A 72,089-nucleotide genomic window follows, 5' to 3' on the forward strand; every position below is an offset into this window, starting at 1 on the left:
GTGTTGATCTCACGCACTTTCATGGTTGGTTCATGGTATTAGTCTGACAGTTTTTGATCCTATGGTTTTGGTCCGTGGTATTGCATCCAAAATTGTTGATCTCACGCACTTTCATGATTGGTTCATGGTATTAGTCCAACAATTTTTTTGATCCTATGGTTTTGGACCGTGGTATTGAGAAAGGACTAAGGCTATAAAAGAGGAAGGAGATCATTTGGCAAAGCATCATCTGAATTATTGAATATCTAATAAAGTGTTAGATCTGGAATACTGTGATTGGGTTATGGTGCAGATCTGGATCTGAGCTAAAGAGGGATCTCACCGGTTGATGGAAAACAAGATCTAAGGATAGATCGAGATCAAATGGTTTGAAATGAACTATCTCTATATATTTGATTATGCTTATTCTAGATCTGTATACTGACACTTGTAATGATCTAAACTGGGTATAACTTGAGTTTGAAATCACTGCAAGTCATGTTTGAATATTTATAGATCTATACACAGGTTGGCTTTGGTGTAAGCGCGTATGTATGCAGGTTTGGTTCATTATAGTAGCGTATACAATTTGAGCTATGATATTTGAAGTCACAGGTGGTTCTGGTTGTTGATGGGTTCTGATGACAGTTTAAAGGTGTCAGTATTCTGCATATCCTGTTTGGTTGATTGTGTTTAACTTCAGTATTGATGGATGAGAACTAATATTGGATCAGGATCATAATGACTCATATTTATGTGATCTGATGGACTAGATCTGGGTGCTAACACATATATTATCCTTGTATATGTATTGATCTAGTGTTTGGGTGATTCAGAAGATTAATTGATTATGTGCTTCAATGATATTAATGGGTCCAGTATGAAAATTGGATGAAACGTGGCCTTTCAGATTATGTGTTGTGCTTCAGGAGTATCCAGTATGAAAATGTATGAAACATGGTACCTGGAGGAGAGAAGATTGTAGGCCGACACCTACGTACTAGTATCTTAGCTAGTACAAGAGCCAAGGGGGTGGCAGCTCCCTTCCAGTAGCAGTTGAAAACTTTGGAGCATTGTAGCAGGTAGCAGCCTGCGTACTAGTAAATGGATCGGCTAGTACAAGAACTATGGGGGTTGTAGCTCCCTTCTAGGAAAGACTGGAAACGAGAGAGGGTTATAGCTCTCTGCAGGTAGAAGCCTGCGTACTGGTATAAGACTGCACCAGTACAGAAATATTGTAAAAGGATTTTCTTATTAAGAAGAAGATTGAGATGACTTGCAGCAGGTGGTTTTCTCCCACATTGGGTTTCCACCTTATATCCTGGTGTTCATGTGTGTGGCTTATGTGTGATGATCTGTTCTATTTTACTGCACCTGTTTACTGTTAATATGGTTGATAATGTTCTAATGCACTCATTAAGGATCAACTAACCGAATCATAAGAAGTTGTGGAAGTAGCATATATGAATCTGAATATGGAAATGAAAAAGTTTTATTGATGTGATAATACTGATTCACCCCCCCCACCCTCAGTATTATTTCCAACAAAGTGATCAAGAAAATCATGAATTCTTTGGAGTGGATAACAATTCTTTACCATTATCTTATTTAGTGCAGGAAAATCCACATACATGTGCGAAGTCTCATTCTTCTTTGGCACCAAGACAATTGGTGAACCACATGGCGAAGTAGAGTGATGTATTATACCTTTGTTAAGCAAGTATTGAATTTTCTTTTTGATTTCCATACTCTCCATGATTGGCATGTGATACATGCCAATGTTTGTAAGTGGAACATTGTGTGGCAGTTGTATCTCATTCTGAATTCCCCACTTGGGTGGTAACCCCTTTGGCTCCTAAAACATCTTGCCATGCTTGCTTACCACATCAAACAAATTAGATTTAACTTATCAACACAACCTTCAAAAGATTCGTAATCTATATCATTATTTTTCTTGATCATGAGAAGCACAAAAAATTTACTTGCATTTACTAGTCTCTTCATCTACCCTGCATTAAGCAAAGAAATGTTTAACTTTTTTCAATGGGCTCTCACAATATACTCCACTCCATCATTGAGAAATGGATATTTTTTCTCATGGTGATAAAAACCTCTTTCCTATCATACAAATATGGGCTTCCCAAAATAATTCTTGAGATGTCAAGTGGAACTACATCTAACTCAACTTCATCAATGAATTTTTCAGTAATGGAAAACCTAAATAAGAATTTCCTTGTAACCTATAAATTTTCATTATTTAAAATCCAACCCAAAAGGTATCGATTGTGATGAGGCATACTTTAAAGCCTAAGAGTTTTGACCAAGTCTTCTAAAATTAAGTTCGATTGTGACCACTATCAAATAATGCATTAAACTTTTATGATTTGAGATTACCCTTACATGGAACAACTCTATCCTTGATTCTTCATTTGGAGTGTTGTCGTGACTATGTGAGGAACTAATGCTTGCTATAGCTCTTTTACCTTTGTGACCATGGCTCAAATCTTGGTCTCATCACCAGAATTGGATCCAAGATCATGTTGTGTGGTAGCGGTTGTCTTTTGTTTCCCCTTATTTTTTTGGTTTCTTAGGCCCTAGTTTGGGATGTAGCTTCGAACAATGGGTTTCATCATGCCTCGCTTTCTAACAATGCTTGCATATAGTTTTATCCCCTTATTTATTTACAATTGAATTATTCTTTGCTTTCCATTTTCCACCCTTCTCTTTCTCCTTACCCTTGAATGGATTCTTTTTGCTACCCTCTTCCTGAATGTTCTTTCCTCTCACTTCAAGGTGCGTGGCTTGCACACATACCTAATATAAATTGCTTGGATTGAACATAAGGATAGTGTGTTTAAAGTACGAATGTGAACCCCCAATATATTTCAAGAGAGTATCTTGGGAATTCAAGTTTACTCCTAACAACAAATCCCTTTTCCTAAACTCCTGGTTATAGTCTTGAACTGTTTGGCCCTTGAGTTGCCTAAATTTTTGCAAACTCATAATGGAAATTTGCATGTAGGTTAAAGGATAAAGCTGTATTTTAATTGAAGAACAAATTCAACCAAAGAAAAGGATATCTTACTATGAATTCACATTTCCTCTTGAGTCTTTGCTTCCCACCAAACTAGTGCTGCTCCTTCTAGCCTTAATGAAGCCAACTGGATCTTTATGTCACTTATGGAAGGTTATAAATCATGCAATAAAATTCCAATTGTCAAATCCAATTGTCTAACTTCTCTGCATTTTCCTCACCATTGTACATGAGAAGTTCAAACTTAATGTCCAATTTTAGTAAGGGAGTTTTTTATTTTGGGGTTTTTGAATGCGTATGAACAGTTTTTGTGGTGGAAGTGAAAGATGATGTTGTTTGTGATGATGAGGATGATGAAGATGATGAGGAAGATGATGAATATGGTGGATATGGAGGAGGATTTCCTCCATTACCCTTTGAATCATTCTTTTCATATTTTTTTATCTTCTGAGCTTCCCTTTGCATGTAGGGACTTAGAAAACTCTCCAACCATTCTAGTATTCCTCTCTTCATAGAGGACTCTAACCATGTCAATTAAATCATAGAAAGATTATTTTATGATTCCTCTTCTAAAATAACTTTAGTCTCTCTTGCTCCAAACATGATGGCTTTGGATTCAAGATCAGCTTTTGGTACTACTTGTACCTCCTAAATCTTAACTAAAGGTAAAACTTGAGGTGCTTCAAGTGCATCCGGCATTGAAATTTTGGGTGGAGATTGTGGCCTTGTGGATCTCCTTCTTCTCAAAATTATCTCAGGATTTGCAGCCAATAGTTTCCCTTATCCTCTCTGTAACTTTAACCTTGTAAGCATCACAAATTTGCTACCATTAAAGCCCTACTTGCACAAAACTCAAGAAATCAAGAAAAAAACCTTTGATCTAATACCAACATGAACTATTGTTGAATGTTAGTTTTGATGTGATAATTTCAACTTCATAATTAAAAACAATTTCTCATCATTTTCTTTATGTGCATAGGTTTCCTTTATGGTGTTTGTGAATGTAACAGGTAAATTTGTCAAGTTTTATGTCAAATTCATGAGAAAAATAGCATGTAAATAAAGTGTTGAACAACAATAATCAAATATACATCAAACCATAAAAATTAACACTTAACACAGTGTTTTGAAGAAGGATCTCTTCGGCTACATCTCCTTGGTCCAACTTCCATGGCTTGGGCCTCTATATTAACTCAAAATGGCAAAAAGTGTTGTTTACAATGCTCTAATGATCCAGAAACCTACTTCAATGTGTTCAGATCATCAAAATCATTTAGGATTGACTTTTTTTGAGCCCAAATTGGTCAAAAATTGCAAAAGTTATGGCCTCTTTAGTTTCCCTACGAAAACTCCACCAAAACTGGATAACTTTAGTTAATCATGCCAAATTTGGAGAGGGGGTTGGGCCATAGGGCTAACCCTCTCCTCCGCCAACCTTCGGTGCTTTAAACTTCAAATAACAATTGTTCCTGTTACATGTTAAGTGACATGGTGGTGGTATAATGATAAGACTCCGGATTTGTGTGGGAGAGGTCGTGGGTTCGGCTCTGCCAAACTACCCATAAAATTTTGCAATGTGCCAATGTTGATAGGCCATTGGGGAGGGACACGTGGCAGCCTCCGGGCTTACCACATGTCTCCTTCTCGTTGGTCCACCTTTGTCCAATGAAATCAAGGAAACTCATCAAAATGTATACCAACCAAAATGTGCCACTTGGCATGACCTCACTAGTCATTAACCAAACCTTTGACTTACTCAGTCACCTACTATGTCAGCAGTATGAACTGCTGACTCTGTAGTGACTATGCCTTTTTTTGCAAAATTCCTTTGTTGGCCAAGGAAGACAAAACACAATATATTTCTCATACGAGCTCTATTTTGAGTGAAATTATTTGTGTTTGGATAGCATTGTCGAGATGGACATGATCATTCAGGTTTTGAGTGATTATGAGAACTTTGATTTTTGAGCTAAATATTGATCACTTAATCAATAAGGTAAATTAACTATGCTAATCTTGTGCAAAGGAAGCCATATGAATTAATTTCCATGAAATGATAAGAGTGATGGTCATTTTATTTAAAAATTTCATACAAATTCTTTCAGCTTGAAGTGGTACGAATCAAGGTTATTTTCTTAAAAGTTGCATATGGATCTTGTAAATATAAGGAAAATAACCTATGCTAGTTTTCTTAAAAAGGTTATATGTTGGTACAGACAGAAGTAAAGGTTATTATGTTATATTACTTGAGAAATAATATGTGGTTACATGTGCCACGATAATAGTTGTTAGGTTAATTTCCTTTGGAAAAAGTATATGAATTTACATGCACAAAGATCATAAATAATGTGTTAGTTCCTAAAAAACACAGTAGTTGCGGTGGTTTCTCTTTTGAAAAGGAATATGTCTTATGCAAAGAAATAATAGTTAGTGTGGTTTTTATCTTTAAAAACATTCCCCTCTTCATGTTCAAAGATATGGTGATAACCATGGAGATTCTTTTAAATATTACCATGTTCTTGGGGACAAAAGTAGAATGTAACTATTTTCCTTTTCTCATGATATAAGTGAAGTAGGGATAAATGAGCATACTGATACTTGGATAGATATATATGTGTCATATTCATACACATGTAGATATAAATAGACATGTTCTGGTAGTTATGGGTTTTTAATTAATGCATGTGCAGTGTCAATAAAAGAGGCATGTCTCGATACCTTTTATATGTTTTACTTACACACATGAAAAAAAATGAATACCCTCATTGTATTTTCTTGTGGTTATGTCCTTATCATCATGTGGATCCTTAACATTTTTATGTCTTCCATCATGGCCAAAATCCAAGACAAGTATTACAATGGAAAATTGCAAGGGAAAAATCAAAATTATCCCGATGAGCGTTGAGATCGTGGGATTAAGTGGCCAATGTGAATTAAAATGGTAGAGAGGGATAAGTAACTATGAATTTTTTTTAGAATAGGTAGTTATTTTGGTTTCTTTGAAAAGTAACATGTCACTTTTATGTGTAGTTAGGGTGAAAAAATAAGTAACTATGCAAATTCTTGGAAAAGGATATGTGTTTATTTGCTAGTTCTTGAAAATGAATATGTTTTTCTTGCATATAGAATATAGTTATTTTTCTTGAGAAAGGAAATGGATTCATATGCATAGAAACAATATATATTGCATTAATTTTCTTAGTAAATAGAACGTGTTTACATATACAAAAGAAATAGCTATTTGGTTATATTTTTTCTTAAAATAGAAATATGTATTTTATGCACAAAAATAATAGCTATTTTGGTAGATTTCTTGAAAAAGAAATATGTATTTATATGCAAAAAATAAGGCGTATGAGTATGATTTTCATAAAATGGTTAGCCACGTTATTTTCTTGGAAAATACTACATGGTATAAGGTAGATTAACTATGCTAATCTTGTAGAAAGGAAAGCATACGAATTCTTATGCATGAAATGATAAGAGTGAAGGTTATTTTCTTGAAAGTTGCATATGAATCTTGTGCATACAAGGATAAGAACCCATGCTAGTTTAATTAAAAAAGTTATGTGTTGGTAAACACAAAAGTAATGTCTATTATTTTAGATTTCTTAACAAATAATATGTGGTTACATGTGCCAAGATAACAATTGTTAGGATAATTTCATTTGGAAAAATAATATGAATTTACATGCACAAATATAATAAATAATGTGCTAGTTCCTTTAAAATATGGGGAATTTCAGTGGTTGTTCTATTGAAAAAGAATGTGTCTTCTGCAAAGAAACACTAGTTATTGTGGTGCTTATCTTTGTAAAGATTCCCCACTTCATGTGCAAAGACATGGTGATAACCATGGAGATTATTTTAGATATTACCCTATTCTTGGGGGTAGAAGTAGAATGTAAATATTTTCCTTTTGTCATGATATATGTGAAGTAGGGATAAATGAGCATGTCTTCATTAAATTTATGTATTTTACTGTATGCATGTGACATTTGGATGGATAGGCATGTGTCATAATCATACACATGTCAAGATAAATATAAATGTTTTGGTAGTTATGGGTTTTTAATTAATGCATGTGAAGTCTCAATAAAAGAGGCATGTCTCGATACTTTGTATATGTTTTACTTACGCAACATGAAAAGATGTTTAGAGCATAACTAGTAAAGATTTATTATTTGGGTTTGATAAAGATTTTGTATAATCATGATGTCAAATTTTGTTGATGGTATAAATTGCAAGAAAGGATTGTGAGTTACGCCAATGATGGATAATATTTGACATTATGATAGATAATGAACTAATGCTTCATGCAAATTGAGGGATTGCTAGCTATAAGATAATCCACTTCAGGGAAAAACCAAAGCCATAATTCTCGAGGAATAGTGGGGTAAAGTGTAAATGATATCAATATTAATGTAATGGCATCTAGCTTTTTATGCTTGAATTTAAGATTTTATTTATTTGTACAAGTTTTAACAATGGTCAACAGATGGACTCCCTTACGACCATTGAGTGAGGGGTGAACACCCTCACGAAACATTTAATAAAATAAATGTTTGTTGGTATGATTAAGCAGGGGTAGCTTAATGGAAACATAGTGGTGTCACTAAGGTTCTAGTAACATGGAATATAAGAACTAGTGAAAGGTAAAACATTACAATGTGATTTTCAATTGAAAACATGAAGGCATAATATTTATCATTATGATATGTAAGATTATGCATAGAAAATATAGTAGTGTTTTTTCTAAATTACATGTTCATTATTATGTGGAAATTTTGAAATGAATACCACCTGTATGACATGAGATGTAAGTCATGATTTCCTTTCAAATTTACTTTTACATATTATGGTACCAATGCTAAGGATCAAATATGAACACATGATAAATGTTCTTTCTACTTCAATGTTAATGTTCATATGGTTAGTTATGTAAATTACAGTGGGGAAAGGTGCTAAAACATAATTTCACATCCCATATAGTTATAGGACAGTTAGGAAAATCCCAAGGAGGGGCATGGGTAGAGGTAGTTTCTTGTTTGGATTTCCTCTCCCTAGTGATAGATGATCTGTCCCAAATCAACTTTTGATCACTAATTTATTTTTTTCGAAAGAAATTGTACCATGTTATAGAATTTTATTTCTAGTTCTCTCTAATATATATATAATAATTTGTATATTTCGCAACTTGTAATTCTTTATCTACAAATTTCACCATGTAACATTTCCCCATGGTTTTGAACATGTTCTTAATCTCTTAAAAGATCCTTGCACTAAGAAAATTGGCGCTAATTTACAGTCGTAATAATGTCATTCCACATACATTGATTGCTTTGATATAAATACTATTCAATGGTAAGGAGCCTAGAAAACTAAGCCTTATATCCCTTTTTTAATAGTGCACACCATATATATATATATATATATATATATATATGTATATACATATATATATATGTATATACATATATATATATGTATATACATACATACATACATATATATATATATATGTATATATATATAAATATAAATATAAATATATATATATATATATCTATATATATATATATATATATATATATATATATATATATATATATATATATATATATATATATATATATATATATATATATACATATATACATATATATATTTATTTATTTATTTTACCAGAATGAGTAGATTTTTTATATAAATATAGCACGCCCATTCGCAAACACAATCGAGATTTACAAAGTCTTTTCAAGCCTACTAAGGAATGATGATACATCATTTGGTTTTCATTTATATCGTATAAGTTTTAGTTGTAATGCTCACAAAAATGCCCCATTCCAGAGCTGCAATAACTATCAATTTGACAAAATTGTAGCATTAAATATTTACATTTGCATTAGGTCCATTTAATAACAACAGAAAGTATTATAAAGATTAAATATCAATTTGTTTTGGAGAATTTGGAATCTACGGATAAATAATAGTTCCCTAGATAAGTAGCCATATCTAGAACAACAGTTTAAAGCACTTGAGCCTTTTCCTATAAGCAATAGATAAGGCAAAGAAGATGAGAAGACCTACTTGTAGTTCCGCTTTCCTCTTGTCTCCTTTGTATCGATCTTGTCGCTCCTTCCCATACTTAACACACTTGATAAGTACCTGTAAACACAAAGAGAAGACAAAGAACCAATCAAAGCAAAAGATCTACTGAATACAAGTAAATGGAATCATATGCATTCACACATATAAGCATCATATAACAATAAAAACATATGGGAAAAAGGTTCAAATACTTTATTGAATAGAAGAAGGAATTACAACCATCATGTGTGATTCGAAGTCACTCCTCCAGCTTGGATCCCATCCACATCACATCAAAAGCATGACAAACTTGTAGCATAATAATACTTGTCTCAAAGCCAATTCTCATAGCAACATTATCTCCTTACAATTCTTCATAGTCCAGCCCCTATAACATAGATGAGTGTTCAATTTATAGGAGGATGAAGGAGGTTATGTCATAAATGGGGGTATTGAATGGCTTTCCATACTTAGAATTAGTTCCATGGAGGAAGGGATGAGAAGATAGGATGCATCTTAACTAATTCCTCATCCATTTTCAAGCTCATACGAGTTGATAAGTGAGGGAAACTTCTAGATGACTCCAAGAGATAAGAACATTCCCCAAACCCTATGTGAATTATTCTCAATCTTGCCTGGCGCAGGTGAAATAGGGCCTAAGTGCTCTGTAGATCACCCTGGCATGGACTCAATGGCTCTACAACACACCCTTACATGGGCCTACCTGCGCTAGTCCCTCTAGAAGTAATTTCAGGATGTCTTCAAGTCATGGAACTATTTGGGAAGGAGGCATTCAAAAGGGTGACTTGTTTAGGGAATTTAGCAACTGAAGTTAGGGTTTTATGGCCCTAAAACATTGATCTAGATGATGGGAGTGATGTGCCCGAATGGATCTGTAGCAGCAACCTCCTAAAGCATGAAGTCGAAAAATTCAAATGTCGAATGAAATGCTTTACGATGTGATGAGGAGGTTTCGAAGTGGAAGGTGACCTACATCAATTACAATACACATATCATGATATTTTGATTTTAAACGAATTGTTGAGGGAAGGCATACCCATTCTCAGCATATAAGCTTTCATTACATGTACATAGACAGTCGTCTACAAATATAAACCCATAAATGGATGACCATTAGTGTAAGCCCATTTACATATGATTTAGTACTCCTGAAATCATAGCTCGGATAGATGAAACTAGATTTGGGGTCTTCTATCTTGTTCAATGATTCGCTTAAGTATGAGTCTAACCATGTGAATATGTGATTTGAAGTCGAACATGGGAAGAAACCATTTGATTACTAGCCAATGATGTAAGCTCTTAGCAGATGTGAGAGAAATCACCGATAATCATAATGATCCACAAGGTGTTGTAATACATTATGCATGGTGTTAATGAAAGCTTTGATGTCGAACACCATACAAAGTTTTTCGTTTGAAGGCCATTGATGTCAACCTATCGCCAGAAGCAATAAAACTGCCATTGATGTATGCAAGCCTCAAGGTACTAGAAGGGTGTTTCTAAGTCAACTTCTTGGATAATGTGTTGATGTTGACAAGAAGCAACTCATCACAGGAGGGCCTTGATGTATCCCACATCAATGACACGAAACGAGTGTAGTGATTTTGGAGATGGAATTTGACTGATGACACAAGGTTCAGGAATGGAAGTCATGAAAATGAAGGTTTATGGTATTTCAAAGGATGAATTTTAACTACATGAATTCTCTTGAACATGTCGACAACATTGAAATTAATTGGTAGCATTGACCCAAAACAAAGTGATGGATGGTATGATAGACCAACGGTATGATACCATCAAGCTGATAACCCAACCTAAGTAGTCACAATGATAGAATGAAAGTATCATGTTGAAGAGCAACCTACTACCATAAAGTGGTTTTCTCCTTTTTCCCATTTTATCATTGCTGACAAATACCTCTCTATTTTTTATCATGCTTGAGGAGGATAACATATGGTTGTTGTATAATTGCACCCTTCGGGTGAATCCATCACTATGTGATTTTTTAATGAGTCTAGTGAAGGTGAAACTTGGTCTTGTCTAGATGGACAAGTTTGTTGCTATTTGATGTTTTAACGAGTTTAATGACAAAGATAACTCGTTCCTTTTCATGTTTAGAGAGTTTGAAAAGGGACAAAAAGAAAACTCCACAAGTTATTTTTCGTAGACTTGTCTCTCAATCCCAAAAAATCCTAAAACAATATGAGAGAGAACCTATTGACCATGTTTGGTCAACGTATTCCTTTTTCATAGTTAATCTATCTTAGCCCGAAAAAGGGTTAAACTTATACTGAGTATATTTCGTTTCCAATTTGTTAATTAGCTGAAAAGGACAAGCGCTTGACAATCTTTCCATGTTTAGAGAGTCTGAAAAAGAGCTTAAGGAGGACTCCAAGGGGGTTCCTTTTTTGTTATTTAATAGAGCTTGAAAAAGAGATAAAAGTGTGCTTTGTGGTCAAAGGTACAATTTACAATCGATCACGTCAAATTCTGTAAGTTAGATGTAAAACCTATTCAAAACATCACCAAATGGATTAAAAATACTTGTTTCATAGGTAAAAATAGGCAAATACTAATGTTTACTTGATTAATGAACATGAAATAAACATAAAACAAGTTTTTACCATGAAATTTTTACCATTTGAGACTTACCATTCAGTTTTGTGCTTTGGGCTAGTTTTTTTACCTCAAACTTCATTAGCTGATTGTGAGAGATTCTATGGACCATTTCTCATGCCATCTAGACCAGATATGACATATACCTCTCTTCTTTCTTTTCAGGTCATTCTTTTACTATTTCATGCAAGTTTTAGGGTTTTTTGGGGCCTTTGGGGTTTGATTTTCTCACCTTGGGATCAATGCAGGCTTTCACATCAAATATTGCATCGAAGAGCACCCTGGTAGAAGGTTTACTGCTCTATAGTGCACTGTCTCTATGCCTGGGCTGTAGAGGGTGAGTTTCCCAACTTTGATTTAGTTGTTTGCTCCAAAATTTGACCTGTTTTTTGCATGGAAAGGATCCTAACAAAACTTATGATTGGTTTTCAGGATTTTCATCATATCAATATGTCAATTACATGGCGAGAAAGTGATCATGAAGAAAAAGACATGGTTGCCCTAAACAATCCAGGGTACAGGTGGGGCCCTCAAAAACTGTGGGTGACTCAAATACTTCAAGCTGTCCAGAATGAGGCAAAAAATAGAGCTATTGTAGTTCCTTATTCATGCATGGGATTCGATAGATCAAACTTTTCACATAAGGGACAAGATGGTCCCCATTACCATTGATGATATTTACTTTCTTACTAGACTATCAAGGCGAGGTGCCCCCATCTCACTTTCTAGATTTGCCCATGGAGGTGAATCGATGAGAGATTACATTCGACAATTTTGTCGGCCAAGTACACAGCCTAGCAAGGATGGGAAAATAAACATCAGGGATGTAGGTGATTTTCCTTTGAGAACGATCCTCTTCACAATCACAAAGTTGGCTAGTAGTGTGACACTTTATTTGGCGAACAGATCATATATGCAGTATGCACTTGAGTGTCTAGAGCCAAAAGTATCCAACTGGTGTGAGATCATGCTTTCTTCACTAAAAGAACAAATTACCAAGGTAAAAATTCATAATATGAATAATTTCTTCTATGGTTCAATTTTAATCACTTTTATCTTAGAGCGAATTCCATTGATGCAACCACAACATGTATCACTAGGTGTAGTTGGTCCTAGAGATCCATGTACGCAGAGGTGGGTCGAATTGATGGCTTGAAATGTAGGTCAGTCAACAATCATTTTTTCCACTGCTTTTTTTTGTTGGCTCGATCAACAACATCTCATAATCGAGGAGCATCCATACTCAGGGATGGATTTCCATGGAAATACAAACTTGATTCTACCAGTTGGAGCACAATGGGGAGCTATAGGTAAGTTTTTTGACCAAAGTGTTTTTTGATTTTTCAAGTTTCTACATGTTTTTGTGTTTTTAATGTTTCCAAGACTAAAGTAAAATCATTCACATGCATGTAGATGTGGGTATTATTTGACCTATGCGACAACAACAAGGTGCAAGTGGGCCAGCGCGGAGAAACATTGGGAAAGAAATTCTCGAGGAATTGGATTTGGCTAAGACTTTGGCAAAGTTACAGGATCACATAGAGGGATTTACCCTTGGTATTCTAGATGTCTAGATCCAGGAGTTACCTATGAGGCTACAGAACCACACTATTGGTGTTCCTAGTTATTGGATGAGGCTTTTGTGCATGATAGTACAAGCTGTGACCTGTTATCATGAGCATCACTAGGTCTCCTTAGGATGTTTTTTGCATGTATTTTGTGTTTTTTGGTTAGATGACGAAATGTTTCTTGGACACAAATTTTGTAAAAACTTTTAAAACACCTATCTATTTTACTTTCAAAGATTTCTATGGTTATGTGCAATCCTATTCAACTAATGATGTGGAAATTTTACTTTTACATGTGTCACAAAGGTCTATTTAACATATAATTCACTAGAGAATTAGTTAATGTGTTAACATATCTAGAAATATGTTGATATTGAATGTATTCAAAATGCCTTTCGAAAATACGAACTCTAAGGAACATACGAAGCGTTGTTGGATTTCAAACGATATACACACTTGTAAGTTTTAGTACAATGAGTTGTGAGTCTAGCCTAATGATGATTCGGTGAATGCCAAGTGAAATGGCATCAGAGAGAAGTTCGATCAACATGTTATACTCAACAACGTTGTTCATCGATCAACCAATACAAATCCCTTGAAAAATCACTAACTCACCACTTGGAGCGAAAGTAGCCCATGACGCAGAAGATAGGTTTTGTGTACTACGACTAACACCATCGATGTAACCAAAAGATGGTTCCAAAGACTCTGACATCTACAAAAAATGCAAAGTGGATTACTAACCAAATATAAAACTCTAAAAGACACACACACATGTAATGAAAGCATATATATAGTGAGTTTTTACTACACTCAATTAAGCATAGTAACGTTTGAGGTACAGCTCATTTCGGGGCTATGACAATGGAATCCCATCATAATCTACTAAGTCATAGGCACTTTTTGCCAAAACATGCTTGACAATATAAGGACCCATCCACATTGGTTCGAATTTCCCTGCTCCAATTTTATCAGCTTCCTTATCGTAAAGCAAGACCAGGTCTCCTTCTAAGAAGATATGAGGCTTGACATTTCTATCATATTGCGCCTTGATTCATTTCTTATGCACTTCGTTAGCTAATGCGGCATCACATCAAGTTTTATCCAAATGGATAAGTTCCAAGAAATGTGCTTCTTCCTCAGAAGTATCAAGTAACAGGTCAATCCCGAGTTTGAGAGATGAAATTTCACATTGTATCGGTAAGATTGCTTCCAAACCATACACCAACTGAAAGGGTGTGAATCTAATTTCATTTCTCACCGAGGTTCGATATTCCCACAAGGCAGAGTACAAAATTAAATTCCAATTTCATTTATGAACCCCTATCATTTTTTGCAACATCTGCTTCAGCACTTTGTTGGTGGCCTCAACATGTCCATTTGCTAGCGGGTAATAAGGGGTAGAACTATCATGTGACAGTCCTAGCTTATCATTCAACTCAGCCATCATGTTATTATGAAAATGTGACCCATGATCTGTAACTATGGCTTGTGGTACACCAAACCCAACAACCACATGGTTAAAAAATAAAAGAGCAGTCGTTTTGCCACTATTGTTTAATGTTGGCATCACCTCGGCCCATTTGGTAAAATAGTCAATGACGACTATAATATACCCATGCCCCCCGACTGAGGTGGGGTTACATGTCATGAAGTCAATGCCCCATTTGGCGAATGGTCCAATAGCAACGATTAGATGCAATGGTGTAGGTGGTAATCTAGTTTTGTGGTCATAGATCTAGCATGTGTGACAACTTCTGATGGTAATAATACAATCTTTGAATATAGTTGACCAAAATTAACCGAAATGGAGAATCCTCTCTGCAGTAGCATATCCAGACAAGTTTCCACCACAAGCACCTAAATGGAAATCATTCAATGCTTTCTTGGCTTCCTCATGTGTGAGGCACCTCTGTAAAATCGTATCGATACCACAACGGCAAAGAGTGTCACCAATGATCAAATAATGTTTGGCTTGGTATCGAATATGTCATTGTTGCAAGCAAGAGGTATCAGGCCGAAAAGTTGGGTCTAGAGATAGATCATTATATCTCCATACCACGGGTTATATGATGATATCAAGAACATAGACTCATCCAAAATCGATGGTTTAGATGTTGAATCAATGGTGGTCAAGGGAAGGTCGCAAAGTAGCTCGACAAAAACGAGAGATCTCTTTGATTTGGACTTGATGAATTCCATATCAAACTCCTACAAAATTATATTCCATTTTAAGTATTTTCCCCCCATCAATTGACATGAAATTATATATTTCATAGGGTTGCAATACAAAATGACCATGGTCTTTCGAAGCAGGATGTAGTGGCAAAAACTTTGAACAGATTGCACAGCTGTCAAAGATAGTTTCTCAACATAAGAGTACTTACTTTCTGTATCATTGAGATTGCAACTCAAATAATATATTGGATGTTCAATCCCATTCTCCTCTTAGCCTAAAACCATGCTAATGTTTGTATATGTAGTGGCGAGATATAGGTAATAGTCGTTTTGATAATTCAGAGAATACATTAATGACCCTAATCAGGGTATCTTTAAGAGCATCAAAGGAAGCTTACGCAACCTAATCCCAATGGAAGGGTATCCCCTTTTTCAAAAGAGGTGTAAAACTTTTAGCCATTTCAGCGTAATTGGGAATGAACCTCCTTAGAAATTTAGCCTTCCCTTGGATTCTTTGAACTATAAAAGATTTGAAGGTGGAGGAAAATCAAGAATTTCCTGAACCTTTAATGGATTGAGTCGAATTCCATCTCTAGAGACTAAAAATCCAAGCAATCGACTAGAATCAACACAAAACACATATTTGTGTGGATTGAGTCGTATCTTGTAGTGTCAAAACCATAAAAAGATAGCTCTCAAATGTTGCGGGTGATCAGTCTTCTTTCGTGAATAAGCAGGTAAATCGTCAAGGTAAGGTTGGAAAATGTGCTTGATTTCATGGAAGGCATAGTTCATTGCCCTTTGAAATGTGGCCTCTGCACTCTTCAAACCAAAAGGGAGTTTCCTATACACGAATGTGCCCCATGGACAAATAAAAGTTGTTTTAGATTGGTCATGTGGGCAAATATTGATTTGATTGTAGCTGGAAAATCCATCCATAAATGAGAATATTTCGCATCTGGCACATTCATCGATAATCTGGTCAATGAAAGGAGTAGGATAATTGTCCTTTGGACAGGCCTGTTTTACATCCCTATAATCAACGCACAATCGAATTGTCCTTTGTTTTTTTATGACAATAAAAATGTTGGAAACCCAATCAGTAAGAGATACATGGTAAATGAAACTAGCATGCAAAATATTTTCAAATTCTTCTTTAATGGAAATGAATTTATTTAGATGAAGAGGTTGAAGCTTCTATCGTATTGATTTTACATTAGGATACATTTTGATTTCATGTTCAACACTACTAGAGTCAATTCCTAGCATCTCCTCGTATGACCATGCAAATATATCTCGAAATTCATGGAGAGTATGGTAATTATCAAGTTCAAATGGAGAACAATATTTGCCAACATGAATATTTTCTACATCATTAGGTTTGGTTGAAATATTAATAGAAATCGTTTCTTCAATATTTGATAAGTTTTGCTTGGAATCTATTATGTCTAGGAAAACAGAATTTGAAAGGAAATCAATAACTAAAGGGTGGTTAAGTTCATTTCAATAGTCTTCGATGTCATCTAGAAGATGGGAATGATGATGATAATATTCCCAAGGTTCTTCTCCTATCATCACTGATTGGACAATTCCTTCATTCATAGAAAATATACATGAAAAAGGATTCGAAGAAGTACCATATTCTAATGAACAATCTACCCATACAATTGGCGAAAGTGGATTTGGGTTTGCCGCACAAGCCAGAAAATTTGATTGCTATGCAAGCTCAATGGGGCTTAGCGACATAACTTCAATATTACTATCAACTTCAGAATCGTTGATAATCCTCCTTAAATCAGATGAGGTGGAGGAAATCATGTTGCAAGTCTCTACTCTTGCCACTTTTGCCAAATAAGATGGTGACGGTAGTGTAAAAGTACCCATTAGGGAAGGATCTTTAAAGAGACCTACACCAATAGTTTGAAGTGATAGCAGGAGTCCGTGTACCGACAAAATGCTTCTTGTAGCCTGAGAAATAGATGCAAAGAAGGAAAGATGATTGATAACTATGATTCCACATATATGAGGGAATGCAACCATATGAAAGTAAATGAAAACCACAACAACCATAGCAAATACCCATGGCCTTCCCAGTAAAATGTTGTAGTCAACCTCAACAGTAACTATTTTCCCCCCTAGTTCAATTTGTAGGTTACTCAAAATCCCACAAGGTGTATATGTGCATCCGTCGAAAGATTTTAATGTTGTTGGTGATCATGACAATGGTGGTGAACCAAGTGTTTTCCAGTAGTTCATTAACATAATTCAAGTAGATTCCACTCGTCAGAATAGTTCAGTGAACATTCTTATTGAGAGCCTTTACTTGAATTAGAAAAGATAATTGTGTCAGTAACTGTGGTGTATATCTCGCATGGTTAAAAACAACAATATTGGAATCCATAGGGTCTATTCCACCAATTGCTAATAGTAAAGACTGCTATTTGGAGGGACAGTTTGTAACACCTCAAGCATCGACATAGCACAAGGTGATTGAGAAAGGTCTTCTACTATGTTGTAGTTCTGAGCTGCTCAAGCTCGAGGGTTAAATGTCGATTTATGCACAACTCCCTTTGGTGGTTTTATTATCAATTCTGGCACAATGGGTGGTGGAATATTTTCAATTGAAATCAAAGTTGAAGAATTAGGTTGATCAATGGCCTGATTATTCGACGATGACGGCAGATTTCCATAAGCTTTGTTTTGTTTTGACACCAAAACTTCATTTTGAGGCTTTGTAATGGATAACATAAGTACTAGGGATGTGGAAGCATGGTCTATCGCAACCAAATGTGTCTCTGGGTTTGGAAATGGATTAGTCAACACTGCAGATGTGTTAGAAGTGTTTAGAAGTTTAGAGACTTCTGAGCAGTGTGGAAAATCTCTTGTAAAATGCTTTTCATTACAGATTAGACATGGATAATGAGGTTTCCTTGCCGAAGTAGAGGAATCAAATGATTTCTCTTGTGGGGGATTATCTTGTTTCTTCTTCTTTTTCCCCTTCTTGCCTCCTGGTTGCTTTTGATTTTTGCCTTTGTCAGATGATGCGGCATTGACATCAGAAGCAAGAGTGTTTTCTTATGCTTTGGAAGTTTGATTGGAAATGGCAAGTGTTTGACCATATGGTCTACCTACTATTTGTGTCCCTAAAGAACCAATCACATCATCGTCGGCATGAGAGTCCTTACTCGATTGTCAAGGAGGAGGAACAGTGAAAGTTGGTTGGGGTGCATTCAGAATCTTGTCATAGAGCATGTCAAATTGTGTATAAATCAAATCCAAATATTGGGCACAAGAAATTACTTTCTCTTTTGTGACAACTCCACCTTTTTCCACATCCTCGGTGATTGATGGAAACAAGGATTTTATGAACCACTCAACCAAAAGATGACTGGGAACATAATTCTTAACCATTTGACGACGATGCTACCACTCATGAATATGATCTGGTAACTAGAAGTGGGTCAAAAATGCAGTGGCTAAAGTCATAAAGTTATTGAAACAAGCTCATGGTAACTCAATGTACCACTTAGCAGCTGGACCAATAAGCATTCTTTCGAAAAGATGGAGTCTAACTAAGTCAGCATTTAAAGAGTTTGATGAACACCACAAATCAAAAGTCATGACATGATTTGATGGGTCTTCTCCAAGATTTCCATTGAATTTCAGAATGTCAAAAGGTAAATTATGTGGAATTACCGGCCACCAAAGTGCATATAAGATTGGATCATTAGTGAGCTGGTTTAAATCTAGTAATTCAAGAGTTTATATAAATGGCAACTGTCGATTCAAGTCGGGTTAGGCATATCCAGGATGTGATGAAATTTCCTGAGCAATAGGTCTTTGCATACCAACATAGGGCATCTACATTTGGTAACCTTGATATGGTGGTTGTTGAAAAAATCTGGAATAAGGTGGTTGTTGATAACCAGGTTGAATTTGCGGTTGTCCATAACTAGCAAAGCCTTGTTGACTAAGATGTTGGTAAGCTTGATATTGTCCAAATCCAGGTTGAGCTTGTTGGGCAAGTCTAAATTGTGGTTGGAATTTCTAGAATTGAGGTTGTTGATATTGGAGTTGTCATGGTTGTTGAATCAACTGTTGTTGATTTAATGGTTGTTATTTCCCAGCAATGTAAGGTTGACCAGGTTGTGAATAAAATATACTAGTGTAAGCTCGAGTCATTCCAAATAAAGGTACATTAACTTGAGGTTGTTGGACCCCAGACACAAGTAGTTGTTGTATTATAGCATGAGAAACTTGGGCCTCTTGACCCGAAACTTGTGGTTGCGAGGTAGAAGGACCAGTTTGTACAGGTTGAGACACAACTATTTTAACTTGTGACTGTGGTATAGTGGTAACAATAGGTGTAGTAGAAATAGCTGACACAGTTTGCATTGGTTGTGTTGGATACACAAGCCTTGGTTGAACTGGCATTGTTGGCTTCCATCAACAGACTTACATTCCAGGCTAACCTGAATACTGCGGGATACTACCATATGATGGTCCTCCAGGATATGGAGGATAAGGTGAATAAGCATATTGCTCTCCATATGGTGGCAATCTAGTATGTAATGGATACATAGGTCATTGTTGACTAGATTTCCCAGTTTGATATTGATATGTTGGATCAAAATATTGAGTTCTCATTAATGAAGAACCAGATAGAATTCTAGATGAGGACATGGGTGATGTTGGGTCCCTATAATACTAGTGATTACCCCATTACTATTGTAGTTATACCCCTTATTTATATTGTTGTGCCCCTATTACCCCCATATTGTTATTTCTGTGCCCCATAGAATCCCTCTATTGTTATTTTTGTGGCTTTATATTATTATTGTTAGGTTGGCTGGATTATATTGTGACTCCTTAGACTCCTATATATAAAAAGGAGTTTTTGTCATTTGAATCATCAGAGAATTGTTCATTCATGTAATGTAAAGGAGGCTTCCCCCTTGAAGACGCTGAATTATAAGGCGTTGATCTATCTTATCTATCTTTTCTTGAGCTGGTTTCATAACATTTGGTATCAGAGCTTTGGATTCTAGGGTTTCGCTGCTCCAAACAGGTCATCATGGAATTTTTTCTATAACTTTTTTCTGTGACGTTTCAGAATTCGAAAAAAAAGCCCATTTGAGAAGAAATAGTTTTGAACCTTGGGTCTAAATTTCATATCATTTCGCACTATATTTTCGGACATATGATCTGAGGAAGTTGGTCTTTTTGCAGACTCCTGAATTACATTCTAAACGGGTGACCTGGGGAAAATTGTCATAACTTCTCTCTGAAGATAGGATTGAAATTTCGTAAGAAGGTACAGAAAGAGAACGGACTGTTGTTTCTTGTATGCATTTTTCAGATCCATAGGTCGAAACAGTGACTTGTGGCATGTTGTACAAGTTTGCTCTACTGAATTAGTCTAAAATCAAGTCACTCTTGGAGATTTCGCATAACTCTTCCTTGGAGAATCCAATTTGGGTCAGACTTGTGGCATTGGAAAGAGGACGCAGAGGGATACTACAGGTTGCAATTTCAGAACTAGATGATCTGAAATTACAGAGATACATCAGATTCAATATCAGGGTTCTGCAAAGGGAAAAGAGGTGTGTAGGTTTTTTTTAAATTTTTGCGTAAGCTTGGTTTGAAGGAATTCAAAGGGCATAGTAAAGCATTATTATCGGTTACTGATGCCCCGAGGAAAGAAAATGCAAACACCGAGTAAAGAACCTGAAAGCTCTAGCATGACTCATGAAGAAAAGGAAGAAATGCTACATGATATATCAAAATTACAAGAACAAGTGCAACAAATGTCACACTCACAAAAGCTAACAGAAGCTAAGATAAATGGCGTGGAATATAAGATAAAGGGCATGGAAGCTAAGATGGATGATTCGAACATAGATTTGAAGAGAGACATGGCAGATTTGAAGACAGATTTGAAGACAAACATGGACGAATTGAAGATAAATATGAATAAGTTGCTACAAGAAATGGGCACTGAGGATGAAAGGGTACTAAAGGAAACTCATGATGAGAATAAAAGAAATGTTAATCATGATTCCATAGATGCTAATGTTGGATCGAAGACTCACCATATTCCAAAGATCAATATGAGGAAGTTTGATGGCAAGGATCCTGCCACATGGATATTACAGATGGAGCAATTTTTCGATCTCAATAATGTGCAAAACACACAAAAGGTACGTATGGCAACTGTATATTTGGAACCAAATCAGTTTGTATGATATCAATGGCTTTGCTCTCATAAACAATTTATCACTTGGGAAATTTTTACGGAAGAATTGATAGCACATTATGAGGATACAAAAAGCAACACTTTTTTTAGCCAATTGATAAGTCTCAAACGGAAGGGTTCAATAATGGAGCACATTGAGGAGTTCTAAAAATTGAACATAAGGGTAAAAAATATTCCAGAGGAGCATAGGGTTGATGTGCTCATAGGGTCTTTAAAGGATAATATCCAACATGATGTTCGCCTTTGGGAACCTGATTCATTAGAGAAGGCATTCAGGTTAGCAAGAAAAATGGAAAGCAAAATTATGGCAACCAAGAAGCATACCACTCACAACTATAAAGATGGAAGTGTTGTTGCCCCTAGTCTTCCACAACCTATAAGGTTGACACCACAAAAATTGGAAGAAAAAAGAGCAAAAGGTCTTTGTTATAGTTTTGATAACAAATACACTAAAGGTCATAAGTGTGCTGAGAAGAAATTATTCTACATAGATTGTGAAGAGGAAGAAGAAAAGGAGCAAGAAAGGTCAAAAGAAGAGGATATACTCCAGGAACAAAGCCTAGATGAAGAACAATTAAATCCGACCATATCTTGTAATGCATTGGTGGGAATTACCACTCCTCAAACCATAAAGATAGAAGGACAAATCAAGAAGAAAAAGGTAATAGTGTTGATTGATTCAGGAAGCACCCACAATTTTATTCATTGTAGGGTAGCAAAATAATTGAATTGCTTCCTATATCCAGCACCAGAGTGTCAAGTGATGATTGCAAATGGAGGAACAATAAATTGCTCTGGAAGGTGCCATAATATCAAGCTATCCATGGGAGAATATGTATTGACTAGCCCAATGCTTTCCATTCCAATGGGAGGTGTTGATGTTGTACTAGGAGTCCAATGGCTACAATCCTTGGGTACAATAGCTTTTAATTTTCAAAAACTTTTCATCAAATTTTCTACAGAAGGAAAGGAAGTTGAAATAAGGGGTATTGTAGGGAAACCAAGGAAGATAATAAGCTCTAATGGTATGACAAAGCTTCTAAAAAAGGAACAAAGAGGTGTAATTGCACAATTATGTCCGCTAGATGTTTCCACATCGGAATCATCTATTTCTCCAGATCTCCAAAAAGTCCTGGACAATCATTCCAAGGTATTTGAGACTCCCAAAGGTCTCCCACCTATGCATGATCATGGTCATGATATTCATCTGATTCCTTGAAGTGTTCCTCCAAACATCAGGCCGTACAGATATCCCTATGTCCAAAAAAGTGAAATTGAACATATGGTTGCAAAAATGCTAGAGGCTGGTATAATTCAACCGAGTCAAAGTTCTTTCTCTACTCCAGTGGTATTGGTGCACAAGAAGGATGGATCATGGTGCATGTGTCCAGATTATAGGGAGCTCAACAAGCTCACAATTAAAGATAAGTTCCCCATTCCTGTCATTGATGAATTACTGGATGAATTGCATGGATCAATTTACTTCACCAAGTTGGATCTTCGTTTGGGATATCATCAAGTCAGAATGAATATTGAAGACATTCCAAAAACAGCGTTTAGAACTCATGAGGGTCATTATGAATTTTTGGTCATGCCTTTTGGCCTTACCAATGCACCTTCGACATTTCAAGGTTTGATGAATTCAATTTTCAGACCATTCCTTGGAAAATTTGTGTTGGTATTATTTGATGATATACTAATCTACAGCAAGTCTTGGAAGGATCATGTTGAACATGTTGACACGATGCTACAACTATTGGAGGAGAAACAATTATATGCAAAAAGATCCAAATGTATCTTTGGAGTCCAGGAGGTGGAATATTTGGGTCATATCGTATCTCATGAAGGAGTTAAGGTAGACCCTAGCAAAATTAAAGCCATTAAGTAATGGAAAATCCCCACATCCATAAAGCATCTGCGAGGATTTCTTGGGTTGACAGGGTATTATCGTAAGTTTGTTAAGAGTTATGGGAGAATAGCAGCACCTCTAACAACATTATTGAAGAAAGATGCATTTTCATGGACTCTGGAAGCAACAAAGGCCTTTGAACATCTTAAAGAGGCAATGTGCCAAGCACCGGTCTTAGCTACACCGGACTTCACAAAAACCTTTATTGTGGAATGTGATGCTTCAGGAAATGGAATTGGTGCTGTTCTAATGCAAGATGAAAGACCCATTGCTTTTGAAAGTCGTCCAATCAAGGGAAAGTTTTTAAGCAAAGCTATTTATGAGAAGGAAATGTTGGCAATACTCCATGCACTTAAGAAATGGCGACCCTACCTAATGGGAAGACACTTCAAGGTAAAAACGGATCATGATAGCCTTAAATACTTTTTAGAACAAAGATTATCCTCTGAAGAGCAACAAAAGTGGCTCACAAAGATGTTGGGTTATGACTTTGAAATCATCTACAAAAAAAGGAAGAAAAATGTGGTGGCAGATGCACTCTCAAGAAAGGATGAGGATGTGGAAGCATTGTTGTGCACCATTTCTATTATCCAACCATATTGGATAAATGAATGGAATGGAAGAATGATGAAGAAGTTTGGGCACTTATTCAAAAGCTACAACAAGATTCCAGTACGTCTGATACATTTTAGCTGGAAAAATGATTCATTATGGTACAAAGATTGCTTATACCTCTGTAAGAATTCCCAGCTAAAACAAAAGATTCTTATGGAATTGCACACTTCTCCCTTAGGAGGGCACTCAGGATTTTTAAAAACTTACCACAGGGTTAAGAAGGAATTTTTTTGGGATGGCCTTAAATCAAATATTCAAAAGTTTGTTTCGGAATGTTTGGTTTGCCAACAAAATAAAGTTGAAACAATTAAGACACCGGGTCTACTACAACCTTTATCCATTCCAAGCCAACGTTGGGAGGAGGTTTCAATGGATTTTATCACAGGTTTACCCAAGTCTGAGGGAAAAAGTGTCATCATGGTGGTAGTTGATAGACTTACCAAGTATGCACACTTTTGTGCATTATCACATCCATTTAAATCCAGTACAGTTTCTACTGCATTTATGGAAACAATTCAAAAGCTACATGGAAACCCAAAGATTATTGTAAGTGACAGAGATCCCATTTTCACTGGAAATTTTGGACAGAATTATTTTCTTGTCTTGATACTCAGTTAGCTCATAGCTCATCTTATCATCCTCAATCTGATGGGAAAACTGAGATAGTAAACAAATGTTTGGAAGGATATCTTCGTTGCTTTGTATCTGATAAACAAACACAATGGGTCAAATGGTTACCTCTGGCTGAGTGGTGGTATAACACTTCCTTCCATACAGCAACAAAAATGACCCCATTTATGGCACTTTATGGGTATCAACCACCATCCATCACATCATATTTAAGAGAAAATTCTAAGGTTTAGGCAGTGGAACATCACATCGAACATCAACAACAAGTCCTCCAACTCTTAAAGGATAACCTCGTGTTGGCACAAAATAGAATGAAACAACAGGTAGATCAACATCGCAGTGAAAGAAGTTTTGATGTAGGTGATTGGGTATTCCTACGGCTACAACCATATAAGCAAATGTACCTAAAGTAAGCTAAGAAGGATAATAAATTATCACCAAAGTATTATGGTCCGTACAAGGTGTTGCAAAATATTGGTACTATGGCATACAAATTGGAGCTTCTTGCAGCTTCTCAATTGCACCCAGTTTTTCATGTTTCATGTTTAAATAAGGTTATAGGCGACAAGATCCCAGTTCAAACAATATTGCTAGAACTTGACGAGGAAGGAAAAATTATATTGGAACCGGAAGCAGTCACAGAAACAAGAACTCGACAGCTACGAAATCGATCAATTTCAGAGTATCTTATCAAGTGGAAGAACTTATCCGCTAAAGATTCCACATGGGAGGATGAGAATTTTATGCAGAAGTATCCAGAACTACTCAAGCGTTGAGGACAACACTTTTTTGAAGGAGAGGGGCATGTTGGGTCCCTATAATACTAGTGATTACCCCATTACTATTGTAGTTATACCCCTTATTTATATTGTTGTGCCCCTATTACCCCCATATTGTTATTTTTGTGCCCCATAGAATCCCTCTATTGTTATTTTTGTGGCTTTATATTATTACTGTTAGGTCGGCTGGATTATATTGTGACTTCTTAGACTCCTATATATAAAAAGGAGGTTTTTTCATTTGAATCATCAGAGAATTGTTCATTCATGTAATGTAAAGGAGGTTGCCCCCTTGAAGAGGCTGAATTCTAAGGCGTTGATCTATCTTTTCTATCTTTTCTTGAGCTGGTTTCATAACAGGTGATGACCATGGTGTAGAAGAAACCCCTGAGTGGGTTCTAGATAAAGATTGGTAACCAACCAGGAAACACGATTCACCATATAGGTGTGACTCAGGAGTAGTAGAAAACATTGAAGAGGTTGCAACAAAATATTCTATCGCAACTGCATCAGATGATACAATCTGCGATGTTGATGGTTGTTCAGTCATAGTTAACCGACCCAATAGATGTCTTAAAGAATCAATGGGTACTTCAAAAGGAGCAGTAAAATGAGGAGTATGAGGGTGAAGATAAAGTCGGGTTCCAAAATGGAATGGGGTTACTTGTGTGGTATCTTCTTCAAATTCTTCCTCAACAAAAATTAAACCAGGTGGAAGAACTTCACCGTCTGGTCTGTAATAGACTTCTGGTGTTGATAAAGTGGAAGTTTCAGTAGTTACTAATGTTTGAGGGTTAATCGGTTGATCATCTTCTGGTAAAGTAACAACTTTTGAATTTTCAAATTCAAAGTCTAGATGTTCTGGTAAAAGAACAATAGTTTCAGGGAGAGGTTCCTGAAAGACTTCAGGTTTAGAAGTAATTTCCGATTTAACTATGATAGGTTCTAGACTAACTTGTGGTTGAACTGATTCAAGTTTAGAAGTAATTTCTTATTGAGCAACTTCAATTTTAGGATCAACTTGTTGTTGGAAAATTTCTTTACTATTTCACTAATACCAGTGATAATGTCCCCAAGTAGTTTTGAAACTTCTTCTTCGAAAACGGATGTTCCAGGAATAGTTGGAGTAACTAGAGTCTTAGTACTTACCAAAATGGATGATTATGGTAATTCAGATGAAGAACCAGGAGTTCTTGATGTACTTGACTCAGTTAAGCGAGACTACTTTGATCGAATAGGTGTAGCTTTGAGCAGCAAAGGCAGTTTACTCGCTGTTCTCTGTGAAAGGCGGGTAAGGGTTGATGCTCCTCCACAATTGCTAATTAATTTTATTACAAAAAATAAATAAACAAAGGGGTAATCTAGGCAAAAGGTTTACCAAGCAACTGTGAACTACAAAATACCTCATGGCAAACCAAGAAGTACGAGCAAGAAATCTCCCTGAATGCTATGTTCGGTGTATCATAATGTACAAGGCAACTGACTCGGTTCCCTGAGGATGGATAATAGCCTAGTGTTGTCCTCCCATATATACCCGAAAGTACGTGGAGGCTCAGTGCATATAAGCATTGTCTAATGCAAAACTGCATAGTGAGAGCATTCCCATATACTTTACGTACTGTAACATCGCCCTATATACCCAAAGGTACATGGACGAGATACGATATACTCACGTACATGGAATGAGGTATCACACTCGGGATGTATTGCAGACAACTTAGAACCAACTTCTTTATTTTGTGATGCCAAGACACATCTCTAGCCTAGAACCAATAAATCTTTTTTGTTAATGAGATTGCTCCATTAGGTAAATTGGAGTTAATTTTAAGTTGATCTTTATTATGAATTTTCCTTTCAAGTTCACCATGTGATGTATTCTGAAATTCCTAGGAATGCAACTATTATGATAAGTATTCTTTCCGTTCAATTAAATAATGAAAATCCTAGCTACTAGGGATAGAGCAATCAGATTTCTTTCGATCAAAGAGAAAAGAACACAATCTAATGCAATTTCCCTAAACTATTCCTATGAGCGCACACAAACTTTTTCAATGCAACATGCATGTATTTATTTTCTATTTCCTTAATGTGAATATGAAAAAAAATGGAAAACTAATGCACATACAATTAATTAATCTTTAACAAGAATGAAGACTTTACAACAGTTCTATTTCGAAGGAAAATAAGACTTTTACGTCACATTATTTTGAACAAATATTAATAAACTATATTCTAAATTTGACTATAGATCGATAATGACAAAGAAAACATTTAAGAAACATTAATCAACCAAGTCAAAATAGGGCTAGAAAAGGAGATATAAACTTTTTTTCTAAGACATCACATTCATTGATCAATGAACAATCAATCAAAAAGAGGAAATTTGTCAAAAAAACTCAATCTAGAGGTGGGAAACTGACCCTAGGAGGATTAGCGTAACCCTAAATAGGAGACAGTGCACTTCAGAGAACTGTCCCTAAGCTAAGGGTGATTTACAACATACTGTGTCCCTCACAAGCTTGCACTCGTGATAGTAAACCATTTCAAGGGGCAATTTGACACAGTTTTTGACCAAAATTCAATGAAAAAGAGCTGAAATACAGTCAATGAACACAAGTAGGGTCTGCACGAGTGTCCTAGGAGGTGGATAAGCTACTAGGAAGTATGATCTTCCCCAGTGGAGTTGTCAATTTATTTTGGAGGATTTGGTATCTATAGATAAATACTAATTACCTAGATAAGTAGACATATCTAGAACAATAGTCTAAAGCACTTTACCCTTTTCCTATAAGCAATAGATAAGACAAAGAAGATGAGAAGACCTACTTGTAGTTACACTTTCTTCTTGTCTCCTTTGTATCGATCCCATCGCTCCTTCTCGTACATAACACATTTGAGAAGTACATGTAAACACAAACAGAATACAAAGAACTGATCAAAGCAAAAGATCTATTGAATACAAGTAAATGGAATCAAATACATTCACACATATAAGCATCATATAACAATACAAGCATATAGGAAAGAGGTTCAAATACTTTATTGAATAGAAGAAGGAACTACAACCATCATGTCTGATTCAAAGTCACTCCTCTAGCTTGGATCCCATCCAGATCACATCAAATGCATGAAAAACTTGTAGCATAACAATACTTGTCTCAAAACCAATTCTCATAGCAACATTATCTCCTTACAATTCAGCATAGTCCAACCCCTGATCACTTAGAAGAGTGTTCAATTTATAGGAGGATGAAGGAGGTTATGTCATAAATGGAGGTATTGAATGGCCTTTCATACATAGAATTAGTTCCATGGAGGAAGGGATGAGAGGATAGGATGCATCTTAACTCATTCCTCATCAATTTTTGACCTCATAGGAGTTGATAAGGGAGGGAAACTTCTAGATGACTCCAAGAGATAAGAATATTCCCCAAACCCTATGTGAATTTCTCTCAATCTCACCCAATGCAGGTGAAAGAGGGCCTAAGTGCTTTGTAGAGCACTCTGGCATGGACTGAACTGCTTTTCAGTGCACCCTTACATGGGCCTACCTACACTGGTCCCTCTAGAGGTCATTTCAGGATGTCTTCAAGTCATGAAATTGTCTGGGAAGGAGGCATTCAAAAGGGTGACTTGTTTAGGGCATGTGGAAATTAAACTTAGGGTTTGATGAGCCCTATAACACTAATATGGATGATGGGAGTTATGTGCCCAAATGGATCTGTAACACCATTGGCACTCTATTGGTCAAGTCCACACTAGTGGACACTTCTTTGATACCCTTGTTTAGGTCCATCTCAGTGGAGTCCTCCTCATTTCTCTTACTACTCTCTGCCACCTTGAGCTTCAACTGCTCAATTTGTTGCCACAGTGCATCCACTTCATCCTCTAGTTGGCAAATATGCTCCCTCTTTTCTAGTTGTTTCTCTTGCATAATCATATTCTCTTTCTTCTGTCGGTGTATGCTATGCTGCAAAACAACCAGACCTTCCCTTAATTCCAAGTGTTCTTGCACACAATTGATGTAGGTTAACTAATTTTTCATATCTTCCAGAGAATTTACCACCCATGGCCCCCTTGACCTTGGCCTGCGACTGCCCCAAGAGCCCAACCGGGAACTATCAGCTGCACTCTGCACACTTAAGTCCATCCTCAGACCTTTGAGAATGTCACAGACCCTTTTTCACTCCCGCTCAAGTCTAGGATGCTTTTGACACACCACCAGAGGAGCCAACCATCCACCACCCTATCCACCTCACTAGCGCTAATGAAGCCTCAAGATTCTGACCCCAAGCACCCTCATAGTCCAAAAGTTTAAAAACCTTCTTACCAATAACTATCTTCAATTCGATCATATTCAAACAAACATCCCTCAATAGGTCTATTCTCAAATTTTCACTTTTGGTACGAAAACCCCTCCCAATTCACCAAAATAACAACACCCAACCTAGTAAAAACACTCATACCATCAACAATACTTAAACCCATGCCCCCTAAAGCTTCTCACTCGTAAACACAGGCACACCCGATGCCTTGAGATTCTTCCCTTCAACCCAAACCCAACAAATGACTCAGAACAACCTCAGATTTAGCCACCAGGCCTTCATAGAGGTGAACTAAGCCAAAAAAAACATTAAACCATAAAAATTGAACACACCATTATTCCTTAAGTAGCAACTATAGGACTGTTTGATGATGTAGTATCGTGTGAAGAAATTGATGGAGCTAATATCCCAATGTACTTCCATAAATTCCCAAAATTTTGCCATTATTTCCCTACTCTGTTGTTGGTCCGTCATTCGCATCCTCATCTTCCTCCCACAAGTGATCAAGTCGATTATGTGCTCAGGAATTAAATGCTACTCTGAATTCCCCATTATCCTGCAGTCACTCGAGGTGGTGTGCCTACCTTTGCATCATGATCCAGGGTGTGGGAACTTAATACACACACAAAGATCCCTACCATGCATAAGTGTAGAGCTAGGGTGATGATCACAGACACATTGTGGCTTCAAGCGGAGGACACTCCTGTCACGAGGCTCTAGAATAGGTTAGGGCTCACATGGTGTGATGCGACAGGGACCAAGGGGCAAGGGAGTGAGGAGCACATAGGGGGTGTAAATGATGGTAAGGAGGGGAGTTGGGACAGAATGGAAGAGGGGAACAATGGGGAAAGTCATATGAGAATTGAAAAGGAAAGGGATGGGGTGATAAATAGGGAAGAGGGGAAATGAAGGGGTTGGGGGGGGGGAGGAAAGTGGGAGGGCGAAGGGGAGGGAGGAAAGGCCAATTAGCCAACCTAAGAAATCTAAAAGAAAAATCCCAAATTCTAATGTTTGTTAACTTCCTTGCAAGGCTAAGAGAAACCTTTACAATCCAGAATTTGAACCTCATCAAATCACTTAGGGAATGCTAGTCATGCCCATGACTTGATTCACGATGCTCATCTCTTCTCTCAACTGGCATGCATGGTTAGCCTATTTGTTTGATTCTTGGTTACATACTCTGAGAATATGGAAGAAAGAAACCAATTCGAAGGAGGGGATCATCCCTTGGGATCTCTTGATAATTTGGTTTAAGATATTCTTTTTAGTTGATGAAGGATAAACCATATGCCTAATGATTATCATGGATTCCCCTAATACTTGTAATGTTTTTATGCCCTTCTTTTGAGACAAAGTGAGGGTTGGGAACAATTTATATGGTTATCCTTGGTTGTTAGCGTTCCATCCAAGCTCCCAATCATATGTATATTCAATGATTCCTTCGAGATTAATGAGAATCGCTTCCCCTCCTGCCACTCCATTGTGCACACGATATATTAAAGCCTACATTGGAAATACTTAAATTCTTGGTGATAATATGATTATGGTGGAGCATCATGGTGGTAAATGTTGGTTTAAATCATATGTTGACATAATGAAGATGATGATGGTCCCCTAACCCGTGAGGAGGTGCCTTTTATGATCTTATATGTGGTGAGTGAACTACCAGTTGAAGCATGGACCCTTTCCATGTGAACATCACATGGGTTTTCAATCTTCCTCGCTTTAACTATGCAAATTAACTTGGCTAATCAAACAGTAATGAAATTTTTTTCAACCCTAACCTTATCAATTCATAAGGTTTCAATTCACAAGGTTTCTCTTTCCTTAATTATTTTCACTTAGTGTGTTACCTATTCCACTAAATTCCATGATGAGGGTTACCAAAATCTTAGTCATTGGAAATTACCTGAAATCATGGTAGCACCTCCCCTTCGACTGCAAGGTGCTTTTCCTATAAAATGTTGTTGATGGTTCTCACTTTCCCTTTGGTGTGTCCAATGGGCCCCAAAAATGGGTAATTATATGGGCTCATTTTGCCTCTTACTTCAACTAAATCCACCATTCTCATTAGTTTATTGCATGTTTTTGAATATAGAGTGAATTGGGTTAATCACTTTGCCATGTAGTCTCATGTGTGTTTTATGTAGATTTTTTGGCCAATTTTGGACAATGTCAAGGGATTTATGAGCAAATGGTAGCCAAAACTCAAGGAAAATAGGGAAGAGGATTTGTAGGGGGGTTTCTCCTTCATTTATGACCCCTTTCCTTGAATCCTCCATCAGCAACTCGAAGCACAAAGGTCCACATTGATGATTCCAAGGGGCAGCTAAGCAAGTAAAAGAAGGACTGTTGTTTATCTCCAGTCCTAGGAAGCTGAGTTCCTTGATTTTAAGAGGGATGTTTAAGGAATCCATTTGTATAAATAAGGAGGCTTAGATCCTTAGTAAATTAGCCAGTTATTAGTAGATTTTCGCACTTTTGTGCAGCATTGTGTTCAGCTCATTTTCGAGTTCCTTTTTTAGAACAATTTATGTAATGTGATTGCTATTTTTGATAATGAAGATGAAACAGTTTTTGATCCAGCAATGATCTCTTTCATAGGGCTGAAGCTCTTGGGTTAGGGCCCAACCTAAGCTGCCTAGCACCTCCTATTGTGCACTTATATGTTTTTGCTTCAGTTCATGAGTTAATTTCTATTGCACAGATTCATTTTACTTTGTTAGATTAGGTTGCTTTTGAAGGTTAGCATAGTTTTTTTTTGTTTCAATCAAGTAGGTTATTGCAGTGATAGAATAAGATTCAAAAAGGCCAACAACAGGCCCTGATTTCCTTTCTCCCTTCTTGGGACTATGATTTGAGGTCAAGGCACTTCTGCTACAACCAAAAACACAGTTTTTGCTCTTCCATGCATTTGTTGGTGTGATAACTTGATTTGAAAAGATTGATATATTGGTTCAGATTCAGTTTCTTATATTATTTCTTGTTCTTCTACCATAGATCTCTCTACATTATTTTCTATTCATAGGTTACTATTCAACATTTTCTGTGTTCAGGTCAGGAATTACGTTAACAAGTGATATTTCTATTTTCATAGTACAGTTAGTTCTTTCTTTGATCAGTTTTGATAAGTAAATGTGAAAATATCTTGTAGGCCATCTCAGCTCACCAGCCATCCATAAAACAGTGAGCACCAGCTCACTTCTCATAGATTTCCCAAGTCATTCGCAACATTTTTCCAATATGCCCTAATTTTTGCTTTTTTCTCCGTAAACTTCTTGCTTGCCATTTGAACAAATTCAACCATCACGTTTTTTCTTGACCTTCCTTGACAAGTCCTAGACACCTCAACACCTTCATCTAGCCTTCATTTCCCCTTTCCAATCATTTTTCCACCTTCAAAACTCCAAAAATAGCTCTCAGCCTCCTCCTGTAGAATTTCCTGTGAGTGATTTTTTGAAGTCTGATCGCTATGAAAGTCTTCAGAAGGGTACTAGAGGCTTCTTAGGACCTCTCCACACCTTACTCCACCTTTAAAAAAGCCAACTCCATCTCCCTTCGCCACCAAACCTCTTCACAATCACAACTAGATAGATCACAGGCACAATAATTTCACATAAAAACACTCAAAAGAACAAAAAGATGTTTTCTTCTCATTTTTTTCAGAAGTAATTTACCTTTTCAGTAGTCAATGGCACTCCTTTCATCAGTTTTCATCTCTTTTCCTGCAAAAGTAGGGTTAGTGGGTAAACTATGGTTTGCTAGGGTTTGCTAAGGTTTGCGTTACATTTCAGTTTTCCTTCTCTTTCTGGAAGTAGAATAGTCCTTGTAGAGTTAGCTTTCTTTCATCACAATTAAAAGCTTCTTCTGAGAATCCATAGAAGTTGGCTTAAACTCCTAGTGACCTTGCGCCAGCTGACAAAGTGGTAGCCTGTAGTAAGAGCTAGTACTTGTGCATACAGCACCGTCGCTTCCAAGTTTGTTATGAACTACCTGGTTGATAAAAGTAAAGTAGGGAACCCTAGGACTTGCAGCATTATTACTGCAATACTGGTGCTCACCATCTTTTTGGTGCCATTGCCAGGGAAGCGTCAGAGTATTTTGTGATTACTACTTTTCTTCTATTTTCTACTGCAACATTCTGCTAAGTAGTTTATTTCAGCAAAAGTAGAGTAATTGTTTCATTTCAATTCTGCAATTTCAATTCTGCAAGAGTAGAATAGGCATTTCTCACTTTCATTTCAATTCTGCAATTTCCATTTCTGCAAAAGTAGATTAGGAATTTTCCTACTTTCATTTCAATTATGCAATTTCCATTTCAACAAGAGTAGATTAGTCATTTCCTGCTTTCATTTCAATTCTGCAATTTCCATTTCAGCAAGAGTAGATTAGTCATTTCCTGTTTTCATTTCAATTCTGCAATTTCCATTTCAGCAAGAGTAGATTAGTCATTTCTTGCTTTCATTTCAATTCTACAATTTCCATTCTAGCAAAGTAGATTAGTCATTTCCTTGCTTTCATTTCAATTATGCAATTTCATTTCAGCAAGTTCATTTCAGTTAGTTGCAATTTGTTGTTCAATCCATTTCAGTTTTGTAGGTACAAGTAGAAAAAAAAACAAAAGTCACCCAAAAAAGAGATTTCCTTTTATACCTCATAGGAACAGAGACAATTTAGGAAAATTCCTACCCAACACCCCCACCACATCAGTAAGTCACCCTTCTCTCTTCTTCGGTAGCAGTGATCCAAAAGAACCTATAGGTGAACCACTAGAAATATATGAAGATCCTATATTAGAAGAAGAGCAAGAAACCATTTCTCCTGAGATCATGGCTAAAAACAAAAACGTTAGAGGAAACGAGGAGAGAGTAGAGGGTCCCTTTCCTATTTGAGAGACCAATGGGGACAGTAAATTGCAAAACATAAGTCCTTCAGACTTACCCCACTTCCATGGATTGACTACTGAAGATCCTGATACCTTCTTGTTTGAATTTGTTTTTCTCTGTCGAACCTATGACTACGCAGAAGATGAGAAGAAGTTGAAACTGTTTCCTTCTACCCTCAAGGATGCAACATTGTGCTGGTTCATGGGGTTACCTGGCAACAACATCACAACTTGGGCTCAGATGCAACAAGCCTTTAACAACAAATACTGGGACTACTATAGGTCAAAGGATACCAAGGAAGAGATTTTTCGAATGACCATGGGAAGTGATGAATCCTTAGAAGACTATAAAGAGAGGTTTAAGCTTAGTTATAAAAAGGCCAAGTCCACACTTGACCTCGAATCTCTAAATTTGTCCTCCTTAGACGGGTCCCAGAAGACCTTCTAGACACCCTCCATTTGATGGCTGGGGGAGACATCTACCAACTACCTTATGATGACATAAAGACTGTGTTTAGAAACCATTCTAGGGAAGCCAAAGAGAGGGGTAGGGGAAGTCAACCTTTATCCAGTACATCCTCATCTATTTCATCTATTAGAAGTGAATTTTAGAATCGGCTGGAAGATTTCAAGAGTGAGATGAGGCAAACTCTTGCCATGCAAATGGATACCTTGCATATCAAAAGAAAACAAGAGGAAGCAGAGAGGGCTTTGGCCATTTTTTGTCCTAGGTGCACTATAAGGCATCCTAGGAATGAATGTTTATTGAATGCTATAGAAGTGTGTTCAGTCTGTGAAGAAGACCATTCTACAAATCAGTGCCTTTCTTTGCTCGGACTTAAAGCTGCATAACAAGGGATTGAAGGAACCACTGAGCCACTCTATTTCATCAACCAAAGGAGGCCACATGGGCCTAGACCTTACCATCAAGGAATGCAAGGGACATCCTAGACATATTACAACCCCAATCAAGCCACTTACATGCCTTCTTGGGGCCCCCTGCTCATCCTTCTTGGTCCAGACCCCCTCCTTGGTCATATCCATCTAAATACCATGCTTAATGAGTTGCTTATTCATTTCACTCTTATGCTCAGCCACAACCTTAGTGGAATGCACCTCATTAGGGGTGGAGGCCCCAATACAACTATCCTCTTGCTCCTTTGCTTCCACCACCTAATCAACCATAACCATTGCCTCCTACTCCACCAAGGCATCCTCAAATCCCTGCTCAACCAAACCCAAACCCCAATAAAAGATAGGCCTAGCAGGTATATAGTGGGGAAACATCATGCCTGACCTATGCTGTGGAGATTTAGGAGATCAAACTACGATCTGGGAAGGTTCTCCCAGTTAACCAACCTCCCCCTAAGGAGGATGAGGAAGAAAAAAAAGAGAGTGAACCGAAGGCCATTCCCCCCTTTCTTGAGAGATTAACTGGAACCACACAACCGACCCAGAAGAAACTGCACTTCTGGGATAACTAAAATAGTTATGTGTAAAGATAACACTTATCCAAGCCATAAATTATTTGCCTATATATAACAAAATGATCAAGGAGTAGTGCTTTAGGCAGCGAGGCAGGTGCAAGAGAGATGCCCCAACTATCAATGTCATAGGACAGCTATCCGATCTTATGTTGGGGTAGGTAATCTGTCCGAAATATCTAGACCCTGGAAGTCTTGTAGTCAATGTCCACATCAATGGCACTGTAATCCCCCATACCCTTATTGATCTAGGGGCTACCATTAATGTGATGACCAAGGACACTATGCTCAAGCTTAACCTTCAGGGCTCCCTGAGAACTACCACAACAGTACTACAATTAGTAGATCGCTCCATTGTGACCCCTAAAGAGATTGTGGAAGATGTAATGGTCTCTATCGATTCTTGGGAGTACCCTGCTAATGTCCTAGTTCTCCAACCAAAAGAAAAGCTTATTGGTTATCCTCTCATCTTGGGAAGACCCTCGTTGGCTACTTTAGATGACTACATCAGTTGTCGAGTAGGGAACTGACAATCAAGAATGGGCATATGTCTAAGTAGATAGTCCTATATCCTCATGCCCAACCTTTGTTAGAATATGATTTACCTCTCTGATTGGAGGAGGAAGATGAGGATGAAGTCTATTCTGCACCACTGTGTGTAGTAGAAGCTACCATGGGGAGGCCCACAAATTGAGGTTGATCTCATTGAAAACTTGATTCAGAATCCACCCCCCAGTGTGTTTCCATTAGAAGAGCTGGTGGAAGAAACCCAAGCCAATCCTTTAGTTGATCTCTGTGTGGCAGATCAGACCTCTCTCCGATTTAAGAATGTGGAATTTAGCCTAGAAAGACTCTTGAAGATCAAATCATCACTATCTACCTCTCAGGAGGAAGAACTGTGTAGCTTATTGAGAAACCACTTGGATGCTTTTGCTTGGAGCTATAAGGAGATGAAGGGAGTCCACTTCAATCTATACTCATCACATTTAAATTAAGGAAGATTGAAAACCAATCAAGTAGCCTCAAAGGAGGATGAATCTAGCCCTTAAGGACATTTTCAAAGAAGAACAACAAAAATTTGCTGAATGCAGGTTTCATCTACCCTATCTCTGACAGCAAATGGGTCTCTCCTTTGGTGCTAGTGCCAACTAAAAATGGGAAGTGGAGAATCTGTGCAGATTATCGAGAACTAAACAAGGCCACCAAGAAGGACCATTTTCCTTTGCCTTTCATAGATCAAGTGTTAGATGGCCTGGCAGGGAAGAAGTTCTTCTCCTTCCTAGATGGGTTTAGTGGGTACAACCAGATCCAAATCAGCTCGGAAGGCCAAGATAAGACCACTTTCACTTGTCCTTGGGGTACCTTTGCATACCGGGTCCTTCCTTTTGGGTTGTGCAATGCTCTCGCCACCTTCCAGAGAGCAGTATTGAGTATATTTTCTGAACTGGTTCATGATTCAGTGGAAATCTATATGGATGACGTTACCCCTTATGGTTCTAACCTCCAGGAAGCTTTATCTAACCTAGGAAAGGTTTTGAACAAGTGTATTGAAATGAACTTGTCCCTCAGTCCTAAAAAATGTGAATTCTTGATGACTGAAGGGACCATGCTAGGTCATGCAATTTCTCAGCAAGGATTACAAGTGGACCCCAACAAAATTTCCATCATCCAAAGGGTCACACCTCCTCAAAAGGTAAGAGATGTTCAAAGTTTCCTAGGTTTAGCAGGGTATTATAGAAGATTCATTAAGGATTTCAGTAAGCTAGCCTCTCCATTGTTTTGTCTTTTGGGAAAAGATGTTGAGTTCATATGGATTGAAAACTATCAAGAGGCTCTAGATACCTTGAAAAGTAACATGGTGACTGCCCCAATTTTGAGAGGTCCAAACTGGGCCCTACCTTTCCACATTCATACAGATGCCTCTAACAAAATGATAGGAGCAGCCTTAGGGCAAGTTGATGAGAAGCTACGTTATGCCATATATTTTGTAAGTAAAAACTTGTCCAAGGCAGAATTGAACTACACTGTAACTGAAAAGGAGCTCCTAGCTGTAGTCCATTCCCTAAATAAGTTCAGACACTACATCACTGGCTATCAAACATTCGTACACACTGATCATTCTGCAATTAGGTATTTAATGAACAAATAAGATGTAAATGCTCGTATTATTAGATCATGATTACTTTTATTGCAGCAATTTTATTTGACAATTGTTGATAAGCCAGGTAAGGAAAATGTTGTTGCTGATTTTTTGTCTAGAATAGATTTACCTGCAGGTAAAGAAGGAATGGTGGATGATCAAATGCTCAATGAACACGTATTTGCTATCTCAGTACTCTCTCTGTGGTTTGTTGATATAGCAAATTACTTGGTTTCAGCATAGTTCCCGCCACACCTATCCTCAAAAGAGAAGAGCAAGATCGTGAGGAAAAGTGCCCCATTCACTTGGATTGGGGGCAATCTCTTCAAACCTGGACCAGATCAGATTTTGAGGAGATGTGTCAGGGAGGAGGAAGTTTTTGACATTCTCCTAACCTATCTTAATGGGCCCTGTGGGGGGCATTTTGTAGCAAAGAGGACTGCCTTAAAATCCTGCAAGTAGGTTACTATTGGCCCACTCTTCATCAAGATGTAACGATATATATCAACCAATGTGACCGATGTCAAAGGATGGTGAAACCTACTCCAAGGGATGAGATGCCGCTGTAACCTCAAGTGACTTTCGAGCCATTTGAGAAGTGCGGCATGGACTTTGTGGGTCCTATCAACCCTCCTTCAAAACATAAATCTTACATCATTGTGTGCACTAATTATCTGAAAAAATGGGCAGAAACAAAGGTGATCAAGGCAACAATAGAAGAAAAAGTAGTTGAGCTTTTGAGAGAGAATATCTTCTACAAGTTTGGTTATCCAAGAGAATTAGTCACAGATCAAGGGAGTCAGTTTACCTCCAATCTGATTGAATACTTGCTCACACATCACTAAATTAAGCACAGAACTTCCACCCTTTATCATCTGCAAGCAAATTGATAGGTGGAAGTCACTAACAGAGCTTTGGAAGGAATTTTGACTAAGGTAGTGAGTAGCAGCATAAAAGATTGGGCAAATCGATTCGTTGAGGCCACTTTGGCCTATAACACCACCTGGAAAACCACCACATGGTTCACACCCTATGAGCTGGTCTATGGGAAGAAGGCTTTGCTGTCAATAGAATTTGAATATAACACACTAAGGATGGTAACTCAGCTAGACCTAGATATCAGCCATGCAGAAAAGGAAAGGTTACTCCAGCTAAATGGATTGGATAAACAGATATTGCAAGCCCTCCTCCACTCAAAGGCAGTCTAGCTTCAAAGGAAAATATGGCATGATAGACACCTCAAATAAAAAAAAATTCTAGGAAGGAGATTCGGCGCTGCTATATGATTCAAGGTATAAAGATTTCAAGGGAAAATTGAGGACAAGATGGCTGGGACTGTACATAGTAGAAAAGTGCAATGACAATGGTTCAGTTCTGATCCGGACCATTGATGAAGAAGCCATTCCCATGCTTGTCAATGGGAATATGTTGAAGATCTACAGGAAGTCCCTATCCAAGCAAGAATTCATTGAGGATCTGAGTAAAACAATGTTGGTAGTAGAGCAAGTCTCTTCCTCCACTCCACCCACACCCTAAAAAATAAAAAATAAAAGTAAAGAAAGAAAAAAAAAACAAGAAAAAACCAGAAAAGAAAAAATAAAAGGTCCCTGGGTGAAAAACTCCCCTTGGAGGAATCCAGGGTAGGCAGTCAGGGTGAAAATCTCCTGGAGGCACCCCAACTATCTCAAAAAAAAAGAGAGAGAGAGAGAGAGAGAGAGAAAGAAAAAAACAGAGAAAAAACAGAAACAGAAAATTAAATTTTTTTTTTGAAAGCTTTGCAAATGGAAGGAGGGCCACAGAGAGAAAATGGACATGGCTGGGCTAAATACACCCTTGATAGATCATTTCTCCATCGCCATTGTCTTTCCCCAGTCCCTGATCTCACTTATTCTAGAAATTATGCATCCTACAGGAAGCTCTGTGCATTCTATAGGAGGATCCTATAGAAATCACAGAGAGCTCGAAATCAAGTTCATAAAAGGATTAGAGGGCTACAAATTTGTTTAGAAGGCCTGTGGACCTCCCTTCCACCATTCATCCTCCTAACTCTCCATTCCATACTTGCACCACTGCATTTCCACTCACTTCTTTCCTCCCTGCATAGAAAATACAGAATCATGTTTCTTTTGTTTTAAAAAAAATGAAGAATAAATGAGTAGCACCCTGAACTTAACGCTTACCTAGTGCATGCCAATCACTTTTCCTTCTCCCTCAGAAACTTCCTCAGCTATCTCTCTAGTCCTTGCTCAAGCCTCAGCCAAAGTTTTAGAGGGAGAAGCAATTACAGGAAATCCTGCAAGATTCCTGTAACAGCTGATCCCCTTAAAAATCAAGCTCCAGAGGCAGGGTCAATGTAGCCACAGATGATAAAACATGCAAGGAACCAGTCCTGATAAAAGATCACCGGCATGAGGTAGCCAAGCCACCAGTTCAAAAGCCACAAGGGCCAACAACAGTAGCAATCCATGAACATAGTGCCACATTCTGACATGCAACAACACAGTAGCGACTAACAGCTAAGTGACGAAACCCGTTCCTCTGTTGCATGAGTATAATTTAGAAATTTCCTGAACCATTGAGATGGTCACGATTAAATGAAATCGGTGGCCAGCTAATTGGCCACCCTCATCTAGTTCAAACAGAACCCCTCATCCAGTTCAAACCAAATAATGTTCAGTGGGTGAAATCCGCATGTGTGTTCAGTCAACTCAGGAAGAAAAACTCAAAACAAGTAGTGGTGGTGGCATATAATGGGAATGATGGAAAGGATTGTGGGCAGGTGGCCTTAGGTATAATAATGGCACTGGAGTAGGGACCAACGGTCCAGATGAAGGCAACGTACCCTTCCTTCCACCTCACCTCATCACCGCAAAACACGCTCGTAAGCTCCCGTAAGTTTAAGTACGTTGTAGTCGACGCCTTCATCACCTTTGCTTTCATTTGCATCGTCGTGCTCTTGACTGCAACAACCTACCTACCACCTTCAGAACCTCGAAGCAATCTCTCTGTCAGTTTCAAAACCCTTCTGCTTATCGGGCTTCTACAGGAGCATTATCGCACTCTACAGGAGCAGAAAACATAGTCCTACAAAAGCCCTTCTACAGGAGAGCCAGTGAGTAGCATCGCAGAGGAAAATTCGGGATTTTTTATGCCAAATTTGAGCTCGAAAAGGTAGGCTCAGTAAAACCCACTCTGCATTTCATATATCTACAAAAGGTGGTGGATTTGAAGCAAGGTACTGAGTTAAAAAGAAAGGAAAAGTGAGAACAAAAGTCTGCCTGTGTTTTTTAGAAATATATACAGTTTCTCCATTTACTCTCTGAGCCGAAATTCTATCTCTTTCTCCTCCGTGGTATTCTGCTGTGTAAAGAAAGGATGCAACCATAGGAAATTAAGCCTGTAAAACAATGAATTTGCATTGGGTGGTCTGCTTACTTTGTGAAAAGAAAAAACACTGTCTTGTATACTCTCTACTTTTTAAAAGATATTGTTTCCCTCAAACAGACCATGAAGTAAATTAAGTTTGAAGGGAAGGAAAATTGCAAATTACTTTTGTTAAAAAGGAAGAACACAAAAAATTCTCTCTTTGGTTCCAAAAATAAAACCTCAGCTTTTCCTTTGTTTTTGGATTTGAAAATTTGTTGCCTTCTTCCTCACCTGAAACATTCCAGTAGTGTCTGAACAACATGATAGGGGGTTTTATGAGGAAGGAGCCTTTGAATTCCACCAAACTACATGAACACCTAGAAGTGGTAGCCCTCTTTACCAAGGCAAATTGGATGCGTTTCCTTGAGAAATTTCATGGGTATGATGAGGAAGTCATAGAGGAATTTTTATTGTCTTTAAAACCCCACTCAAAAACCCATGCTACAGTCAGTTTCAGGGGTCTAACCATAGAACTTACACCAGAGTTCATTAGCAGAATTACAAGTCTCCCACTTGGGCTCCCCTGGAGCAAAGAAGAAAAACCACTAGGACAGGTTGCTAAAAAGACCTTTTTCCAGCCTGATGAACATCCTGTGGAGGATAAGAATGGGATCAGAAGGACAAGTATACCTTATCCATGGGGTGAGGTTAGCTATCAAATCATGAAGTATACCTCCTATGAAGGATACAACATTGTTTTTGGTTATCATTTCAGAATATTACATGAACTAAGATATGACATGGACCTGCCTGCATCTAGAAAACTCAATATTCCATATTTTATCCTCCAATCCTTGATAGAGTGTAGCACCAAATTGAATGCCAGGGTTCCAGACAAACTGGCTCAACATGGGCTCATTAAATTTCTGGTGGAAGATGCCCTCCACACTTACACAATCCCTATAGCCTAGGATATTTTCAGGAACGTGACTAAAGAAGATGACATAAAAACCCTCACTGATGACCTTAGTCCGTCTAGAAGTGAAGAGGAGGAACAAACAGAGGAAGCTGAGAAGGACATCCATGAAGAAGAATAGAAAATTTAATTGGAAGAAGGAAAAGAACAAAAAAGGAGAGGAGAGGAGAAACATGATACCACCATAAATGAACCTAAAGCATAGAAGAAAGCAACATCAAAAGCAAAAAAAGGGAAAACAATAGCAGAGAAAAAGAATAGGACAAGAACTGAAAAGAAGAAACCCAAGACAGCTTAGAAAAATGTTGCCACAGGAAAGGCAGAAACTCAGCAAGTGATGAGCCCCAATTTTTGGTAACAATTTGGGCTCATTTGGCCTACTCACCTTGCTCAACCCTTCATCTTTTATCACTTATGCATTCATTTCTTAGTATATTCGTGTTATTTGTAGGAAGAAGGGCAGGCATTATATCTATGTGGCTAATACATGATGATTTCATGTTTTTGGGCATTAAAGGGAGCAAAGAACACACAAATGGAGACAAGGAGACAGCCAAGGTGGCATTGCGGGTTTATAGGGAGGTTTTCCACAATCTTGATGACCTTCCTCGTGATTTCCACCTTAACTCCGAGCTCCAACAGCTCTCCCCACCGAGCTTAAAGGCAGCCAACGGATTCTATAGGAACAGCAGTTTAACTTTCAGTTGGACAGCCAAGCTCCACGAATTGAGGAAGCCATCTTGATCTTCATCATGTATAAATATGAAGGTCGTAGCCTTTGATAGAAGCTTTTTTGAACTTTTGAATTACTGTTGCAATTTCTAAGCACGAGCTACAGCTCGGTTTTTGCTTTTTGTAAGCCAGTTTTGGCATGATGTTAGACTCATGATTATTCAATAAAGGCAGGCAGCTTTGGATTCAATTCTGAGTTTTTAAGGGAGCTATAGCTCTCAGGTTAGGGCCCAACCTGAGAGCAATAGACCTCCTTCTCCTTGTATTGTTACTTGTTTTTCCTTTCAGCGCTTTATTTCTTTGCTTTGACATGCATTTGAAAAAACACAGTCTGCTGATTTAATTTCTTTAATGTGATTGAATAGGATTAGTTTATGGTTAAAGTGCGTTTAGTTACTTAGATTAGAGTAGGAGGATTGTAATTCATTAGAGCTCCAAAAAAGGTTGATAGTGCACTCGCTGCCATCTCTGTTTAGAGATCGGGGTGTGGGCTGTACCAACCACCAAAAAAAACGCAGTCTTATACTTTCATGCAAGCTGCAACACAATCATTTCAATTGTAGATCCATCCATGCATTCTGATCTTGAGCAATACTTCTTTGTTCCAACACCATGCATGATTTTTCTCCACAGTTTACATTGCTATTCATTGGTTTAATAACACAGTTAGAATAGGTTGATGGAATTCTTGGTTTCGTGCAAGACATAGAGGATTTGTTTCTTTTACACTGCAAAGCATCACTTGATTGTGTTCTTCTTCTTCTCGACCGCGCCTTAAGCCACCTACTCATCCTCTGTCCAGCTCGTTAGCCTTCCAACCCTTCTACTTCTCACGTAGCTCCACCTTTTCAACTTTTCCTTGCTTCCACTCTTCTATCCACCAACCAACTGTACCCACTCTTTCCTCATCTCATATCCCTGTCCCTGAGCCATCACAAGCTCCCTGTCCATCCTACCTATCCACCCATACAACTCCTTCACTCCTCCATCACCCAAAACTCCAACTGTCGAACATCCTGTAGAAGTTAGCAGACTTCCTGTAGAAATCCCGAGCTTCCTATAGGATCCCCTGCAGACATCCTGTAGAAGCCTGCAAACTCGGTTGCTGAAGCATCTGAACGTTGTGGACTCCTATGGAATGATGTTACAGATCCCCTGGAACCTCTCCTAGCCCTCCTGACCTTTCCCAAGCTTTCTTTCCCTTCACACTACCCCTGCACAGTCAAAACCTAGTAAGAAGCACAATCACAATAACTCCAACCACTTAAGCAAAAATACAAAAATGAGTTCTTTTCAATGAAAGTAGTTTAAATTCATGCATCTCATCTCATTAGAAGTAATGGCATCATTTCTAGACATTTGCACTCCCACCATTGCATCATAGAGATTAAGCTAGTCAGATTAGGGTTTACTAGGGTTTCCATGTTTTGGTTGGCTTCCAGTTCATTCTTGAAAAGTAGGTTAATTTCCTTTGAGATCGCCTTCGTCCATCATTTAGAAAGCTTCTTCTGAGAGCATATAGAAGTTGGCTTGAGCCCTAGCGGACTTGTGCCAGCTGACCAAGTGACAGCTGCGACAAGAGCTAGTACTTGTGCATACAGCACCGTCGCTTCCAAGTTTGTTACGAACTACCGGGTTGATAAAATTAGAGATAGGAAGCTCCAGGAGTTGTAGCATTATTGCTACAATACTGGAGCCCACCATCTTTTTGGCACCGTTGCCGGGGAAGCGTCAAAGTATTAGTAATTGTTGCTTTTCTTCTATTTTCTTACTCTTGCCTTCTGCCAAGTAGTTTATTTCATTTCCATTCTGCAAAAGTAGCATAGACATTTCCTGCTTTCCTAGATTAGCCTTTCAATTCCGCAATTTCAATTCTGCAAGCGTAGATTAGCATTTCAATTTTGCAAGCATAGATTAGTATTTCAATTCTGCAAGCGTAGACTAGCATTTCCATTCCTGCAATTTCATTTGAGCAAAGTAGATTAGTTCTTTCCTGCTTTCAATTCAATTCTGCATCTTTATTTCAGTAAGATAGTTAGTTGTAGATCAATCTGTTTCAGTTTTGCAGGTACCAAAGAAAAAAGAACAAAAGCAATCAAAAAAGTCTTTCCATTTCATGCCTCGTAGGAACCGAGATAAAACAGGCAAATTCCTACCCAATACCCCCACCACATCACTGAGTCACCCTTCTCTCTTCTTAGGTGGCAGTGATCCAGAAGAACCTATAGGTGAACCTCCTGAGATATACGAAGATCCTATAGCAGAAGAAGAATTAGAGACCATCCCATCTGAAGCTATGGCTGACAATAGAAGAGAATATGAGAGAATAGAAGGTGCCTTCCCCATCCGAGAGACCAATGGAGAGATGAAAATGAAGAACATTAGCCCCTCCGCTTTACCTCACTTCCATGGGTTGACTACTGAAGATCCTGATACCTTCCTGTTTGAGTTTGCTAACATTTGTAGAACCTATGACTGTACTGAAGATGAGCAGAAGCTGAAACTCTTCCCTTCCACTCTTAAGGATGCAGCATTACGCTGGTTCATGGGCTTACCTGGGAATAGTATCACCACTTGGGCTCAGATGCAGCAAGCTTTCAATACCAAGTACCGGGATTACTGTAGGTCCAAGGAAACCAAGGGAGAAATCTTTCGGATGACCATGGGAAATGATGAGTCCTTAGAGGATTATGAGGAGAGGTTCCAACTTAGCTATAAGCGGGCCAGGTGCACACTTGACCCTGAATCCCTCAAGTTGGTCCTGCTCTGAGGAGTCCCTGAAGACCTCTTAGATACCCTTCACATGTTAGCTGGGGGAGATATCTACCAGCTGCCTTATGAGGACATCAAGACTGTGTCCAGAAACCACTCTAGGGCAGCCTGGAAACGAGGTAGAGGCAACCCTCTCTCAGCTGGTATTCCTTTCTCCAAGCATGAGTTTGCAAATCAGTTAGAAGATCTTAAGAGTAAGGTGAGATAGACCATTGCCATGCAACTGGACACATTCAGGATCCAGCAGAAGAAGGAAGAAGCTGAGAGAGGCTTGGCTATCTTCTGCCCTAGATGTACAAGGAGACACCCTAAGAACGAATGTCCATTGCATTCGGTTGAAGTGTGTTTCGTTTGTGAGGAGGACCATCCCACAAACCAATGTCCAACCTTACCTGGATTCAAAGCCATGTTCCAAGGGACAGAAGCTTCCACTGAACCTCTTTATTTCATCAACCAAAGGAGGCCACAAGGACCTAGACCTTACCAGCAGGGGATGCAAGGGGCACCTCAAGCTTATTACAGCCCCAACCAATCGACTCCTATGCCTTCCTGGGGTCCCCCTGCTCATCCTTCCTGGTCTATGCCTCCTCCATGGTCTTATCCACCTCATTACCCTACTCAACCTACTTCTCATTCATATCATTCACATGCCCAGCCTCAGCCTCAGTGGAATGCACCTCAGTCGGGGTGGAGGCCCCAGTACAACACTCCTCCTGCCATTTTGCCTCCACCACCAGTTCAACCTCAGCCATTACCTCCTGCTCCTCCAAGGCAACCTCAAATGCCTGCTCAACCGAACCCGAACCCCAACAATAGACAGGCCCAGCAGGTATACACTAGGGAAACATCATGTCCTACCTATGTTGTGGAGATCCAGGAGATTAATCTTCGATCTGGAAAGACTCTTCCTGATCGCCAACCTCCTCCCCCAGAGGATGAGGAAGATAAACAGGAAAGTGAACCAAAGGCTATTCCACCTTTTCCTAAGAGACTAACAGCCACCACACAACGTAACCCAGAGGAGGATGAGCTTCTGGGTGAGCTCAAGCAGTTGTGTGTGAAAATACCACTTCTCCAAGCCATCAAGGATGTGCCAATATACAACAAATTGGTTAAGGAAAAGTGTTTCAAACACCCAGGTAGGCGAAAGAGAGATGCTTCAACCATCAATGTCTTGGGCCAACTGTCTGACCTTATGTTAGGACAAGTCATCTGCCAAAAGTATCTAGATCCTGGGAGTCCTGTAGTAGATGTCCACATCAATGGCACCATCATACCACACACCTTGATTGATCTGGGGGCTGCCATTAATGTGATGACCAGGGATACCATGCTTAAACTCAATCTTCAGGGTTCCTTGAGGAAGACCTCGACAGTACTGCAACTAGCAGATCGCTCCACTGTGACTCCTGAAGGGATTGTGGAGGATGTCTTGGTCTCTATCGACTCTTGGGAATACCCTGCAGATTTCTTGGTTCTGCAACCCAAGGCAAAGCTTACTGGATATCCTCTCATTTTGGGAAGGCCTTGGTTAGCCACTGCAGATGCTTACATAAGTTGTCGTGCAGGAAACATGACCATCAAAAATGGTCCTATGTCCAAGCAGCTAGTCCTATACCCTCCTGCCCAACCCTCCTTAGAGAATGACTTACCATTGTGGTTGGAGGAAGGGGAAGAGGATGAGGTGTACTCAGCACCTTTGTGCACCCTAGATATCACTAGAAGAGACCCCCCAACCGAGGATGACTTGATTGAGACCTTGATCCAGAATCCACCTTCTAGTGCACTATCCTTAGAGAAATTGGTGGAGGATGCCCAAGCCAGCACCTTAGTGGATCTTTGTACAACCAACCCTGTCACTCCCAGAGTCAAAAATGTGGAGTTCGGCCCTGAGAGAACGTTAAAGATCGGCTCCTCCCTATCTCCTTCCCAGGAAAAGGAGCTGTGTAGCCTGTTGGCCAGTCACCTAGATGCTTTTGCTTGGAGCTATAAGGAGATGAAAGGAGTCCATCCTTCTGTCTGTACCGATCACATATACATCAAAGGGGATTGTAAGCTGGTTAGGCAACCTCAGAGGAGAATGAATCCAGCCCTTAAGGACATTGTCAAGGAAGAATTGCAAAAACTGTTGGATGCCGGATTCATTTACCCCATCTCAGATAGTGAATGGGTGTCCCCTCTGGTATTGGTTCCCAAGAAAAATGGGAAGTGGAGAATCTATGTGGACTACCGAGAACTGAACAAAGCTACCAAGAAAGACCATTTCCCTCTACCTTTCATAGATCAAGTGTTGGATGGACTGGCATGAAAGAAGTTCTTCTCTTTCCTGGATGGGTTTAGCGGGTACAACCAGATCCAAATCAGCCCGGAAGACCAAGATAAGACCACCTTCACTTGTCCTTGGGGTACCTTTGCCTACCGTGTTCTTCCCTTTGGGCTATGAAATGCTCCTGCTACCTTCCAGAGAGCTGTCTTGAGCATCTTCTCGGAGCTGGTCCATGATGCAATGGAAATCTATATGGATGCCTTCACTCCTTATGGGGCCAACTTCCAGGAAGCATTGTCCAATCTGGGAAAGGTCCTAACCAAATGCATTGAGATGAACTTGTCCCTTAGTCCTGAAAAATGTGAATTCCTAATGACTGAAGGGACCGTGCTAGGCCATACCATTTCTTGCCAAGGGTTACAGGTGGATCCTAACAAAATTGCTCTCATCAAGAAGGTTCCACCTCCTCAAAAGGTAAGGGATGTTCGGAGTTTCTTAGGATTAGCAGGGTATTACCAGAGATTCATTAAAGACTTCAGCAAGCTAGCCTCGCCATTGTTTGGCCTGTTGGCAAAAGATGTGGAGTTTAAATGGACTGACGATTGTCAGAGGGCTTTGAATGAATTGAAGGACAAGTTGGTGTCAGCCCCAATCCTGAGAGGTCCAAACTGGGCCCTACCTTTCCACATCCACACTGATGCCTCGAACAAAGCCATAGGTGCAGCTTTAGGACAAGTTGAGCAAAAACTTCCATATGCCATTTACTTTGTTAGCGAAAACTTGTCCAAAGCTGAGCTGAATTACACTGTAACCGAGAAAGAATTCTTGGCTATGGTCCATGCACTGAACAAGCTCCGACATTATATCACTGGCTATCAAACATTTGTACATACAGACCATGCTACAATTAGATATTTAATGAATAAACCAGATGTGAATGCTCGTATTATTAGATGGTTACTTTTATTGCAGCAGTTTGATTTGACCATTGTTGACAAACCAGGTAAAGAAAATGTTGTTGCTGACTTTTTATCTAGATTGGATTTGTCTGCAGATGAGGATGGAACAGTGGATGACCAGATGCCCGATGAACATCTGTTTTCTATCTCAGTACTCTCTCCATGGTTTGCTGATATAGCAAACTACCTTGTTTCAGCATAGTTCCCTCTGCACCTATCTTCAAGAGAGAAGAGCAGAATCATCAGAAAAAGTGCCTCATTTACTTGAATTGGGGGCAATCTGTTCAAGCTTGGCCCTGATCAGATCTTAAGGCGTTGTGTAAGGGAGGAGGAAGTCTTTGATATCCTCCTCACCTGTCATGATGGGCCTTGTGGAGGACATTTTGCAGCAAAGAGGACTGCCTTCAAAATCCTGCAGGTAGGCTACTACTGGCCCACACTTCATCAAGATGTCAGAAGATATATCAGCCAATGTGACCAATGCCAAAGAATGGGGAAACCGACTCAAAGGGATGAGATGCCTCTCCAACCTTAAGTGACTCTTGAGCCATTTGAGAAGTGGGGTATGGACTTTGTGGGTCCAATCAACCCTCCTTCGAGGCAAAGGTCTTACATCATTGTGTGCACTGACTACCTAACAAAGTGGGCAGAGACCAAAGCAATCAAAGCAGCAACAGAAGAAAAGGTGGCTGAGTTCTTAAGAGAAAACATCTTCTACAAGTTTGGCTACCCAAGAGAGTTGGTCACCGATCAAGGGAGCCAGTTCACATCCAACCTGGTTGAAGACTTACTAGCTCATCACAAGATCAAGCATAGGACTTCCACCCCCTATCACCCTCAAGCAAATGGGCAGGTGGAAGTCACCAATAGAGCATTGGAAGGGATCTTGACTAAGGTGGTGAGCAGCAGCAGAAAGGACTGGGCAGATCGCCTGGTTGAGGCCACATGGGCTTACAACACCACTTGGAAGACCACCACCGGCTTCACACCTTATGAGCTGGTCTATGGGAAGAAAGCTTTCCTGTCCATTGAATTTGAATACAACACTTTGAGGATGGCAGCTCAGCTGGACCTAGATCTCAGCCATGCACAACAAGAAAGGTTATTGCAGCTGAATGGACTGGATGAGCACCGAATGTAGGCTCTCCTTCACTCGGAAGTGGTTCAACTTCAGAGAAAGGTGTGGCCTGACCAACACCTCCATGACAAGCAATTCCCGCCGGGAGATTGGGCATTGTTGTATGACTCCAGATACAAAGATTTCAAGGGGAAGCTGAGAACCAGATGGCTAGGGCCATATACAGTGGAAAAATGTCATGACAATGGATCTGTTCTTATTCGGACCATTGATGAGGAAGCCATCCCCATGCTTGTCAATGGTCACCGATTGAAGATCTACAGGAAGCCTCTCTCAAGACAAGAGTTTATCAAAACTATGGAGAAGTCAGTGTTGGTCATAGAGAAGGGTTCTGCCTCTGCTTTGGGCATACCCTGAAAAATCTAAAAAAAAAAAAATAATAATAATAAATAATAAAGATCCTTGGGTGAAAACCTTTCTGAGGCGCCCAAGGCAGGTGGTAGGGGTGAAAACCTCATTGAGGCGCTCAGGGCAGATGGAAAGGGTGAAAACCTCATTGAGGCGCCCCTGTTATCTTTCAAAAAAAAAGAAAAAAAGAAAAAACAATAAGCAAAAAAGACAAAGACAGCAAGTTTATAATGTGAAATTGCATGCAGATTGCAGGTGTTCTATGGAGGAGAGGAAGCCTCTCAACTCAGAGCCAAGGATCCTTATCATACTGCCAGGAGACCTCACCAGCACCTCCTCCAAGAATATTCAGTTCCTCCAAGGTATGTGCACAATTTCATCATGGCTTGAGTCTTCTACAGGAAGATGCAGACTTTCTACAGGAAGGTGCAGACTTTCTACAGGAAATGCAAACTTTCTACAGGAAGCTCTGTATTTCTACAGGAAACTTCCTGTAGAAGTTCAGGATGGTCCAGAATTCATTTTATGAGGAGATCTAACGGCTAAGGATCGGTTTGGACGCATGCAAGCTACTGTTGTCACCCTTGCACACTGTTGTCACCTTGTTCCACCATCCTTGTCGACATGCAACGAAGTTACCTGCACCAGCAAAGCAGATCGATGAGTTATCAAGGAGAAAGCAATTTTTAAGGTAAACAAATGCTGAGATCTCATACCATATCCATCCTAGTCATCTAGAAACTCCGGGAGCATGATCGTGAGGCCAGATCCTTCGTCGTGCAGCATGCACCCAAGGAGGAAGAACTGTTACAAGACATCCCGCGGGAGTCCTGTAACAGTTAAGCCCGCTAGAGTGGATACCATTCACAGCGCTGGCCATATGCAATGAAACGCGGGCGCATGCAGCCAAAGCATCCAATCCATCGTCGACAGCCTGTAAACATGAACCTCCGGGCCTGTGCAAATTCATCAGCGGCAGATAGATCCACTCATCATCGTCCAAAAGCTGAAAAATCGTGTTGCAGCCGCGCAGATAAGTGTCTCGACCCTTCCTTCCATCAGATTGCATGAATTTTACTTTGAAATTGTTTGCAAAGTGTGAGGTGAATGGGTTGAGCGGTGGTATGGTCATTTGAATGGCCACGTCGACCAGTTAATGGTCTAGCCGGATGTTTGGGTGGCGGCCATGACAAAAGGAATGGGCAGCACGCACGTGAGAGAAATCCCGTCGGGAAAAACGAGTCTAACGAGAATGGCGGCGGCGGATCTGCTGGGGGATAATGCGGCAGTAAGTGAACTCGCAGACAAATGATGGAACAACGTCATCCAACGGTCCGACGGGGACAGCTCACCCCCGCGCCACGGATTCCGCCGATTCAAATCTAATCGGCTAGATTGCCCGCATGCATTTATCCTTCACCGTTTGAAACGCGAGTGAACATTCGGATCCCTCTGCAGTTCGAAACTCCAAGCCTTTGGCTATCAGAACGCCTGTGAAGCTACAGCAAGAGCGTAGACCCACTGCAGTATTCCCCGGAAATCGCGCGCTGCTCCTACAGGAAAGCTGCTCCTACAGGAACACTGTTTCTACAGGAAGGCGGGTTCCTCACGTAAAAAGGTGGCAGATTAAAAAGGTAACCCTGAACTCTCCATGCAATTGGTTTTTAAAGGTGGCAGAATCGTCGTCTACAGTCTGGTCGTAGGAAGTTGTTGCAAGTGTTGTCTGCTGTGCATAGACTGTCGTTCTACAGGATGTCAGTGTAATTAAAATGTGTTAAGGTCCTCAGGGATAAGTTTCGTGGATTATGTGCATGACAGAAGCGTAATTCTACGCTCTATCTCAGTAAGCTAAATTTCTTCCGCATTTGCCACCTCTAGTTAAAGCAACAGTTTTTATCATGCCGGGTGGGTTTATTAGACGGGAACCCACTGATTCATCAAAGTTGAGAGAAAACCAGGAGGTGGTGGAGCTCTTCACACGGGTGCAATGGATATCCTTTTGTGACAAGTTGCAGGGTTATCACGGCGAAGTGGCAGAAGAATTTTTACAAGCTTTGAGGCTGAAATCCAAAACATTGGCCACCGTGAATTTCAGGGGCCTAAGCCTCAAGCTCACCCCGCAATATATCAGTCGAATTACTGAACTTCCAATGGGTTTGCCATGGGATAAGGAAGAAAGGAAGTTGAGCCAGCAGGCCAAGAAAGAATTCTTTCCACCTGAGGAGGAATTCTCGAAGGACAAAAATGGGGTGCGTAGAACCAGTTTGCTGCCACCATGGAATGAAGTTAGCCTGCAGATCATGAAGTATATAACCTGTGAAGGCCATTTTAGCATTGTGTATGGGTATCACTTTAGGTTGCTCACTGAATTGAGGCACTAGATTGATCTTCCTGTAGAAAATAAACTGAGCATCCCTTATTTCCTGCTACAGTCTCTAATTGAGTGTGCCACAAAGTTAAAAGAAGGCATACCAGATCAGGTAGCCCACCATGGATTGATCAAATTTCTTGTGGAGGATGCGCTTCATTCATATAAGGTTCCCCTCTCATGGGAAGCATTCAGAAATTTGACAAGAGATGGAGACATAAGGATGTTGACTGAAGAAAGTGGTTCCTCCAGCAGTAAGGAAAAAGAATCAGTGGCCGCGGGAAAGAAAGAAACAATCCAGAAGACCCCGACCACAGTGCAGAAGAAAGAGCAAAAGAAGAAGCATGAGAAAAAGGATGACAAAGAAAAAGGTGACACACCCATCTTGTCAGCAAGAGAGAAAAGGTTGCAGAGAAGAACGGACAAAGCTGAGAAGGTCCACATCAGCACAAGTACCTCATCAGCACCCGCAACCAAACCAAAAAGCAAAACCCATGCAGCAAAGCAGGCCAAGGTGGTGACACCTGTGTCTACAGGAAAGCAGAAACAGGCTTCTACAGGAAGCCCGAAATTGACTAAAACAGGGTCTTCTACAGGAAGCCCTGAAAAAGTGAGACCCAAGGAGAAGAAAGCTGATATTCGTGAGAGGGAGGCAGCAGCAGTGTTGGCTGCCCTCAGCACGCCACCTAAGCCAAAAGAGAAGAGAAAGAGGGAGACCCCTCTATACTTTAAAGCTCGAAGAAGTGTCCGAATAAAGACGGGCAAACCACAGCCTCCGTCCAGCAGCCCGATTGTTATTGAAGATACCCCTACTTCGCCCAAGGAAAAGTCCCCCTCAAGGATAACAGTCACCTATGAGAAGGGGAGCCCAAAGAAAACTAAGTGGCAAGAAAGGTTAGACCTGTTGACTGAAAAAGCTTGGCTACAGGAGGCTGAAAATGTTCTACAGGAAACTCTGACCCGGCTACAGGAAACAGAGAGGAGGGAAGGAGAAGGACCCTCATCACCACCAAGGGAGGGCGAGGTAGAGCCACCTAAAGAGGTAGAAAAAGAACATATACCAGAACCTAGCCCTCAGCCTAGTCTGAGTTCATACTACACCTTTTTAGAGGCGGGCAAAATCATACCGCAGAAATTTACTGTGCCTCTGTTTTTTGCATTAGAGGAAGAAAGAGTCCGTACACACACGTGGATGAAGATCGCCAAGTCAAAGGGTGTGGCGGACATAGGTCCTTTACAAGAGCAACTCAAGGAGGCCAGGAGTGAATTATCCATGGCTAAACATGTGGCCAATTGCCAAAGAGTGTACCTACAGGAAGAAAACCAGAAGCTAAGATTGCAGCTACAGGAGCTGAAGGCAGGGATAGGTACATCCTCCAAGGACACCAAAGAAGAACAGCAGGGGAAAAAGGAACTGACCACCGGTCTTGAGGAGCCAATGACACTTCTACAGGAAGCAGAACAGCAAGCAAAAATTGAAGTGCAAGTCTTAAAACAACAGCTACAGCAAAAAGAGGCACAATTGGCCTGCATGGCCAGTTGGGCCATGGAGGCAATACGGTGCAGACAACCTGCAAAATCCTATGGTTTGTACTTGAAAGACCAATGGCTGCAGTTCCAAATAAATACCTTGGCACAAAGAGGTATTTCTCAGATCCAAGACCCACAGCAATTTTCTGAATTGTGCAGTACTAGTTCGTCAGAGGATAAGGCTAAATTAGCGGAGTTCTACCTCCACAATTTGGCCTTGCCTAATGTAGTTTCCTGGGATCCCAATACTGCCTTGGGTGATATGCAATTAATGGCATTCGCTTCATGGTTGAACCATGAGGATCAAAGAGCAGCAAAAGAAAAATCGGTCATGAACCGAGAAGTAAACGAGCCATTGCTCATTCGAGCAGAACCAGAGGATCCAGTTGCACTCATCTCAGCACACCAACATTTGTCCACTGATCCTACAGCTTCATTGAGATATATGGATCAACAGGCCCAAGCCATAGCTCATTTTGAAGACATGGAAAGACTGTTAGGAGAAAATGCTGTCCAAGCATGCACACGCAGATGGAATACATTGGCATACAGTTTGAAAATCCGAGAGTACCATACCCCAACTCGGATGAGGGAAGCTCTGGTAAGAGTAGCCCTTTACAAGAAATCCATGCAAAACCTCCAGGCCAGCTGGATTGGCCTTAAACTCAGCCCACCACTGCTGCTAGGATTGACTGAAGGCAGCACAGAAGAGGATGACAGTGAACAATGGGAAGAGGTGAACAGGAAAGCTGGGTTTCATATTAGCAAGGAGGACACTACTGCAGAGGCTTGGGATGTAAGGGTAGCAGTAAAAGCAATGAAGGATGAAGAGTTGGACTAAGTTGCTCGAGGATGAGCAAATATATTAACTGGGGGGTGATGATGAGCCCCAATTTTTGGTAACAATTTGGGCTCATTTGTCCTACTCACCTTGCTCAACCCTTCATCTTTTATCACTTATGCATTCATTTCTTAGTATATTCGTGTTATTTGTAGGAAGAAGGGCGTGCATTATATCTATGTGGCTAATACATGATGATTTCAGGTTTTTTGGCATTAAAGGGAGCAAAGAACACTCAAATGGAGACAAGGAGATAGCCAAGGTGGCATTGCGGGTTTATAGGGAGGTTGTCCACAGTCTTAATGACCTTCCTCGTGATTTCCACCTTAACTTCGAGCTCCAACAGCTCTCCCCACCGAGCTTAAAGGCAGCAAACGGATTCTACAGGAATAGCAGTTTAACTTTCAGTTGGACAGCCAAGCTCCACGAATTGAGGAAGCCAGCTTGATCTTCATCATGTATAAATATGAAGGTCGTAGCCTTTGATAGAAGCTTTTTTGAACTTTTGAATTACTGTTGCAATTTCTAAGCACGAGCTATAGCTCGGTTTTTTCTTTTTGTAAGCCAGTTTTGGCATGATGTTAGACTCATGATTATTCAATAAAGGCAGGCAGCTTTGGATTCAATTCTGAGTTTTTAAGGGAGCTATAGCTCTCAGGTTAGGGCCCAACCTGAGAGCAATATACCTCCTTCTCCTTGTATTGTTACTTGTTTTTCCTTTCAGCACTTTATTTCTTTGCTTTGACATGCATTTGAAAAAACACAGTCTGCTGATTTAATTTCTTTAATGTGATTGAATAGGATTAGTTTATGGTTAAAGTGCTTTTAGCTGCTTAGATTAGAGTAGGAGGATTGTAATTTATTAGAGCTCCAAAAAAGGTTGATAGTGCACTCGCTGCCATCTCTGTTTAGAGATCGGGGTGTGGGCTGTACCAACCACCAAAAAAAACGCAGTCTTATACTTTCATGCAAGCTGCAACACAGTCATTTCAATTGTAGATCCATCCATGCATTCTGATCTTGAGCAATACTTCTTCGTTCCAACACCATGCATGATTTTTCTCCACAGTTTACATTGCTGTTCATTGGTTTAACAACACAGTTAGAATAGGTTGATGGAATTCTTGGTTTCATGCAAGACATAGAGGATTTGTTTCTTTTACACTGCAAAGCATCACTTGATTGTGTTCTTCTTCTTCTCGACCGCGCCTTAAGCCACCTACTCATCCTCTGTCCAGCTCGTTAGCCTTCCAACCCTTCTACTTCTCACGTAGCTCCACCTTTTCAACTTTTCCTTGCTTCCACCCTTCTATCCACCAACCAACTGTACCCACTCTTTCCTCATCTCATATCTCTGTCCCTGAGCCATCACAAGCTCCCTGTCCATCCTACCTATCCACCCATACAACTCCTCCACTCCTCCATCACCCAAAACTCCAACTGTCGAACATCCTGTAGAAGTTAGCAGACTTCCTGTAGAAATCCCGAGCTTCCTGTAGGATCCCCTGCAGACATCCTGTAGAAGCCTGCAAACTCGGTTGCCGAGCATCTGAATGTTGTGGACTCCTGTGGAATGATGTTAGGGATCCCCTGGAACCTCTCCTAGCCCTCCTGACCTTTCCCAAGCTTTCTTTCCCTTCACACTACCCCTGCACAATCAAAACCTAGTAAGAAGCACAATCACAATAACTCCAACCACTTAAGCAAAAATACAAAAATGAGTTCTTTTCAACGAAAGTAGTTTAAATTCATGCATCTCATCTCATTAGAAGTAATGGCATCATTTCTAGACATTTGCACTCCCACCATTGCATCATAGAGACTAAGCTAGTCAGATTAGGGTTTACTAGGGTTTCCATGTTTTGGTTGGCTTCCAGTTCATTCTTGCAAAGTAGGTTAATTTCCTTTGAGATCGCCTTCGTCCATGATTTAGAAAGCTTCTTCTGAGAGCATATAGAAGTTGGCTTGAGCCCTAGCGGACTTGTGCCAGCTGACCAAGTGACAGCTGCGACAAGAGGTAGTACTTGTGCATACAGCACCGTCGCTTCCAAGTTTGTTACGAACTACCGGGTTGATAAAATTAGAGATAGGAATCTCCAGGAGTTGTAGCATTATTGCTACAATACTGGAGCCCACCAGCAAGCATAGGAGAAAACAACACCAGAGACAGCAGAAACAAAATCACAGATATCAGACACAAGAAGCATGGCAGATGGAAAGGAAGAAACATAAGAGGAAGAAGTGTCTCCTGAGACACTAGCAAGAGAAGCAGCAATTGTTCTTGCTGCACTTAGTACTCTAGCCAAGCCAAAAGGGAAAAGGAAGAGACAACCTTCTATGTACTTCAAAGCTTGAAAGAGCACCAGAATCAAGATGGGGAAGCCTCAGCCACCTTCAAAGGAGCCCATCATCATTGAGGATGTACCTACTACAACAAAGGAGGAATCTCCCTCCAAAAGCCCCATCACTTATGAGAGAGGAAGTCCTAAGACTTCTACTTGGAAGGAAAGGATCAAACTAATGGACTCCAAAACGGTCCTACAAGAGGCACAAACCTCTCTACAGGAGACATTGGCAAAGCTCAAAGAGACTAAAAAACTTGAAAAGAAGGTAGAAGAATAGACCTAAGAGGAAGACAAGGCAAAAGAGATACCAAAGCCTAGACCTCAGCCTAACTTAGGCTCCTACTACAACCTTCTGGAAGGTGGGAAGATCATCCCACAAAAGTTTGCCATGCCTCTTTTCTTCGAGCTGGAAAAGGAAAGAGTCAGGACCCATACATGGATGCAAATTGCAAAATCAAAAGGGGTAGAAGACATTAGGCACATGGAAAATAGGTTGAGATAGATGGGCAAAGAATTGAGCATGGTTAGGCATACATAAACCATCAGAAGAGCTAAATTAGAATCAGAAAATGAAATGTTGAAGAAGCAGCTGCAAGAGAGGGAACCTCAAGGAGGAAATGAGATGTCAATCTTAAAGAAACAACAACAGGAAGAGGAACCCTAGGCAGATAGTGAGGCAGCAAAAAGACAGCAACAAGAAGAGGAATCCCATGCAGATAGTGAGACATTGATAAAACAGCAACAGGAAAAAGAATCCCAGGCAGAAAATGAAGTGTTAATTTTAAAAAGGTAGCTATAAGAAAATGAAGCCTAGTTAGCCTACATGGCCAGCTAGGCAAAGGGGGCATTACAATGCAGGGAGCTAGCCAAATCATACATACTGTACCTCAAGGATCAGTGGCTCCAATTTTAGATTAAGATACTGGCCCAGAGGGGCACAATACATTTTCATGGTTATGGCCAATTCATGCATTTATTTGATCACAATTCAACTGAGCATAAAGCGAAGTTAGAAGAATTTTACCTGCACAACATGCCACTTACTGACATGAACTTATGGGATCCAAATGCTACGTTAGGAGACTTGCAACTGATGTCTATGGCATCTTGGATGATCCATGGAGAGAAAATGGCAATGGAAATCCAGAAAATGATGGCAAAAGAGTTGAGCGAACCCCAGATGATTAGAGTAGAACCAGCAAACCCCTTAGCTCTCATCTATTCCCAACAACACCTTGCAGCTAATACTCAAGTTGTCCCAGACTATGTTGATAAGCAGGCCCAGGCTATTGCTCACTTCGAGGACATGGAGAGATTGTTCAGAGATGACTGCATTCATGCTTGCATGAAAAGGTGGAATACCTTGCCACATAACCTAATGATTAGGGAGCATCACTCCCCAAATAGAATGAGGGAAGCCATGAGGATAGTGCCCCTGTATAAGCACTTGATGCAAAATTTGAAGGCTAACTCGATTGGCCTTAAATTCAGTCCACCACTGCTACTAGGACTATTGGAAGGAGTAAGAAAAGAGGAAGAACAGAAACACTAGGAGGAAGTGGATAGGAAGGCAGGTTTCCATGATAAAGAGGAAGAGATCACATCAAAGGCATGGGATGTCAGGTAATCTGTTAGATCCATAAAGGATGAAGAGTTAGATTAGTTGCTAAGAGGATGAGCAACCCATTCAGTAGGTGGGTGATGATGAGCCCCAGAAATCGGTAATTATATGCACTCATTTTGCCTCTTATTTCAACTTAATCCACCATTCTCATTAGTTTATTGCATGTTTTTGAATATGTTTATGCTAATAGAGTGAATTGGGTTAGTCACTTTGCTATGTAGTCTAATGTGTGTTTTATGCAGATTTTTTGGCCAATTTTGGACAAAGTCAAGAGATTTATGAGAAAATGGTAGCCAAAACTCGAGGAAAATAGGGAAGAGGATTTGTAGGGGGGTGTGTCCTTCATTTATGACCCCTTTCCTTCAATCCTCCATCAGCAACTCAGAGCACAAAGGTCCACATTGATGATTCCAAGGAGAAGCGGAGCAAGTAAAAGAAGGATTGTTGTTTATCTCCAGTCCTAGGAAGCCGAGTTCCTTGATTTTAGGAGAACTTTTGAAGGACTCCATTTGTATAAATAAAGAGGCTAAGAGCCTTAGTCGGTTAGCTAGTTATTAGTAGATTTTTGCACTTTTTTGCAGCATTGTGTTCAGCTCATTTTCGAGTTCCTTTTTTAGAACAATTTATGTAATGTGACTGCTATTTTTTATAATGAAGATGAAATAGTTTTTGAGCCAACACTTATCTCTTTCAGAAGGCTAAAGCTCTTGGGTTAGGGCCCAACCCAAGCTGCCTAGAACCTCCTACTGTGTAATTATATGTATTTTCTTCAGTTCATGACTTAATTTCTATTGCATAGATTCATTTTACTTTTTTAGATTAGGTTGATTTTGATGGTTAGCATAGTTGTTTTTGTTTCAGTTGCTCAAGTAGGTTACTGCAGTGACAAAAATATATTCAAAAAGGCCAAAAGAAAGCCCTGATCTCCTTTCTTCCTTCCTAGGACTATGATTTGAGGTCAAGGCACTTCTGCTGCCACCAAAAACACAGTTTTTGCTCTTCCATACATCTGCTGGTGTGATAACCTGATTTGGAAAGATTGATATATTAGTTCAGATTCAGTTTCTTAGATTATTTCTTGTTCTTCTACCATAGATATCTCTACATGCTTTTCTATTCACAGGTTACTGTTCAGCATTTTCTATGTTTAGGTCAGAAATTAGGCTAACAAGTGATATTTCTATTTTCATAGTACAGTTAGTTCTTTCTTTGATCAATTTTGATAAGTAAATGTGTAGATCTCTTGCAAGCCATATCAGCTCACCATTCATCCATAAAATAGCCAACACCAGCTCGTTTCTCATAGATTTCCCAATTCATTCGCAACATTTCGCCAATCTACCCTAATTTCTATGTTTTTCTCCATAAACTTCTTGCTTGCCACTTGAACAAATCCAACCATCATGTTTGTTCTTGATCTTGCTTGACAAGTCCTAGACACCTCAACACCTTCATCTAGCTTTTATTTCCCCTTTCCAATCATTTTTCCACCTTCAAAACTCCAAAAATAGCTCTCGGCCTCCTCCTGTAGATCCTCTTGCAGATCCCCTGCAGCCTCCTGTAGAATTTCCTGCGAGTGATTTTTCAAATTCCAATCACTATGAAAGTCTTCAGAAGGGTACTAGGGGCTTCTTAGGACCTCTCCACACCTTCTTCCACCTCTACAAAAGCCAAATCCATCTCCCTTCACCACCAAACCTCTATACGATCACAACTAGATAAATCACATGCATAATAATTTCACATAAAAACACTCAAAAGCCCAAAAAGATGTTTTCTTCTCATTTGTTTTCAGAAGTAGCTTGAATAAATGCAATTTACCTTTTTAGTAGTCAATGTCACTCCTTTCATCAGTTTTCATTTCTTTTCCTGCAAAAGTAGGGTTAGTGGGTAAACTAAGGTTTGATATGGTTTGTGTTACATTTCAATTTTCCTTTTCTTTCTGCAAGTAGAATATTCCTTGTAGAGTTAGCTTTCTTTCATCACAGTTAAAATCTTCTTTTGAGAATCCATAAAAGTTGGCTTAAGATCCTAGTGACCTTGCGCCAGCTGACCAAGTGACAGCCTGCAGTAAGAGCTAGTACTTGTGCATAGAGCACCATCGCTTCCAAATTTGTTACGAACTACCTAATTGATAAAGTAAAGTAGGGAGCCCCAAGAGTTGCAACATTATTGCTGTAATACTGGTGTTGTCCAGTGTCCATTGTTATGGATTTCCTCTCTCACTAGTTTTGTTGATGAATATTACAGGTATCCCTTTCTAATTTATTTGTTCATCACCTAATGCACAAGTTTTGAGATTGATTGTTGTTATTTTTTTTTTGTTTCTTTGGTTCCTTGTTTCCATTGTTGTTACTCCAATGCGCCTCTACCATGAAGAAATTTCAGTGTGTGTATTGTTCCCATTCACTTGGAGGTAGAAAAGTGCTCCAATAATTGGTCTACCTTGAAGTCATCACTTCATTTTTAGGTTAAAAAATTCTTTCTTGCTCGGTTTAAATGTATTATTTTAAGGATTGTTTGGGGTTCTTGTGCAAAGTATTCAATTAAATAGTTGTTATTACTCACCCCTATCCCTATTATTTGCGTTCTTGTTTGACCGACCATGTATTCTTTAGTTTACTTCAGTGATTGTTTTTTCTAAGCATGGACTTATGACTTATATTCTATGCAACAATCTCGTTTACTTTATTATTGAAAAACTCTTCGAATCGAGGGTCCACCTCATTATTAAAGTACGCATCGAATTTCAAGGTCCACTTTTATTTCTTTCTTATGTTGAATTGAGGGTTAATTCCCTATATGTATCTATAGCAATATCCAATATACTGATAGGAAAAAGTTATTGTGGAGGACCAATGGTTGTGTGAGAGTTTATTCCTTCAAGAGTTAAATAAAATTCCTCTGTTCCACTAAATTTTCTTCCCTTATTTTTATTTTCATAGTTCTCTCCTTCGAATTTCATATGTTATGGCGAGACAACCTTCTATGACTAGTTATTCTTTGTCAATGTATATTACGATAACACATTTATTATATATACTTCATTCTATATTTTATGTGAAATATTATCTCTGCGTATTGGTTTATATATATATATATTCAGCTATGCACTCATATACAGTCTTATGTTTCTATGTTACTAAGGGATATACCCCTACAATAGCTAATTACCACCTATTTTGTGACAGGTAATTCTTTATGAATTCTATTCCACGTGTCATGAACTTTGTACTTGGTTTATTGTAAGAAGCAAGGGGCTATTTCAACTGTCACCGCAATTTTCCTAGGCCATAAAATATATCAATACATTTTTTTCTTTGTTTCTTTAAGTAGACTCGAATCAGTTCAGGCTTATTAGAGTCATTGTAATTCTCCTTCCATTTATATATGTCTATATAACCCTCTAGGGTTGAAATTTTAATAATTTTAACCGAGTACAAATTTTATACTTTTAATTATAATATTTTCCAATGTTGGGAATTTCATGATTATTCAGTTCCTGTGATTTTGAGTTCGAATAATTTTCTTTGTTGCTATTTTGCATGTAATTCATGTGAATATGTGTCGTGTATAATTTAAGGTTTTGAATAGAAGCTATAAAGTTTCCTATTTTTCCCTTATCAACTTTTCTATTATCATTGTGATTATGCTCCAGCTAATTTCATATGCTTCCTAGAAATTTGTAATATAACATAAAAAGATGAGTTTTTTTTCTTTAGTTGAGAATAGTATTAATTATCTATTTTAAGTGATTTTTATGTCTACTGTAACAAAAATAAAAGGATCTGATCTCTTTTTGAAAAGTGTATTGATGTTGTTTTGAAAAGTGTACTATAGTTTTGTACATTTAAACTCTCTTCCTAGTAACTCAGTACTAGAATATTCATTTTGGGCACAACGATTTCAGATATGTCAATTTTCTATTAATTATAACACCTCCCATAGCACCACCCATAGGATTCTTCCATGTGAAAGTGTCTAGTTCATTTTCCTACAAATATTTTCTTTTCCTATATTGTCTCCCTAGAGAAATTTGTTTCTACCTTTTTGCTTTCTTAAGAATATTGTCTTCTATGATCCATTAGGAGAAAGAATTCTGTAAATATTGACATATTTTTTTCCTTTTTGATTTACTCAATCTCGGTTAGAATTTCACCCTTATAATTTCCATATCCTTTTTATTATTAGGGCCAAATATCACATTCGCAAATTTATATATTCCTAAAAAGTTCTAAACTAAAGGAATTATTCTAGTTGTCCAAAAGATCTCAAAGTTTGATGCATACCTTGACTCTGCTATCCTTGAGAAATTTTGTATGAAACAGAATCTTAATATCACCTACATCAACATTGTACAAGGTTTTATGTATATTCATCTAAGTCGATAATAAAATTTATCGCGTATCACTAATTTCTAAGTAAGATATCACCTCAATTCATACATTTGTACCAATTCAATTCACCATAATAATCACATCATCAACAAAAATATAAAATTTATATCACATTAGTTCTAAAATATATTTCCATATTATTTGTAGATTATAACATTAAAAAATAAATGCAAACAAATTTCCTAACAGTAATCATTGCGGAAACTGCACTTGAGGAGAACACTATCCTCCCAACCATGAACTAGTCCACCAATTCCCCCTGAGATGAGATAAGTTTCCAATGGAATAAAAAAAATCCCCTTTGATCCCTTGATTATGTATTTTTATACATTTTATTCCATAGAAAATATTTCCTTAGTGGTGTCCGGATTTTGTGGCCCTACCAACCCACTTTCCTAGGCTTTATTCTTTCTCTCCCTTTTCTTTTTCTTTAAAGCCTGATTTTCTCTCCTGCGGTGCTTTATTCCACTCCATACTAAGCGCTTTTCTCTAGCTAACTGATTTAATAGATCTTTATCTCCTATCCCATTAAATATTATCTAGGAGTCTAACTTACGGAATATTTATCTCATTCTCATCCATCATTGATACTTTTTCTGCTTTTTGCAACAATCTCTTAACTCTAGTGTCTCATTCTCAAGTAATTCCAACTTTTCATTTATTAATAAAATTTATCTATTACATCATAACAACTTTACTATACATTTCCATATTAACCAATTCATGGCCTTTCTGCCATCAAACTAACATAATTCAGTCTAAGTAAAGAAAACATTATTACAGATAGACATGATTTTTTGGGTAATTGACAGAATCTGAATGAGTAGACAATGGAGGGCGAACAATGATCAGTGAAGACAGTGGTAGACAGAGATCCCTATGAAGGGCTATAGAGGAGGGGGCTCCACTCCCTCCTACAAGGAGGTCGTGGCCAGCAGAGGCAAGAAGCCTCTAGAAAATGCTAGTGGAACAGGGGTGGAAGGAAAAAGAATTACGAAAGAGGAAACAGAAGAACCCATAGATAAGGATCAATATGGCACAAAAGACAAAGAGGTAGAAGACAAAAAATAGGGAACTAAAGACAAGAAAAGCAAGGGACCCTGCAAACCCAAAGCAGATATAACTCCCAGGGTTATTTTAAATAATCCAGAGCTGCAGGCGCACAGGGAGCACATGGGGATGTATGCCATCATCTGTAAGTTCATGGGACTATGGCCCACTAAAAAAGCTTTACAGTCATGGATTAAATACCACTGGAAACCTAAAGGGAGTATAGATCTTCATCTCGGGTCTAAGGGATTCTTTACGGTGGTGTTCACAAATATTGAAGACAAGGACAAAATATTTGAAGAAGGGCCTTAATTATATGTTGCTGCGGGGCTCTATATGAGACCATGGATGATGAACTTTGTTCCAGAAAGGGAAACTTTTACTTCAGTACCGGTCTGGGTAAGGCTCTATTCTCTACCTCTTGATTACTGGAAAAATGAATTGTTAGCGGCCATAGGAAATAAATTAGGTTGCAAGCCACTAGAAGGGGAAAATATACTTCCTTTCTTAGGATATGTGTGGAAATGGATCTATCAGGAGCTCTACAGGATGAGGTGATCTTGGAAGTTTTTGATGAAGAATGGGTGCAAATAGTAGATTATGAGCACATTCTGTTCAGATGTCACAAATGCCATGAAGATGGATATCTTTTCAGAGATTGTCCGCTCAATAAAGAAATAAACAAAAGAAAAATTAACACAATGAACGAATCAGATAGCTTCCAGAAAGAGGTTAATCGAAGTAAAGGAGGTAAAAGAGGACCGAAAAATCAGTAGCGCGAAGGACAACAGTTCAAGTAGAACAGTTTCTAGGTGCTTCAGGAAGAGGAAGAGATTACTAAAGAAGATCAAGTAATGGAATGGAGTTCTGTAGAAAAGGAGAAGGAAGAAATCCTGGAACAAACACAAAATATTGAGTACCAAAAAGAAGCCACTATGAGTGATGCTAAACAAGAAATGGATTAGGAAATGACCCAGAATGATATGGACCCAGAGAACCATGAAGTACTAGAAATTCTTGACAAAGAAAACATAGACCTAGAAGGATTCTTGAGGAAGGGAACTACGGGGGGAGTGAATTTGCTACCTCAAGAAGAACTCAGTAGAATACAATAGTTGTTCCTATGGAAAAAGCAGACGGAGAAGCTAGAGCGAGGGAACAACATAGATAAGCAGGACAACCAAGGTGTGAAAACGATGAAAACTACTCTAGGACTAGCTACTAGAAACCCACGCAAGAAAAGAGGTAGGAAAAAGCATAATGAACTCTTGATGGAGTGTGGAAAGTTGATGATTGATTCAGGTACGATAAAAGATCTAGCCAGCTACTCCATTACAAATCTTTAATAATGAAGTTGACATCTTGGAATATTAGAGGTCTAGGGAGTAAACGAAAGCAAACAATGCTTAGTAACAGAATGAAACAAGAAACACTGGATATAATGTTCATCCAAGAAACGAAATGTTCCATTCAAAAGGTAAGACAAATTCACAGCAAATGGATCAGCAGCTATGAGATTCTTTAAGTAAAAGCAGAGAATATAGCAGGGGTCATACTCACTCTATGGAATCCGCACAAAATAAGAATTCTGGATGCTGAGGCTTCCAGAAATTATTTATCGGTTGTTATTCAACTAGTTGGAGAAAGGGATACCTTTCTGGTCACAAATGTTTATGGTCCTCAGAGAATAGATGACAAACTTAGGTTTCTAGACACCCTGGTGGATCTCAGGGACAGACATGCAGATATACCCTAGATCATGGGAGGGGATTTCAACATGATCAAATCTCTTTCAGAGAAAAAAGGAGGAACAAGATCTTTAAGTAAAGACTCCATGGATTTCCAAACCTTTTCTGACAATATAAATCTTGTTGACACTAATGGGAATACTGGCCTCTTTACTTGGAATAACAGGAGGGGAGGAGATTCCCTTGTTGCCTCAAAGCTAGATAGATTCTTCATCTCTGAGAATCTTATGCTGAATGGTAAAGAGGTAACAGCGCGAGTTCTTCCCTTTGGAGGCTCAAACCACTGGCCAATTCAATTGGAAATCAAGGGTATAGGCACTCCTAGGAACAAACCTTTCAGATTTGAAAATATCTGGCTGTCACACCTAGACTTCACAAGAAACATTGAAAAATGGTGGTCAGAAGACTTGCAAATTCAGGGGACTAGAATGTATCTTCTTCACAAAAGACTAAAGCACATCAAGCTCCGGCTTAAGAAATGGAACAAGAAGGATTTTAGTAATATTTTTGAATAAAAGAGAGCAGTTGAAAACAAAATGTAGGTTCTGAACCAAGCTCTAATCAAAGAAGGCTTTGATAAAGATATCAGTGATAAAGCAGACAAACATTATAAAAAATGGGAGAATCTATGTAAACAAGACGAAATATTTTGAAGACAAAAGTCCAGAGTTCAATGGCTCAAAGAAGGAGAGCGTAACACTAAGTATTTTCATAGAACCACTATGGCCAATAGAGCTCACAACAGAATCTCTTCAATCAAGAATGAAGCAGGGGAACTTCAGTTCTCCCATGATGCTATCGAATCTATCTTAATCCACCACTTCCAAGGTATAACACAGGAGAACAATTCAGATAGAGAGCAATCCATCAGGGAAGTAACTAGTAATGTACCGAAACTGGTGTCCAGAGAGGACAATTTCAACCTTAATAGACCAGTAATGGAAGGGGAGCTAAGTGAAGTCCTCAAAGACATGCAGAATGGCAAAGCACTAGGCTCAAACGGTTTCAATGTGGACTTTTTCAAAGCTTGTTGGAATATTGTTAAGCAGGACATTTTGAATGTGGTGGAGGACTCCAGGTCAAACAAAACCATTCTGAAAGCGCTCAATACATCCTTCATCACCCTGATCCCCAAACATGAGATTGCTCATACACCAGATAAATATAGACCCATAGCCCTATGCAACGTAATCTATAAGATTATATCCAAGATTGTTGCGAATAGACTCAAGTCTTTGCTTCTGGTTCTTGTATCAGGGGAGCAATCAGGTTATGTGGAAGGCAAACAAATTCTTGATAGCATCATTCAAGCGCAAGAAGTTGTGCACTCTTTAACTAGCAAGAAGCAAGTGGGTATGATCATAGAATTAGATATTTCCAAGGCTTATGACAAGGTAAATTGGGTCTACCTCAAGAAAATGTTGATTGCATTTGGATTTGATCATAACTGGGGCAGATGGGTTATGGCACTTGTGACCTCCTCCAGTTTTTCTATATTGGTTAATGGCTCTCTGTTAGAGATTTTCAGTCCCTCTAGAGGCCTCAAACAAGGTGACCTGCTCTCCCCCTTTCTTTTTATTATCATGATGGAAGGACTGGGTAGAGCTATAAAGCAGGCAAAATCATCAGGAAAGATTAAAGGTCTGCAGCTTACTGATAATGGTCAGGCCCTGACTCACCAACAATTTGTAGATGATACCATGTTACAAGGAATCCCCACAGTCCAAGAAGCTTCAAACTACAAAAAAATTCTGAATCTTTTTGCCTCAGCTTCAGGTATGGAAGTTAATCTCTCTAAATCAAAAATCTTTTTCGTCAACACCAATATTGCTATTTACAAAAACATCTCTAGAATTCTTGGCTTTCAAAGAGACTCCCTTCCTTCAAAATATTTCAGAGTCCCTCTAACTTCAAAACCAATGCTCAAAAGTATATGGGAACCTTTGATTAACAAGTTACAGGACAAAGTTAGTCAATGGACCATCATATCTTTAAACCTTGCTGGTAGGTTAGTTCTTACAAAAGCAGTTCTTCAAGCAATCCCTATTTTCATGTTATCAACCCTCCCAGCTCCAAAAGGAGTCCTTCAGAAATTTAGAAATATTCAAAGAAACTTCCTTTGGGGCAGGGAGGAGACTAAGAGGAAATGGGCCTTGGTGTCTTGGGAAAAAAATTGTAAGCCCAAGAACCATGGAGGGCTAGGATTGGATGATCAGGAGATTCTCAGCAAGGTTCTAGGGGCCAAACTTTGGTGGCACTGGGTTCAACATCCAGAGACTCAATGGGAAAATATCTGGAAAGAAAAATATGCTAGCTCCTCACAGAACAGTGATCTTATAAGAATGTCAGGAAATATAAAGGGTTCATTTGGAACAAAGCCTAGGAGAATAGAAGACTAGTACAAGAGAATAGCTTCTAGGAAATTAGAGAAGGAAACCTTGCTCTTTTCTGGGAAGACAAGTGGCAACAAGAATCAATTATGTTAATAGAAGACTTCCTTGATCTTAAGCAGCAGTCAGATTCCCAAGGTTTAATAAAGGTTAAGGATTTCTGGAATCATTCTCATCATACGGATAAGTGGAGAATCTGGAGAAACATAGATTGTATAAATAACAATCTCCTGAAAACAAAAGTAGACGAGCTCAGGAAAATAGTAGAGCAAAGGAAAATCTTAGTGGCAAAGGAACAAGACCAACTGAGATGGGGAAGTAACAAAGAGGGCACCTTTAATCTTAAGGAAGCAAAAAGCATTCTCCTTGAGCTGGATCCCCTGGTTCCGGACAAAATCTAGCAACCTTTGGAATGACTTGGGATAACATAAGGAAGAGGGGCGTTCAGGGGCCTTCAAGATGCCTGCTCTGTGAGGCTCAAGAAGAAACTTTGGAACATTTGCTCAACAACTGCATTTTCACATCCTGGTTATGGGACTTATTTGCTACAATATTTCAACAATCTAGTAGAGACAATGGAAGCATCATTAGTACCCTCATCAATTGGAGGGAAAAAAATTTGGATAATGAAATCATTAACTCAACGTGGGCTCTTACACCAAGCTTCATTATATGGAACGTTTGGAAGGAGAGGAACAAAAGAATTTTTAAGGAGGAAAAAAAGCCCCCACAACACCTGCTGGAGATAATCCTGAAATAGCTCAAGGAGACTGTGGGAACCACTGTTCACAACTTCCCTAATAAACCTCCCTCAGATGTAGATTTAAATATTCTCAGGCAGCTAGGGATGCAGGGGCTCACCCTCCTTGGCCTAGACAGGAAGATTATTTATTTGGATACAGAGAAGGAATTTTGGCATCCTCCTCCAGAAGGCTATTTAAAATACAACATTTATGGGGCTTCAAAAGGGAACCTGGGAATGGAAAGGTATGGGGTTGTCCTCAGAAATGCAGAAGGAAGTATTTTTTTCATCTTCCATTGCCACCTAGGCACAACCACCAACAACATGGTTGAGCTAATTGATGAGCCCCAATTTTTGGTAACAATTTGGGCTCATTTGGCCTACTCACCTTACTCAACCCTTCATCTTTTAACACTTATGCATTCATTTCTTAGTATATTCGTGTTATTTGTAGGAAGAAGGGCAGGCATTATATCTATGTGGCTAATACATGATGATTTCAGGTTTTTTGGCATTAAAGAGAGCAAAGACCACGCAAATGGAGACAAGGAGACAGCAAAGGTGGCATTGCGGGTTCATAGGGAGGTTGTCCACAGTCTTGATGACCTTCCTCGTGATTTCCACCTTAACTCCGAGCTCCAACAGTTCTCCCCACCGAGCTTAAAGGCAGCCAACGGATTCTACAGGAACAGCAGTTTAACTTTCAGTTGGACAGCCAAGCTCCACGAATGGAGGAAGCCAGCTTGATCTTCATTATGTATAAATATGAAGGCCGTAGCCTTTGATAGGAGCTTTTTGAACTTTTGAACTACTGTTGCACTTTCTAAGCATGAGCTACAGCTCGGTTTTTGCTCTTTGTAAGCTAGTTTTGGCATGATGTTAGACTCATGATTATTTAATAAAGGCAGGCAACTTTGGATTCAATTCCGAGTTTTTAAGGGAGCTATAGCTCTCAGGTTAGGGCCCAACCTGAGAGCAATAGACCTCCTTTTCCTTGTATTGTTACTTGTTTTCCTTTCAGCACTTTATTTCTTTGCTTTGACATGCATTGAAAAAAATACAGTCTGCTGATTTAATTTCTTTAATGTGATTGATAGGATTAGTTTATGGTTAAAGTGCTTTTAGTTGCTTAGATTAGAGTAGGAGGATTGTAATTCATTAGAGCTCCAAAAAAGGTTGATAGTGCACTCGTTGCCATCTCTGTTTAGAGATTGGGGGTGTGGGCTGTACCAACCACCAAAAAACGCAGTCTTATGCTTTCATGCAAGCTGCCACACAGTCATTTCAATTGTAGATCCATCCATGCATTCTGCTCTTGAGCACTACTGCTTCGTTCCAACACCATGCACGATTTGTCTCCACACTTTACATTGCTGTTCATTGGTTTAATAACACAGTTAGAATAGGTTGATGGAATTCTCGGTTTTGTGCAAGATATAGAGGATTTGTTTCTTTTACACTGCATAGCATCACTTTATCGTGTTCTTCTTCTTCTCAACCACACCTGAAGCCACTTGCTCGACCTCTGTTCAGCTCATTAGCCTTCCAACCCTTCTACTTCTCACGTAGCTCCATCTTTTCCACTTTTCCTTGCTTCCACCCTTCTATTCACCAACCAACTGTACCCACTCTTTCCTCATCTCATATCTCTGTCCCTGAGCCACCACAAACTCCTCCTTCACCTTACCCATCCAACCATACAACTCCTCCACTCCTCCATCACCCAAAACTCCAACTATAGCACATCCTGTAGAAGTTAGCAGACTTCCTGTAGAAATCCCGAGCTTCCTGTAGGATCCCCTGCAGACATCCTGTAGAAGCCTGCAAACTCGGTTGCCGAGCATCTGAACGTTGTGGGCTCATGTGGAATGATGTTAGGGATCCACTGGAACCTCTCCTAGCCCTCCTGACCTTTCCCAAGCTTTCTCTCCCTTCGCACCACCTCTGCACAGCCAAACCCTAATAAGAAACAAAATCATAATAACTCC

The sequence above is a fragment of the Pinus tabuliformis genome, chromosome 6 (genome assembly GCF_031772625.1).
Source record: "Pinus tabuliformis cultivar Carrire ecotype Pingquan chromosome 6, CPIR1, whole genome shotgun sequence".
Lineage (NCBI taxonomy): Eukaryota > Viridiplantae > Streptophyta > Pinopsida > Pinales > Pinaceae > Pinus > Pinus tabuliformis.